This window comes from Anguilla rostrata, chromosome 17 (assembly GCF_018555375.3).
Source record: "Anguilla rostrata isolate EN2019 chromosome 17, ASM1855537v3, whole genome shotgun sequence".
NCBI lineage: Eukaryota > Metazoa > Chordata > Actinopteri > Anguilliformes > Anguillidae > Anguilla > Anguilla rostrata.
In genome coordinates, this window is record NC_057949.1 from 12,826,877 (window position 1) to 12,883,357 (window position 56,481).

Genomic DNA, 56,481 nt, shown 5'->3' on the forward strand with positions numbered 1-56,481 from the left:
ATCCAACACGCCATTCGTTTCATTGTGCTGATTTGGTTCAAGTCAATTTCAAGCCGTATGCAAATCTTTCTATGAGGTCTCCGTTGATTTCTTCTTTATATCGCTATTTATGAAAAATGAAAGGAAAAATTTTGTTAATGAGGTTACATTTTTGCTGTGGATCGGGGGCTCGTTTCACAATAGTGATTTGTGAGAAATTACTATATATTTTAAGTAGTTTATAAAAACTCATTTGGCCCATTGGCTATTTCCTGGAATATGTATACCGATTATTCTAACATCTGCATCCTGAAGTTGTATACTTATAAAAAAAAAGAAAAACCATTTACTCGTGGAACGTAAAAAAAAAACTTTAATGACATTTTCATATTGCAACGTAACTGTAATGTAATCTGACCACAAGCCACATTTTTCCAGCCCTCAGATATCACTTGAAACCTTGGCTCATGACACCCAAGACCGGCCCACGTAGAGCAGAATGCTGTGCACAAAAGCTAAAGCACGATACAAAACCAAAATGAGGCTGGAATTTTATCCATCAGCCGATTTACTGATTGCCTACATGAACGCGTTTGTGACAATTGTGTTTGTGGCTTGCAGCAACTTTCACTACATGAAAATGGTCCAAAAAGAACAGGAGAAGTCTATCCTATTTCACAGCTCTCATCTTGCACGTTGCAACTTTGTGAAAAGAGCCCCAGGATCAAAGACAATGTATCAATTAGCCTACCTCAAAACAATCTTTCTTCACTCTCCCAAGCCACAGGTGGTGCTGTATATGAGCATGCTTTGCAGATAGTTCTCAAATTGGACTTCGAATTGGAATTTGAGTGGGATTGAACAAACCAATTTAAAATAAAAAATAAAATAAAAAACTTAAGTAAATGCAAGGGCTACACTTTTTCTTCAAGTTTATTTTAGTGATGGCTGAACTCACTGACCTGTTTGAGTCTGTGAAATAATTCTTGCTTTTCATTGACAAGGACGAGTGTTGATCCAGCAAGAAAACTACTCCAAATACAATCCAGGGAACTAAATGTATGGACTAAAAGCTGCAATGCAAACTTGTGATTAGTATTGCTGACTTGTGCTTCAGAAATTCTTACTCAGAGTAACCTGCATAGCTCATATCTTCTCAATTGGGACAGCTGTGCATTTTCTACCCAATCAGGTTCAGAACTCTGATATATTGTAGGTGATAACGGTGAGTTGCAGGGAATAGAAAACTGCAGTATTCTGGTGACGATCAAGTTTTGCTGTATCTACTTAAGAGTTAAAAATGTAGTCATATTTCGTAATCTTTTCCCTGGAAAAATGTCTTATTGTTGTGGATGTGTAATGGTGTTAAGGTCTGCTGTGGGTTTTGAGCTATGGCCACACTACACAACAGAATGTATGATTAGCCTGTTGATTTATAGACCAATGATCCCCAGCTAAGGGAACTAATTGCTTTATTTCTTTTCAAGGGGTGATTACACATTTTGTAATACACATTTTGTTATGGCTGTTTGTGTGCTGTTTTGTCGCTGAACTCTGCTACATCAGATGAACTTCTTAAGAATACTGCTGCCGAATATGCCAAAGCCCCCACAAGATATGAGCTAACTTCGCTAAAGGAGGGAAGAACCAAACTGTGTCATGCTCTTGGAGTTGAAGTACCCTCGCTGTTCCCACAGTCAATATTTTGATTCCAAACTGATGAAGTTTATTTTCAGTGCAATGTCCTCATGAAACCCAAGTAATGGTCTACAAATGAAAGACATGAAGGCAGGAGAATCATTTCTCAATTATAATCATGATTCACCGCATTGCGATGACCTCAGCCCAGACAACTCAGCGAAAACAAGAGGAGCTGTGCTTTTTTTCAATCTAACACAAACTGTTTTTAACTTTCCCATCTTACATCAAATGGCTTCAAGATTTCTGCAGCTTTTGGGCACACTTCATATTATCATTGTTGCATTGCAAAAATGTCAGTTTCATATTCTCCACCATCGGATATGCATTTCTTAACATAAGCTCGTTGAGCTCAAATTCTGTCCTTAAATTAAATACAAAATGGTGACACAATTGTCCTGCCATTTCAAAACAGTCGTTGCTATTTATTTGACACCCATGTAAATGTATCAATTAAAAAAAATATATATATATGTATGATAATGTTTTTCTAAGAATTCAGATGATTGACTTTCTCAGTGCTCTTAGTCCTGAATTCAAAAATAATTATGTCCTTAAGTGTTAGATGAAGTCTAAAATAAGTGTTAGATGAAAGTTATATCTTTACCAATACCTTTATTGCAGATTCAACAGTAACTAAAATAAGCTATTTTGTTAAGAAAAAAGCCAGTTCAGGTGAACTCATTCAGTTCAGGTGTGAAGTCATGTAAGATCTTTTTGGGATGAAGTCTGCTGACGTAAGGGAAAGACTCATGGGCGGGGAGGGGGGCATTTTAAAGACCTGGCCCAAACCCCAAAGACATTTAATATCCAATAGAGTATATACTGTGTCCCTGGTTCATATGGGCACTTCTGCCCATTCACCAACCAGCAGCGCTGATCTAAAAGATTTTTGGAACTACCTCAACAATAGACTCATCCGATGAAAAACAGATTGCAAATCCAAGCGATAAAAAACACACAAAAGCTCTCTCTGTATTGTTGGCTGTCATATTTTAAGACAACAGCCCAGCCACTGTAAGCGGTGAAGAAAACCAGCTGTCAATCTTTGTCTGAAAGGTTTATTTGAAAGACTCTCTATGAAACACAACGTGGCAGCTGACTGATTCATTGATGCAGTTTATTGACACATCTGCCTTGCCTTTTCTAGAAAAAATAAACAGTGGATTAACTTTATTCAGTTGCCAGAGAGCAGATTTGCCCATGTTTGTTGCTCACAGGAGCTGACGTCAGTAATGAACAATGTGCACCGAAGACTGAATTTCTGAAATGTAATAAGGATAAAAAAGTATAAAAATGATAAAACGAGCTCATACGTAATGAAATTTATCATTGCTAAACACGTGACATATGTCCTGGCGGAGCATTTCTTCACGTTGTGACGTGCTGTGGGAATAAGGCCACTCCACCAGGTGGTGAGTGAAAAAGAAGTACAACAAAAGAACTGAATGAAAAGAGCCTTCTGCGTGCTGCTTATTCAGAGGGAAAGACGCAATACTCAGGCACAAATACTTCAGGATGATTAGAATAAAACCAAAATCAGCCAAGGTTGCTCCACAAGTAAAGACCAAGCCAAGGAACCAGCTAAGAATTTCAAGTTCTCCAGGCTTCGTCTATGTAACAGGTCAAACGAAAGCAACGAGCAACACTTGGGCTGACTGCAAATCAGTCCAAGGTGTGCCTGCCCGTTGGTGAGGCCAATGCTGTCCCGGGTCCGGAAGGTTCTTCCCAGCTTTGAAGGACAGCTGAAGATGGACCCAACCAAAGAGAAGACATATTTGACCCTTCTCCATCCGTCCTGTTGTAATTAATACATATCCTGAGACGTTAATAAAAAATATACAAAAATATATACACTGTTGCGCTCAGATCAGAAGTCTAATGATAAATCAGCCTCCTTTTATTTGCTGGCGTTAAGATATTATCAGATTGTGAGTTCAGCCAGGCTGGTAGTCATCTCCAGGAAGATAATGAATGACTTTAACCACTGTAAGCCGTTAAGAAAACCAGCCATGCCATTAATCTACATCTAATCCCCAAGTTCACGCCAGACTCGGTATAGTACGGCGCATTCCAAAGCTCCTCCATCTGTAGGATCCAGTCAGGCCGCGGCATCTAGCCGCCCCGGGGTAACCACGACAACAGACAGCTTCTCCACAGATCCATTTGCTCGCGGCCGACACTCCCTTCCGACACCGATTAATAATTCACTTGAGGAGTGAATGTCCTTTCATGTCCCGTAGACCAGTCACTACAATGTGCACAAGGCCGCCCTGTAATGCGATGTAATATGATGATCAGCTCCACACTAGTTTGAGGAGGTAGAGCTCTGAGAATAATTTCAGTTAAATTAAAACCGGATTATTACGGCCAAAGGGTTCATATGTCAGTAACTATGCTAATGATGTCATTAGAGATCATTATTCCACTTGATCTCTGGAGATAATACCCAGCAGGAGGAGGGGGGAGGGAGAGATGGATTTGGAGAGATGAGCAGCAAAAGGAGGTCATTTAATGCCCTTTGATATTCAACATTTTTTTCCATGATTTTCCAGTTAGCGCACACATTTCTCCCCTTGCGGCTTGCTGTCATTGCAGTTACCGGCCTGCCAGCCTTTTGAAATCGCCATGTCAGCATTTCGCAAGCTGACAGTTGAGGCAAGACAGCTGAGATGAGGATCAGCCATCAAGCTGAATCAATCCCTCCTTTAGGAAGTTAAAATATAAATAGGTACACTAAAATGTTTTTCCTCCAATTGGTCTTCAATTAATGCAGATAACAGTGGGAACTATGGACCCTAGACAACACAAATAACACATTGTAACTAATACCAAGGTGGCAGTTGCAGTTGAAAGACTACCGTACTTACATGAGGTAGTTCAGACAGCTTGACATTTGAGTTGCTAGAGTCAGTTTTGTTGCATAGCTGTATCATACAAAGGGGAGTCGCCCAATGGAAACTAAGGTTAGGCTAAATTAACCCTTTGCATTTCACTCGACACTTGATTCTTTGCTTGTGGGTCTGTCTTGTTTAAGGATAGTTCAATTGCCATATCTCTCAACATATGGCATTATCATTTATCATTTTTTTCTGGTTCCCGAAGGGAGGAAGGGATCTCAGGTAGGGCCTTGATGTTTACTGTTTATGTTTAGTTTGATGTATAGTTTTCAAGGACAGAGCCAAATTTGAAACCTGAAAGTTCTTAACTCTGAGAACTGACTTCTTGAACATTTGATGCCACAATGAATTAGATTGTCATTGTCATTGGATGTTTGAATATTAAATGCGCTAAGCTTCGGCAAATGAAAGCTTTGCTTGTATCTGCAGGCTCCTGAAAAATGTATTTCAAAAATGTTATGTAATCAACAAAAATAACTATAAACTGTGAGATAGAGGACCTGCATGCATAAAGACACAGTACTACTTTCAAGGACACGTCACAACATTGTACTTTCTTTCTTTGGACAAGGCACACTTCACACCCCCAATCCCCACCCCCACCCCCCTACAGGGCTTTCATATACAACATCTGTCCTGCAAAGCGATTTTACAACCCCTCCTTCTCACTGATGACACGGGGGGTGGGGTGAAGGCTGGCCCCTTTTCAATAGGTCCATCTATACACCTGCTGGGATGGTGGGATGGGGGGGAGGGGTGAAAGGGCACTGCATGAACATTGACCAATCACGGGGCTCCAAACTCTCCTTTGTCCTGCCACTCAAGTTGAGTTGACGCCCCTTCTTCTGTTCGGGCATCTTGCTGTCAAACGAAGACTGAAGGTCGCAGCATCCATCACAGAGTGCATTTGATATAAAGACGTGATTTAACTCTCACACTGAGACAGGGATTTATGCTGGTCATGTGACATGAGTAAGGGCAAGACAGAGAGAGAAATTCAGGGCTCGCTCAGAGTAAAAAGTGCTGAATGGCACAGATGTAACTGGATGAGTGCCCGTAGCCTGCATAATGGTGCTTTATGATTGCCGTGGATCAAAACACTGCAAAACGGCACATTCAAGATCCCTGCCCCAAGGGCGTGTCACTGGGGAGCTATGACTGCATCTGCTGGTCACATGATAGGTGTTTCGCCGCAAAAAAAAAAACATATGAGAAAGATTTTTCTAAATAATCCTCAAAGGGGGCTTTTAGTGCTTCAAAGTTTGAAGGATTGGTGCTTAAGATCCATTTTAAGATTAAATACTTACAGATTCATAGATTAAATACTTATAATTACAGTCGGTCATAGGTTTATATGGTATAGGTTAAGCATGACCAATTTGAGCTTGTTTCTGTGTAGACCTCCTTGTGCTGAAAAGATAATGTAAAAGTGGTTTCAATGTATTTTTAAAAATTAACTTGATCAGTCAGAGCCATTAAACATTGACGGTACACATCTTACGATGCATGCCATTCTTCTACTCATATATGAAACAAAAAAATGGAGTTACAATTTTATTTCAGTATTAAAATTTAAAAATAAATATTTCTGTGGTAATAGTTATATTTTCTATAACATATTACTATTACCATTTTGTTTCTTTCCCCCTCTCACTCTGATTTATATTTCTGCATGGTCACCCTACGTTAAAGACAGCTAGCACTCTGACATGCTGGAATGAAATTGCATCTGTGACGCGTGCACGTACGTAACGTACATCTGGAGGATAGCCACCTGTCATGTGCAGACATCTCAGCTCAACTCGTCTGAGCGTCCGGCACGTCTGGGCACTCAGAAGAAGGAAGGGCGGGACCTCTGCCGGCTGGGACGCCTGCTGTCCGACAACTTCCTGGAGGAATCGCTTAGAACCCTCGCCCATCTGGCGACGACATTCCCCCGTCCCGGGGCGGACAATGGAGCCATCTCCATGGCAGATGGCTAGCCTCAGACACGTCTGAAGCCATTTTGCCCCATTGTTTCGGTCTGTGGCAGATTCCTCTCCTGTCTGCTACAGAACAACATGCATGTTCACAGTCAGCAACAGTTCAATGTAACACATTGTAGGTGAGAATGACCCCAGTGGCTTTTTAAGCAAATATCATTGATGGTGTCATCCCATAGCAAATCTATCCATGCTAATAGTGTTTCCCGTATGTGTTAAGACAGATATTTCGAAATTTCAGTGCGTGATATTTCAGTGCATATGTTTTGTTATACATAATTGATTGGACTTTCTCTTGGCCTCCGACTGGCTTGAGTTTCCTTTCAATGTAAAGTGTTACTGTTACAAAAAATGCCTCCTATGTTGTTAAAGCAGAAGCAATTAGCAGTAATGTTTTAAACTAAAAATTCACTTGCTCAACACATATCGTACGTGTGGTTGTACAGAAGTAATGTGGCCCAAAACCATATTTGATAAAGCGTAATGCTAATGGAATGACTATCTCTTAACTGCAAATCCAATTATCTTAATTGAACATGAGCACTCCCTGGGGGACAACGGCCGATTCATTTCTCCATGATTAAACCCACTCAACCTCTGCTATCTAATTTGCCCAGTGTAGACATTTCATCTTATGAAAGGGTTCCCGCAAATTGGACGCTTTATAAACCAGATCAGATTTACCATGGCAGGGAGGGAAGACTGGTGATGCATCAAGAGGTCTTAAATGGGGAGGGAAAAAAAGAAGGATTTTACTTCATTTTGTCTGACCATTTTTTTCTCGTGGATGCCACAGGCAAAAGGAGGGAAAAAAAGGGACCAAATCCATGTTTTGACACTACAGTTATCTTTCAGTGTCTTGGTATGGGGGCTCCTCTTTCTTAAAGACCACAGGCAAAGGGTGCATTAAGCAAACATGCATAAGCCAAGCAGGGTAAGCCTCCTGTTATTATGCGCTGGGCCTGTGGGCATGTTTGTTCGAGGGGAAGAAGGGGAAAAGGCATTCCGACAAACACTCTTTGGGCATTAGCATAAAGCTGCTTCTCTCAGAGAAAGCAAATGGCCCCCGGAGCCCTTTTCCACAAGGCCGCACTTTTTTTTTTTCTTTTCCTTTTTTTTAGTTTAAAAAAAAATAAAAAACATATACGATGTATCTTTGTCTACGGCGGCCTCCTGGCAGGTCCCTACGTAGGCCGGCTTTTCTGCCGTTCTGAAAAGCCCTTTTGAGATCCCTGATAGATTACCCTCATTTCAATGAAAATGGTGACAGGCCGAAAAGAATAGCCAGTCACCGCACCACCTCCTCCTAAAGTCATCCATACCTCCCCCTCCGCGAGCCTCCTCTTAAACAACCTTGCGCGGCGGCTAATCGTTTCTGAATGGTACAAAAAGAGCCCGACTTAACATCCTTGCTTAAGGCACCCCCGCCACTGTTTGTCTCTGTAAAATAACTCAGTCCATTGTAAACAACTACAAAGAAAACATTTGCAGCTAAGCAACTGATTATCCAAACCTGTCCCCTGCCATAAACAACACGTGTTTTCCCTCCAAAAAAGAAAATGCATCAATGGGGGGAAAGAGTCGAACGAAACCAGTTTTTTGGAGAACACCGGTTTTTGCTTATTTTTTTTTACGCGGAGGACTGGCCAGAGGACAACTTGATTTGAGTAAATAAAGTAAAAGAAGAGTACGCTTGACATGCTGATGTTAAGTTTGTTTCACTTCGCTGACCACATAAATGGAAGGCATGAGGTAAGGCAAAAATGATCCAGGGCTCAAGTTCTTAGAAGTGCCAGGACCAATTACGGATGAGCTCTAAATCTCCTCCTAATGTTTCTGAAGTTGTTCAAAGCGGAGAACAACCAAGAAAAACAAAAAAGGATACAGAATAGGCTTAGAAATCAATGCGTGCTTGTCTGCAGACAATCGACAAAAAAAATAAATAAATAAATAAAATAAACCCAACAAAGGGGCTGCAGCTTAATGCGGTGCATGTGGTCTTAGGATTTCTTTCAGTTTTTACATGACATGCAGGGAGGGATGTTGTGACCATTCATTTTTTTCTCCCTTACCACAGAAAACTGTTTTTAGAAATGAGTTTAGTTCTAAGCATGTTTCTGGTTTGAAAGCAGACAGTTGTGTTGGAATACATTTTATGAATTACTGAAGGAATAGGTTGGATCACTGGTGCCACAAAAACTCATTATCTTAAAGATAATCAATGGATTATATAAATGCAACCTTATCAGAATTTTTATTCAATATTAATTGATGATCTACTATTGTCATCCATGTTCATGCGATGTTTACATATAATGGCAGTATATTTTCGATGAACATAGAAAACTGTAATATTATACGAGAAATCAGTACTAAAATCTCTTACCAATTTTTTGTTTAGTTTTCACTTTTTGACTTGCTAAAGGAAGTTGATTTTCTTTCACAATTTAAATTTACATACTTCTTATCCTCATTAGCAAATAAAAAGGATCTGAGTGGCACCAGCAGTCAGGTGAGTACCTGTAATGAGGGTGAGCCTGCTGCAGACCATCTGCACAACAAGAGATAGGATTAGCTTGCTGAGCTAACGACCAATGGTGCCCAGCTAAGGGAACTAATTATAGCCTCATTGCTTTACAAGAGGTGACAGTCTGCAGTGGATGTTCACATGCTAACCATTGTCTCTGAGCTGCACTACATATCTATCCAGCTATAAATACAAGGACACACTGTTCCTACAGCAGTGCTTTCAAATGTCATGACAGTAGATGGATTGCAAGAATGCCTGACCAAGCTTTTGAGGCACAGAGTGCTCACGTCACCGAATACACAGTGCTATTTGGAGAATAGTGGCTGCATAATGTAATCCTCATATATAATACAATAAGTCATCTTGCTTATGCAAGTATAAATGGCTTTAAACAGTTTGAGTATCACCAAAAGGCATTCTTCTCTCTTCAACAGAAATGTAAAGACAAATGTGAATCATGAAATGATCTTTACCACAAGTATGATTTCTCAAATATTGCCCAAATCATGTTCCAAGCTGCAGACAGTGAATATCAGAGATATGCTACATGTAAAATACCAGGTCATGGCTCCTTTAAATCAAATCAGTCAACCAGTCAATGTTATTCAGCACCATGTATAATTGTGTTTTAAAATCATGCTTAAGAGTGGATACTTTCAACTGTGAACAAATAAAATAAATACCAGAAAAATGCTTTTTATATCTTCTTTCATACACTTAAATAGTATGTGGTGAAACTCCAGATTAAGCTCTAGCCTGTATCTTCCTGAAGATAGCCAACCAAGTCCTCCATTGCCCTCAACTTTTGTGTTTGCATCCTCCGTACATATCGTGTGGAAAAGAAAACCAATTTGTGTTCAAAATTTGTTGATTTGTTACCGATGATTAAATGACCTTTGGGTTCAGATGGCACTTCTGTGCAGCGACAAAAAAAAAAAAAAAAACCGTCGGACAGCAGCCGCAACATAAACAGCCGGATTCGAACCCGGGAGAGTGGAGTTCAAAGGTTTGCAGGATGTTTACCCCAAAAACGGCAGATACTCAGCGTTCAGGTCGATAGCAGAGGAAGAAAACAAGGCACAAAGCTCTTTGTAATGATGGGTCCTCGCTAAAAATAAGCACCCCTCCCGGCACCGGGGAAGAAGCACTAGGTCAATCAGGATTTTTTCCTGTTTTTTTTTTTTTTCAGCTCTGAAGAGAAGCCTGGACAGGATGTCCATCACGCCCAGGTGTGACAGGGGAACTGTTTCTAATGCACGTACCACATGTTAAAGCCTTGCCTCTGCATTTAGGCATTGATGTCCTGCCTTCAACTTCAAAATTCTTTCTGACATAATTAGTTCTTGCATACCAGGAGATGCTTTGGTATCCTAGTTACAGTGTAACAGCAATATTCAAAGGCAAAGGCTGCAATTACTGTGCTCCATTAAGCTTATTTTATTGCATTGGCTGAATAAAAGAAGTAAGGGACTGCCTCCCATTCTGCAGTGATGTCAGGAGAAAGACGTTATCACAGACCAGCGAGCAGCAACAGTACAGACCTCACAACCGGACCACAAACGTGGTGTTCTTTCTGTCAGTTGCACAAGAAGATTATTTTGACAATTTCTTACTAACAGAACCAAGCTGAACTATTGTTGTTCCTTCAAAAGCTTCTCATCCCTTCCTAACTGCTTGACCAAAACCATAAGTAAATACAGGAACAACCATTCTAATTGAGTCACACAGAGTTAATGTTTCATTATTCATTTAGAAAATCTATAACACCTTGTATTTGTATCAGCATCCTTTCCAATAGAATCTCTGGAGAAAACCCTGCATCCCTGAGACTGAATAGTTTTTTTCCAAGTGGATTACCAATGAGTCTGTGACAGAATAAAGAAAAATTTAATTAGTAGTTTAAAAAAAAAAAAAATTATTATGAATATCCCTTTGCTTATTGCCATTTTCACTCCTTTTCCCCTGCACATCACTGTGCATAGACTAGCCTACAGACTTGTCAGGAAGTTGGTAGGTTTCTGTGGCAGGAGAGGGCTCTGCGGTCCGGTCTTTCTTCCTCAGAGAGCCGTTTCTAAATCAAAGCGGACAGATCCGACCCGCGACAATGGGCCGCATTGTTTCCCCGGTGAATGGCGAGCATGTGCCCCCATAATGCAGCGCTCCTGGCCGCCGAACCTCCAGCATTCAGGCCCTGATTAAGGAGCCGCGTTCAGCCACGGATGACTTCCTCCGAGGTGCTCGGGGGTTGTGGGAAAGGGGCGCCGAGCTCGCGTGGCCTCGTTTCCAACCCCCGCGCCAGCCAAGTGCGCCGCTGCCGAGGTTACGGAGTCCGTACCGCTGCCCACGGGGCCAATGGCATCTGCTGGAGCCCACCATGTGACAGCCTGGGCCAGGTCAAAAAAAAAAAAGGTGTGAATGACCTTTGGCCCTTTGCTCACTGTGTTTTTACCACACGGCAGTAACGTTGTGTCCTTCAGAGTGACAGTACATTAACAATAAGTGTTGTGTCTGTGATCACAGGTGGGATTTACTTTGTGAGAGCTGCAGGAGAATGAGAGCTGCATGGAATAAGAATGAGGAGTACACCATACCAGTGTACTATAAATAAGAAGTGGGCAAATAGGGCCGTATCAGTTTCTGGTTTTCATGCCGACTTCTGGTCTTAAATACTTAATTAGCCCTAATATTTACACCACCTGACATTAACTACATTTCTTGGTAAGCGCATGAAAGACATCCGAAAACTGCTCTTGCGTCCCGATATGAAACGCTTTACTGTGATGCACATCTACAGGTCGACCAGCTAACTGGATACAGCCAGTACGCTCATTTAGCCAGGGTAATTATTGGAAACAAGAGCCTGCATACACACCAGCCCTCCAGGACTGGAAACACCCAATCCTGCCATAAATCAATTCTGCCCAATCCTATTCCTGGAAATCTACCATGCCATAGGTTTTCATTTCATCCCTGATTTGGCACACCTGATTCTACTAATTAGAAGCTCACTGCGATCTCTGGCTGTCGAATGAGGTGTGCTTTGTTAGGATTGTAATGAAAACCTACAAGATGATAGATCTCCAGGAACAGGATTTGGCAGCCCTGCCATAAATGAATAGATTAACCCTCCAGTCATCTGTAAAGCAGATTTATTCTATTCCAGTGCGGTCTTACAAAGTCGGTATCTTGGCCCAATTATTTAAGCTTTTTTGCACCAATTGCAAATTTTTTCTGTATTCATTTCTGCATATAAAATGTCTTCGTCGGTTAATTCATTTGTTGGCTTTTGCATATTTGTAATTGCACAAATAAGATTCTTTTCATATGAAAATGTAGCTTGATTGAGCTGCTAGTTAAAGGGTCAAATTTGATTCATGTAAACAAGCAAATTCCCTGCAATTGGTATGAAAAGCTAATGTGAAAATCACTGAGATTTTCCAGTTCTCCAAAACACACTTGAAAGACTGTAGGTTGATTCCAATGACATTTAAAAAAAATCTTTCAACTTGTGTCTTGTAAATTGTCATTTAAATGAATGTGCACCAATTTGTAAAAACGTGTAAAATATGTGAATATATATTTTACCTTTTGCCCAAATACCTCATACTTTGTATAGGAACACCAAAAATGTATTTTTTATTTTTTGCAAAAAAAACATTCTTGAATGTAAAATTGACTTGAATAGTTTAATCTGTATGTGTGGATCAAGTAACATGTGTGCATGAGTTTGAGTTTCCTTTTAAATTTTTCCTGTTCGTGCACACCGATCCACACACAAATAGCTGGCTGGGGTGGTGCTCAACCAGGAATAAAAAAATAAATAAATAAAAAATAATAAAAAAACTTCTTGAAATCTGCATCTGCATACTCAACACCCTGTTCTTTATACTGAATCAAGAACCTGCGTGATGCTATCTCTATTGTGGATTTTGTTACTCAATCCAGTTCCCTACCTCAACCTGTTTGCAACAGAGACAAATATTGTAATTAATGTTTAAAAGCACAACCTTGTGTGGCCTGTTACTTCATGATCCGAGGCAGAGGTCACTAATCTTTGTCATCATGGTCACCGATGGGAATGAACTCTGAGACAAGTGAAAGCCAGCTAACAAACAGAGCACCTTGCCACTTCTCCTGTGTCTTACAAAGGTGGTCTAATCCCTCTTGTCTTTTTTTCCACGGCCACAGCTGCTGTGCACCAGGTGCTCATGTCAAACCAAAGATGATGGGAAATTAACCTGTCCTCTCTACGGATCCTTCTGTGGAAAATCAAGGCGTAAGTGTCCCACTGTTGCTCCGAGTGAAAGGGGGGGGGGGGGTTCAGCTCATTCAACCAAATGAATTCTCATTATACAAATGCAAATTGAAAATGATAGTTCTAATGCAATGCAGCAAAAACGAGCTGGAGTCTGAATTAAAATTAGGGTTGGAGAAATGGTAAACGATGGTCTTGAAGCAAGTTTAGGGTTATGTTCAGGAGTGAGGTAAAGGGTAACTAGGGTTAGTCCTAGATTTGGATGACCTAGGGTTATGGCCAAGGTGTGTGATCCATCTCACAGAATTATCCCCTTTCTTGTGAGTTCTTGTTCTTTTGACCAAATCCCATTGTTTTTTATTATTCAAAGTTGTTTCACAGAAGCAATTGTGGTAACCTTGGTATTTGTACTGGCTTTGATCCCAGGTTAATCCCAAGCAAAAGGAGCTCTCAAAAGCCATCTAATGAAACCAGACGTATTTGGATCATTGTCATATAGTGGTCATAGAAGTTGGGACTACCCAGTCCTGTTCCTGAAGATCTACCATTGTGTATGTTTTCATTCTAGCCCTAACAAAGCACACCTCATTCAACAACTAGAGACCTCAATGAACTGCCAATTTGTAGAATCAGGTGTGCCAAATTACATTACATTTATTTGGCAGACACTTATCCAAAGCGACGTAGAATAAGTGCATACCAAAGATCATTGGAACAACTACAAAACATTGAAATTCAGGTTGAAATGAAAACCTGCAGGACAGTACATCTCCAGGAACAGGATTGGGCTGACCTGATGCAAGAGGTTTATAGAAGGTTGCATCCTGATATTTCAGTTCACTGCAACTTTTTCTTGTAGTAATTTCAGATTGTGTGGAAGTTCTTATGAAATGGGTGAGTTTTCACCTAACTGAACATGCCAAGTGGGAAAATACTGCTCAATAGTACGTTCAACCATTGCCAAAAGGTGAATGGCTTGTGTTCATTTGATTTTGGCTACACCTTTATCCATTTTTATCATTCCAATACTTGTTTGTCCCATTTTCATAGGATTGTTCTTTCTGTGAACTCAAACATCTTTTTAAACCATATTAAACTTGCCATTCCACCTCAGATTAGAAGCCAATCTGAAAGACGGAAACTAAAAGGAGTAGTAAAGCCAGCTCTGGAAGAGGCCTACTTATCTAAAACCACTCTAACAGAGCTTCTCACCTTTTCCTACAAGGTAGACTTATTTCTAAGAACAGAATTTTAGAATAGCCCAATATAAAAGGACAGATCTAAAATGCAAAACGATAATGGATAGAGAATCAAAAGAAATAAAAGATAAGCAAAGTGCCATTTAAACACTTTGTGCTTGATAAGAAGAAAGGGGAGAAAAGACTGGTTGCAGTTTTGTAGGGATTCCAATTAGCCTTTAGCTCCACCCATTCCTTGTGCAGAATGTATAGGTAAGTTACACTCACTCTCTCATTGGTTAATTGAGAAAGAGTAACATGAGTATGTTGCTAGCTCCTCTGCCTATTCGCTGACTTCGACTTCAAGCAATTATCGCTTCCAATTTGACAAATAATTGTCATTAAGTATCCATTTAAAAATAATCTTATACAAAATCATTTTACTAAAAGAAGGATTAAAAAATCCTGGTGGCTTTGGCTGGGCTAGGCAAAAGTTATACATTTTTATAACAGAGGAATAATCATGGATCATGGGCTGCTCCTTCCTTTCTCAACACTTTTGGCAACTTTGTTCCTGAACTCTTCTAGCTTGTGTCTGTATGTTTTGTCATATTTATAATCTGGCCTTTTAGTTTATGTTGTTCCAAATTGTCCAACCAAATCTTTTTGAACAATTCCTTTTAAAACTTGGTACAAACCAAACTGCCAACTGAATCTAAATTCCAGCTTCTGGACTGATTCAGTTTTTTCCTAAATTTACCGAACTCCCTCCCCCTCGTGGTCCCTGTTGGTTCGTACACATCCCTGACTAGTTCACACCTCCCCCCTAAGCTCCTGTAGAGTAAGTTATTAGTAAGTTACTAATAACAACATAATGACAAGACATTTCACTAAATGAGTAAAATGTAAGCATCGGGCATACTTGCAATCACTACAAAAACAGAATTATCTTCATATTTGCACTGTAGACCTTGTACATACTATTTATCTTATTAAATCGATGATACAAAATCTTCTGTGTACTGACTGTGTTGGATCGCATGAGACCAGTCTTTCTTTTGTTTGTTCAAATTCGTTAATCCACTGAAAGTTTGAAAGGAACGACTCATATGACATGTTCTCAATGTACTGAAAAACGCAATTGGTATAAAAACCCGAAAAAAGTATAAAAGCTCGAAGATCTGACTTGAACGAGACGTACTGAATGTAGTGAAAGACGCCGTGGTACAAAAACTTGAAAACTCAAAAGGAGGGCCTACTGAAAGAGGAAGCACTCAGTGAATCATTCATCAATGTACAAATGTCTCCTGCAACACAAAAACAGCTGTTTCTGTAAAAATGATAAAACATATGTGCATGTAAGTACCATGAAATAAAAGCTGATTGTCCGTACTTTTGTATCATATTCATATTTTGATCTCAAGTCAAACAGCGTTAAAAGATAGGCTTGGTATTTTTGAACCCAGGCCCAGAATGATTATGAGTGGTAGAGACCAAAATTTTGCTGATCGCTTAAAAATTGAGTTAGATTTTTTTTTTTATTGCATCCTCAGACACAGCTCCCATAGGAATACGAGGACAACATCTGCAGCCTTCAAAAGCCAAAATAAATGTGTTTTTTGAAAATGGGAAGCTCACAGTATATTCATATGTGCCTGACCATGTTCTACTGAAAGAATGATCCGAAACAGAGCACTGTATCAAAAGTTATGAGCCTGGGAAGTTGCGTTATTCCGGGCTGTCATTCTGGCTACATCCATGCAGGACTTTGTGATGGTTACAGCTGGGATGTAGTGCTTGGTTTGAGGAAAAAAATAGTTTCAACTGAAATGTCAAACTGTGAGCTTCCCGTTTTTGAAAACTATGTTTACTGTGGCTTTTGAAGGCTGAAAACCCTAAAGTATCGTATAGGAGTTGTGTCTGAAGTTGCAATAAAAAAAATACTACTCACGATTAACCAAGATTATCCAAAGACAGGGACTGGGCTCAAAAAGAACGAACCTATCCTTTAAGTATATACAAAAATAACATTTCACACTTGGGGTTTTAGATGGATAAATCTAAAACCCCAAAGTAAAAAAATAATAATAATAATTGTGGGATCATGCCCTGAAACCTCCAATGGTTTGAGACTCATGACCTCGGTCATATCTGGGTTCTGGTTACAGCCCAGGGCATGGCCTGAGCGTGACGCTGCTTAATGGTGACATAAGTGTGTTCAGAGCAGAGGAGGCGGGGCCAGGGGACAGGAGACCTGTTAAATGGAGCAGAAGATTCCATCTGCTGGGCTATACTTCGGCTCTCCGGTCTAGGGGCTGGGGGTTGCCCCATCAGGCCCCTGCTGTCGAAGGCCCAGTTCTCAGACCAGGCCAACATCCTGGCTGAACAGGTGGCGGCCCCTGCGTCTGCTATGTCATCTGCTTGACCCCGCCTCCTTCAATCTTCCCACCCCACCCACCACCACACAGGTGGCACAGACCTCTCTAAAATGTACCGTTCAAATGTTCAGTGTGGACGTTTCTCTAATTAAACATGATAGCAGGAAACCTGGATGCTTTTGTATTTGACCCTGCAGTGAACAAAGCAATGCATTTTATCATGTATTATTAAGCTACAGCATGGAAGCAAATGGCACTCTCATGCAAGAATCAAATGCAAATCAAAGGTACTTAGTGCCCATCCTAGATTATACAAACAATCAAAAAGATTACTACACAATAAAAATCACATAGCCCCTTGAAGGAAAATTCTCAGGGCTTAATTGGAAATGCATGTAAATGCGGATCTTAATCACTGAGGTTAGCTTTGAGAAACAGATAATACACACTGTTTGAATTTCACAATAACCCACTCCCTGTTCCACTGAGATAAAATGTTTCTGAAACTGTCTGCCCACTTATGAATGGAAAATACTAAAATGTATTGTAAATATGTGGATAATACAATTTATTTCAATATTTTGCTTCTAGAAATCATTTTGTTCTGACCCCTTTTTTTTCTCACATCTACAACTAGTCAAAGCCCTAATGGTAATACATTGCATCACAAAATATTGGTTAAACTCTGTTCACAAAACATACAATGCAAGGCTTGATTTTAAATGTCAATAATTTGCAAAATTCCAGATTCCAAAAGAATATTTCTTCTTATTTGTTTTTATGGAAAAGGAGCAGAATAGTTAATTTCTCTTTTCTGCTCTTGATCCAGAAGTAAAATATAGTCATTTTACAAGCTTACTGTTGCAATCCTCAAAGACTGATTCAAAGCGAGAATGCAAAAACAAAGGAGGAAAAACACAATTAAATTGTATTTATTTTAATTAGTCCAAACCAATTTTGAAATGCTATGATGACAAAGCTGTTATTCAGAGGATTATTCCACAAGAACCGCAGAGTCTTATTACACACAGGAAATAATAAAATGTGTTTTTAATTAAATGTCAGTGAAAAGAACCACTAAAAACAAAATAAACATAATCTATAAATCAATATAAAAGAGTCAATGTAAAACTGCATAGATTATGCAATTATGCGCATGCACATGCACAGAGAGAGAGAGAGAGGAGAGAGAGAGAGAGAGAGAGAGAGAGAGAGAGAGAGAGAGAGAGAGAGAGAGAGAGAGAGAGAGAGAGAGAGAGAGAAAGAGAGAGAGAGAGAGAGAGAGAGAGAGAGAGAGAGCTTTGAAGCCAGGCTGACTCATCTCCACCGATACCAGAGCGTTAAACATATGTGAGAGATGAGGGACCTCCACACTGACTGCATTCCATCACTGTGTTCCATTCTGGGCAGATGCAAGAAGACCTGGAGGTCAGCCATCACCTCAAGTATTCATGTAGCTCATCTGTAATGCATTTACAGTTCTCCATGTTTTTACATTATCAATGTGCTGATGTTCCAGAATCGTTGTTCTGTTCTATGCATATGTGCGTGTGAATGAATATGTGTGCGTGTGTGTGCGTGTATGTCCGGTTAAATCAGACCTGTGACACGTGTTGTGCCATTTATAACATAAATTTTGAGACATTACTACTGCAAAATTTTCTGTGACCCCTGCCCCTTACAGACTTCCTTGTGGTCAGACTGGCAGTGGACATTGAAAACAATGGACCCCTCAGAAGGGATGGGTAAGGAAGGGGGGCTGGCTAATGGGGAGGGGGGGAGGGGGAATGGACAAAATAAATATGTATAATCAAGGACTGTCTGACCTTTAATCTGATTGCTCTAATGGGAGAAGCAAAGACCAGAACATGAACACCACTTTCCCTTTGTCAATTAACAAGGACCTTTTGTATCAAAATAAGACTACAGTGGATGCAATTATAATACACAAGGAGCTATACTCATAATAAACACTTTGTCTCTCCTTAAGTTTGTGCTTTAAAGGAGGGTTAGTTTTTATTGCTTTGTTACTCAGCATTGCTAAGTGGTTTTAGCTGTTGCCAAAATTGTAGCATTTATTTATTTATTTATTTATTCATTTATTTATTTATTCATTTATTTATTTATTCATTTATGTATTTATTCATTTATTTTATTTATTTATTTCAGAGAATAAAAATATATAATTAATAAACAAGCATACATGCTTGTTTATTCATAAGCATTCTTGTTTGTTTGTTTTATTTGCACACTCCGGCCCACACACACAGACACACCTAAACACGCCTGCATACACACACACACACACACACACACACACACTTATGAAGCCTCATTGCTTAATCAACAGGGACGAAGTTCCCTACAAATCTCTTACCAGGATGAATTCTCCTCAGATCCATTCCCCAACCTAAATGATGCTTAAATCCAATGGCCAAAATTTAAAATGAAAGCGTTCAGTGCAGTTCGGGCAGAACTCTGGCCTGAATGCAGATGAAGGCAAATTATTTTAACAGTCCCACTTAGGGATTCTCTGTTATTGCTCAAAATGAAAAATAATCTTGCGTATGACAGAAACAACTGATGCATAAATAATAATAATACGAATGATTGCAGTTTTGACCTTGATCTCTTTAAAAAAATGAGTCTTACTGCAGGTGGGGGAATAAGTGGGAGAAAGACTGTGTCTTTTGTTTGAGTTGAGTGCTGAGTTTGAGTCAGATGCAGTTCACTCAAATTCGGTCACTTTACACACTCATAAAGTGCTATTGTTTCCCCTCTGTATTATTTTCCAGGGGCTCTTTCAGCTCCTACAACATTGGAACACCGTTCTTAATTTGCCAAAGCCCCATCCAGCCTCGACTGTATAATACAGGGACCGCACTGTATCAGCTCCCACAGCCCCATTCAAACACTGGGATACACCACAATACTGGGGTAGCGCAGCATTAAATCCCAAATCCCCATTCAAACCCCATAATATCGGGACAGCGCTATATTAATTCTCAGAGCCCAGTCCAGCCCCTTTTTATATTGAAACTGCACTGTATTCATTCCCAGAGCTCAGTTAACCCTGTATAATATTGGAACTGCACAATATGGGGGACGGCCCTTTCCCTTGGGAGCTTTCCTGCTGCGAATTCCACACGAAGCCCAACGCGAGTGAGAAAATATAGATGACAAAACAAAAAGTCCGCTGCCCCCCTCCCCCACTCTCCCCACTCCCCAACACCCCAACACGCACTTAATTGGTATTGCCCCAGAAAAGGGCCTGTGTCCCCGTCCCTCGCCCTCCACGCAGGGCGGAGCGGTCCCGACAGAGCGCACGGAAGGTTCTAGCTCATTAAACGCTCCCGGGGAGACACAATGAGGAACGCGGTGGGAAGATGGTCCGGAGAGTGGAAGAAGTAGGCCGGGGGAGACGGGGACACGGGGACACAGGGACTGCCCGGTGCCCGGGTTGTGCAGATGCTACGAACGGCCGATGGGTACGGTCGCTGCCAAGAGGCTCTGCGTTCATTGTGAGGCTGAGAGGAAACGAGGGCTCTTCCGGACGGGGAAGCCGCAGTTATTTAATTCCCCTTTCGTTTTATTTTCTGAGGCCATTTTGACACCCTCGATGAGCTCCAGAGCTCGGTATGGATAGCGATTTGACTTGGTCAGACACGCATCAGTGTGTTCTTTTTTTCCCCTGAGTCTATCGATTTGTTGGGGCTCAGAACGGAGGACTCTGTAGTGCACTGTCGAGAGCAGTGGGTAGGAACACATATTTTTTTAAAGACGGTGAGAAAACAAAGCTATCAAAACCAAAAGTTCACTGCAACACCCACACAACCCCTCCCCCCCAACACATCATTAATTGCTACTGTCCAAAAAATAGTGGTTTTGCTTTCTCTCCTGGGTGTGTTTGACGTGGTGATAATTCGAGAAGTACAAGTGAGAACAGCAAAGTGTTTACAAAATGACTCATCGCTTACAAACGTTTCGCAAGTGTGTACTTCGAGTTTAACTTCTCTAAATCTTGAGATGCAACCCGTACACTCGAAACAGTGGCTTTCGCACCAACAGGAAGCTGGCGTGGTCTACATCATCAGTACGGTCACAGTAACTTCCTCTTTGTCGTGGTGAACGTCGTGCGCCAGGGCCACTCTGCAGCCTCCCCTCCCACGCGCCGTGCCCCCTCCGTCGAACCCTCAGACGCACTTCTGTTTTTCATCTTTTAATATCTGTTCATCATGGCGCTATCTGGAGGACGGGCCCCTCTTCATGGTTAAACTGTGGCGAGTCTGCATTCCTTCTCTGACCGCGTCTGTACCTTGCCACATGTGGCAACAATTTTGTCGATGTTGAGAGAGTACCGTCCAAGTATTGTCTCTATTGAACGTATTGTGCGGGATATGGAGACTCTTTGCATTGTATATCTCTGTAGAAATATAACATCGCCCTTCTGGGGTCCTCTGCCTTCCACATTGATTTCATGTTTTCTTTATGACATGCGTTCACAAAATGAAACAGTGCATGAGTAGTAATGTTGCATCAAAGCAGATGTTTTTCAGAGAGGCCTGTTGGCTTGTGATTGCAGATGAATAAAATGGGGAGTTTGATTGTATTGTATCAATAAGATGGGTATCTAACTAAATATTGGTGTATTTTAAACATAAAACCTGGTCATTTTATGACTTACAGTAGAACTTACTTGGTTCTTGGTACAACAGATTTCTTTAGTTGGATTTTCAAATAATCAGTGTAAAACACCCCCTCTCAATAAATAAATAATAAACCTCTTAATGATAAGTTTAGACATGTAGTGATTTTGAATGAAATGTTTAGTCTAACCACAGAGGCAAAGTAATTATCTTTAGTAATAGACACTGCAAGAGACTGCCTGGAGTTTATGGAAAATAAATGAGGCATTAACCCTAGTAGATGATGGTCAAATATGTCAGTTCAGAAAACAATTATGTTGCAACACACTGCAATGTGTTAAAGTGATTATCAGTATTCAACAACCCATTCATATTATGGATGTCCAATTGTTATCCTTTCCAACTATTTCACAACATCCATCTAAACCTATTCAAATGCAAAAACAAGAATGGCGAGAACTCTCGTTAACAAACACTAGCTTCCATCAGACACCTCCAGTCCCACAACAGGAGATTGGTTAACATTTATTCTGCCAGAGAGATCCTGGGGCTTTACTCAGTGGGTATTCTTGTGAAGGATTGCTGCCAATATTAGCTGATCTATTGCGTTCATATTTCCCTCCGCTTTTAAATACAGGCACCCGTATGTTTGTTATAAATCAAGTGGTTGGAAATGAAAGTGAATGCAAAGAAGCGCATTTCTGTGCACCGGCTAAGCAGTTTGGGTCAGACACTGGAGCTGACTCCCCTTAACGAGCATCTGACCTGTATAATCGGGGATAGCCTCGTCAGTGGGGTCGTCCCAGCGACGGAGGGAGAGACACCGACTTGGCAGGGGATGAAGCCGCTAAGGGGGGAAAAAAGTACATGAGCCATTCCTTTCTGGTGAGTAAACACACTTAACGCTTGTCATTCATATTTACTGTTTGGCGCTTGGATTCTGAACAATGCCCACTGCACACTCTTTCTTTCTCTCTTTCTCCCTCTCTCTCAGACTCTGGCTATTTGGAAAAGGGTAGAGCCAGTGATGTGAATGAGAGAGAGGCTGATGCTCGTGTGCCACAAGACTCAACCAGCGGTCATGTCTTCACAGAAGCTGGGCTACAGACACAAATTGACACGATACGCTGCATTAACAATGGTGCCACAGAACTGAGGCATTAAGGCCATTTTGAGTCTGAAGGAACCTCTTTAAAAATAAAAGGCAAACTCTTGGCAGCTTACCGATTCTTTCACAGACAACACTTCACCCATAAACTCCACCAAGTCAATGCCCTCAAATATCTTTATATGGTCAGGTTTTCTGATACTGTATATACTGTACTCCCTGCAAAACCATTGTAACATGAAATAAAATAAATAGCTATGTTACATTTTTCTTTTTTCTTTATGTTTTGATAGCTTACAGCAATGTTAATGTTATAGTTTTAGTACTGCATAACTTAATATTTGTTACAATTGTTTTATTTCAATGGAGTTGTCATTGACAGCCAGCAATACAAGCCTTTCGTTGCTTTCTCTGAATATAGCTCTCAACAGCGTTTTTGTATATCAATCCTTATGACATGTAATGTATATTTAAATTGTGAATTGATTTTACGATTTAAAGTGATAAAAGGTATTGATCATTATTATTATTGTTGTTGTAGTTGTTGCTGTTATTATGTTGTTCTATTTTTCATAAAAGTTTTCACACTTAATAATGTTGACGTTGCAATCATAAAGTAGGTTTTCCTTTCAACTTTGTGGGAGACACACTGTTGGACCACCTAGACTCGCATAGTCAAATGTCAAGCCTTTAAAGCATACTTGCTAGTCATGGGATGAATTCATATTAAAATATTGGGGGTGACATCTCCCCCCAAACCTATGCGTATGGTTGCAATCATCTTCATGTAAGATCAATTCCGTTGAATTTAAGATTTAATCTGAGCATACCAATGCTTTATAAATGAGGCCCCTGGGTATTCTGTGTGTATGAAGAGCCATTTTGGGGTGGTAAAAGGAAGGCATTTAACTGCAATGAAGACATTCACTCTGCTATAGAGATCCTGTTTACACGGCTTTCCATATATGGAGCTAAAGAACTAGCAACAGCGAATAGGCCTTGTTCCACATCACATATTATTAGTCATATTCTGGAAAGTACCAATGAAAAAGATTTCAGAAAGGCAAATGTCATTCTCTCTGTCTCAATAAAACTACATTCATTCAGATACTGCAGCTGTTACAAAAACGGCTCAAATTTGCGTATAACCTGAGCCAAGATGGCGTTCAGTTTTGAGCCAAAGTAATAAACCGTTAATCTGCGCTTAAATGGCGCGCTCCATGGAAGACGTGGTTTGGGGCACGAGCATGCTGGGCGGCGTGAGCTTAGAGCGCCGTCCCCGTGTCCCAGGAGCTGAGGCCTGTGTTTACTCTCCCAGCATGAGCAGGGCCCTCCCAATGGGACCACGGGTCATACAAGTGGGGACAGCTGGTGTGTGGTGGGGGGTGGGGGAGGAAGGGGGGACTCAATCACATTCCCAACCTGGATCGTGTGTCACTAACCTGGATCCAACACAATTTGACAGTGGGAGACAGTGATCTCCCCTTTACAGCACAGATAAACATGCCCTGCTGTATACTTAGAGTATACAGATGCCGTTCCTTGAAGGGGGAAACTAACAGACACCAGGGAAAAGTAGCATTTCCAACAACTGGGCCACGTTACAGCATAGTGTCAAGTGCGGTGCTCTCTCTCGCAGTTAGAAAAGAAAATTTCTTCAGGACGAGTCGAAGACAGGGGAAAAAATATATAATTCAACGACAACCGCAAGATAAACGCCCAATCAACAAGCAATAAGTCAAAAATAAGGGCCCTGAGCCAGAGGCCTTGGCAACGGCTAACAAAAAAATAAATTAATGTCTGCTTGTGTCTCCGTTAACTTTTTTTTGCCACATCAGCTGCTCTCCCCAAGTTCAGTGTTTAAAAATAGACCCGACAGATGAAGGCGGAAAGAAATCCATATTCTCTGACCACCGGTCCTCAAGGTGAGGTGACCTGGGAGAATTTGTTTACATGACGGAGGCTGGAGTTATGAATTCTGTGTTAAAATACCCATGGGTGGGGAAGGAGGGAGGGAGGGAGGGACAGGGAGGGGGAGGGAGGGAAGGAAGGGGTGAATTCTTTCATTTTCTGTTGTGGAAAACAGTGACCTTGTGCGGGGGATTTTGAAACAGTGAAGATTACCAGGGTCCGTGGCAGAGAAAGAGAGAGACAGAGTGTGAGAGAGTGCAGTGGTGAGAGCAAAATGGGAAGTGTGGAGTTAGACAGAGAGAGAGGGAGAGAGGGAGAGAGCAGGGGTGAGAAAGAATGAGAGCAAATATAGATGGAAAAGGAGAAGTAGAAAAAAATTGACAGTGAGAGATGAAAAAAGAATAGCAATAGAAAGACAAAAAATGAGTGAGGGGGAGAGAGTGACAGAAAGACCCAAAGGAGCACGCACACACACACACACACACACACACACACAGGCATGCTTGACTGTGGCTTAGGTCCTCCCGAGTTCATTGTGTCCTCCCTGTTGATTGGGAACATGTTTGGAAACAATAGCCCCGGCAAGCCCCAGGGCTGAAAAGTGACTCAGATTCTTTCCAGACCTTACCCAGAATCCCCTGGGATTCCATATTCGCATAAAGGCCTAAATAAACACACAGCACACGGCCCATTCAATAAAGGCCAGGCCACAATAGCTACTCAAGGAGAATTTCTTTGTAATCAACTGTGAAATCAGCTGTGCTTAAACTGCAGTTAATTTACTGCTACAGTAACAATATTATATCAGTACAATGCAGTAATCGTATTAAAGCAGTTTTGACCTTTAAAGTTTACAGCTGATGGAGCTTGTCGAGTTGGTTGGGGGCTCCAAGGCAATGCACCATTTCACAAAACAACAACGTTATTTCAAATACTTTAGCCACTGCTTACAGCACAAGCTCTGGAAAACAAAAGATTGGCAGTTGTTCTCTTTGAACTTGCGAAATGATAAAATTATGGAGTAAAAACAAGCAATATTCTAAAACTTATCAAGAAGTAACTGACCAGCGCATGAGATTAAAAGTATGTGTTTGTGCTAGTCTGGAGACATCATAACCAAATACAATTTCTGGAAAAAGTACCCACATATTCAAAAGCAGCAACTTTTAGTCAATGTTCTGGAGAAAAACGAAGCAAGAATATTAATAAGGAAAGGAAAATAAATGGAGTGGGTGAGAAATGCATTCGCCCAAAGCACGCGGAACTTTTCCATTCGCCCACAGAGTCTGATCTTCCAGTCCTGTAAACACAGTCTACTCTCTATTCCTTAGGGTAAAATTCACCCCATAAGAACACGAAGCAGTGCGAGACTTCTCTGACTGACAAATCCTACTGATGCATCTACAATAGGGCCTACAACCCTCATTCATGAAAGCCACCAGTTCTGCTGGTTTCTCTTTTCACCTTAAAATCTGCAGCCTACTCAGACATTCGGAAACAAGATAATTGCTATTAATCAATGGGTTTAATTTAGTGCTATGCGAACTGCTAATCGGCTGCCTCCATGGCTTTTCAAGCCCAGGGTTAAAACCCCCTGATCCCGGCTGGGTAGTTGCAATCTTCCGTCATTAAAAGCGTATCAGTTTTAAGCTGAGTTGCGGCGAGTCAAGGCTGCATCGCGTTACAATCCAAAGAGAAACTCGCCTAAACGAAAAACGAGCACGTTCTTTCCCGCCATCGCCAAACCCGCCGAGCCAATCGCGACACGTGGCCGAGCGGAATGGGAAAACCGGAAACCGACAGCGCTGGCTGTAGCATTTTGAACGCAGCGGCTCGTCCCGCGACTGCGCTAGCCTCAGAAGCGACGCGCTGCAGCGTCTCGGCTATCGCGCTCGGCGCGTTCGACCGCGGCTATAAATAACGGCCGTCTGATCGGGCCCGTCCGCCGGAGGCCCCCGCAGACACCGTCAGATCTGCGGAGACGCCGGCAGCGGGGGGGGTGGGGGGGGTGGGGGGCGGCGGGGCAAGCGGAGTCGGGTGTTGCTCTGTTTATTAGGGCGGTCCGGGGGAAATTCTTGTGGGGGGGAAGTGGTTTGCTCCCATTCAGAGGGATTTCGTTTCAGTGGAATCCAGCGGTTATCCTCACAGAGACAGGGGAATCAGAGGAGGGATTTAAAAGCGGGGTGTGGGTAGGGATTCCTCATCGTTTGTTTTTTTGGCTGTTGTCTCAGGGAAGAAGGAAGGAGTTGGGCATTGATCTGGTGCCCAAATTTCACCTTTAGCACATTTACACAACCGTCCTTATATGAGGGCCTGAAGCCCAGGCTTAGGTAAAATAATTATTTGAAACTCTAACATTAAGTCATTTTGGTTTGATTTATTTTTCTTTGATTTGTATCCCATTTAAAAAATATCAATTCATTACTAATGAAAACAACACATGGACCCGGGTCAAATACTTTATCTGAAACACATCAACACTTTAAACATCAATAAATATTCCTGCAAATCGTGGGTGTGTGTCGGGGTGGGGGTGGGGGGGGTGGGGGGGGTGGCAGGAGTGGAGTGGCCATTCTGACCAGACTCCCCTTTTCTGATTTTACTGCCCTATTTTTCATAGGCTGCTCTGAACTCTGAATCCTATCCCAGGTACCAGTGGATTTACTGCTAGTACAAATGAGAAAGTGATCATTCTCAAGACATTTGAATATGACAAATTTAAAAAAAAGACTTGTGAGTCTAATTCAAATTTTGGATGAACTTCCTTTCAGAGAAATACATCACTGCTTGAGTGTTTGTCCTACAAATTATCCTGTGTTTAACACACGTTTTAAAAACAAACTGCAGTAGGTCATTTTTGGCGATTTTGAACTAAATCCTGGCTGGCCTCTCTATCACCACTCACTATTTGTTGAACATTGTCTACATCTGGACAGCATCCAGGCTTTGGCCAATAGCAACATCTACAATCTTCAGAACAGCAGCTTGTTTGAAGAGGACACCATCTTTGCGCATCTGTTTGTTATGAGTGACTTGTTTATTAATATTCTTAGTAAAACATTTGCTGTCAGAGTAATATTTTATATGCTGTGTCCGTGTGTGTGTGCACGTGCATGTGCGGAAAATATCACATTCCTCGGGTGTGAGAAAATACGAGTGCGTTCCATTAGAGTCAGTAGTGTCTTCCATTCCCACGTTCACAGAAAGCCGTCTACCTGCTGCAGTAAGTTGCTAGTCAGCTAGCTTTGACTACGCTAGCTTGTGGTTTTATTCGCTGCTCGTGTGCACAACCCACAGGCCTTTCCTGAGGTTGTGTGCGCTATGTAGGGCTGGTGTGGCTGATGTGAAACACTTTAAAAACCTGTAGACCCCAGTATGGACAATCTTATTGTAATGGTAGATTTTGTCGAATGGCATGCTGAAAACTCTCAGGGATCTACAAAAGTAATTTCAGATTTACTGGGAATCTAAAGTGCATTTCATATATGTATGCAGGGCAACAGTCAGCGCAGCTGGACTGTTGCAGGGGATCTATGGTTTGGGGGCAGCGTAATGGTGATCTGTATGGTTTGAGCCTAGGGGTGTTCAGCGATGAGTTCAGTGATTGGAGGAGGACAGGGCGATGGTTGAAAATGGTTGGGGGATGGTTGAGGAATGGTTGGGGGATCGTGGTTGAGGAATGGTTGGGAGATGGTTGAGGAATAGTTGGGGGATGGTTGAGGAATAGTTGGGGGATGGTTGAGGAATGGTTGGGGGATGGTTGAGGAACGGTTGGGGGATGGTTGGGGAACAGCTGGGAGATGAGTGGGAGTGGGTGTGGCTGATCTCCCAGGCATCTCAGGGATAGTGGTGTGCCTGTCTGAGGGGAACTCCCCTACAGGCTCCCGGGGTCATGGGCCCTCCACCAGCAGGGCAGGAATTTCAATAACAAGGACTGCAGCCCTGGGATTAAGGGCTTTTGTCACTGATAGCAGTATGAGTTTCAGAACAATTTAACTAGGACACAAAAAAGCGTCCGCAGCAGAGCTCCTATGACAGCAGTCCAAACTGAACAACTGTGTGAAAGATCTCCCCTCGAGATACAGGAAAAAATATTATTAATATTTTGATTGCCTCGATTTTCCCCACACTGTGGATATCAATTAGCTTAGAATAGTACAGCTGTTTTGTCCGTAGAACTCTCTCCATACCCGAAGCGCAAGATACTGACGTTAAAAATGAAAGTGGGACCTGAAAGATTCGATTTTTCACTTAGTCGTTACCTGGAGACAAACCGTGCGTGAACTGTCAACATGTACACCTGCCATATTGTTTTCCCTTAGCACGGTCGCTGCTCCTGTCTGGCATCATCCCTACCACCTGCCCGATGCCGTTCGCTGTTGAAACTAAATCCCATATTGTATTTTTTTTACCCCCAGTAAAGTCTTTTCACCTGACTACAAAAAAGCTCTCCGTGCCATTTCCTTAAACGTAGTCTTACAATGACTGACTTGTTGTCTAATCAACAGGACATTTTGGAAAGTCTCAAGTCTCAAAGTTTTCCAGTATAAAACTCCAGATTTACTGCATCCTTGATTTGGCATCAAGGCAGGCCATGCATTCTGAAACTTGCACGCTTGGTAGCTGTGTACTTCTGAAAGGGACAAACACAGTTTAGCTGAAAAAAGTAATAATAAAGTCTCTTTTAATGGTCCGTTCAACAGATGTTTCTTTCCCCTATACTTTTAAATCCATAGATGATGAAACATATAAAAATTCAGTTCAACTGAAAGGGACAAACACAGTTTAGCTGAAAAAGAAATAATAATTAAAGTCCTTTTCAATGATGAATAGTATGGACAGTTCAAAAGATGTTTTCTTTCCCCTATACTTTTAAATCCATAAATGATGAAAAATAAAAATAAAAATCTGTTCAACTGACCAAACAAATCATATGTGGTTGAAGAGATTCCCTATAAACATTGTGGATACATGGTGGACACAATGATTCTCTGACAGGTATTAGGGACTTCATTGGACATCATTGTAAGAGCTCTGCTGGAAAAGTGCATTTGCATTTAATTCAGAATTTCGTGTTTTTATATTAGTATGGCAAATAATATCAGTCTTTATAAATATGAATAATTGCATTAGATTATCCTACCGATTCAGTTGCTGGTTCGCTAGCAACTGTGAAAGATTTATTATGTAGCCTATTCTTGCAAAGGAAAAATGCAACTCAGACCGGAATATTTACTCATTTTTCATTTCACTGTTGCACAGTTTTAGACTTTTTCACTGAATATAGAGTTAGCCTACCATAGGCTGGCTAGACTTCGACTTACAAAGAAAATGGTAAAACACCACTTGCGCCTCTCCGCTCCACGCGTGTGCGAATGTTTTCCTTTGCTAGTTTAGCCCTCCTTTTATGGGCGTATCTCAGAGCGAGACCACACCTGGTAATGTCAGCTACGCCGCGTCCTTTCAGTTTACAAAGCTTTCTCGCTCCACCCAGCTGGCGTGGCCTTTGTTCGGGCTAGTTTATAAAAGCTTTCATGCAGCATATTGTAAATGTTACATGGTGCTGTCACCGAACAGTCCATTACCGGGACAGGCAGTCACCACAGCTTCAAAGAAGAAAACCACTGTGAAATGACTGTTTAATAAACTCTATGCAATTCTGAATCCACTTCAACTAAAAATGTTGAAAAGCTGCGGGAGGAAATTGGTGATTTCGGTAGCAGGAGCTACCTTCACCTGCCTTGTGGTACTCTTGGTTGCAACCCAGCACCAAGTAATCCAGGTGGCTGAGGTACAGATTGAGAGCGATGTCGGGATGCGTTCGCTGCAGAGTCTGGATAGCACGGGGACAAATGCTGACGACCAGAGTTCGTCAGAGAGCCAGTCGCAGGACAATTCAAAGTCGACGAACAGGAAAGGATTCTCCGCTTATTTCTCAAAGTTAACTCGGGACAGGAGAGACTTAGAGAAACCCGCGTCGCAAGCCGGGTCTGCATCTGAGGCGCCCCCATCCGAGGACATTAACCCCAATGACATCTTCATCGCTGTTAAGACAACAAAGAAGTTCCACCAGTCCAGGCTGGACCTTCTTCTCGATACCTGGATCTCAAGAAACATGCAGCAGGTAAACGGAGGTGGATTTAGTGAATGAATGAGTGTCTATACATGTTCGCTTTCAGTTGTGATTTGTTATCTACGAGAGCCTATTTTGTTGGCAGGCTACGAGTGCCTATAACAGAAGTTTCGAGGCTACTTTTATGACCGTTATTTCTAAAGTTTAGATGTTAGACTACATCTTCAAAAGTTTCTACATGTTTTATATGTAAAGTATAGTTAAACCCATTGACTTGAAAAGTGGTCTACACGTTACAAACTGCTTTCTTTCATTCTTAACTCAACGAAAAAGTTAAGTAGAGGCATAGGAGATCTCGAACGTCTATTAATTAACGCTTCCTTAATGATTACTTCCTGATGTGTTTTAAGCCGCCCATGATCGTAACATGGTTGAAATGCAATTTTTAATAACACCGTGAGAGTCTTTACAATGGAAAGAATGCGTTTTCAAAACGTGCATTGTAAGAGTATTACTTCCCAGGGGTCTTTCTGTGATATCATCAGCTCTGGTTAAGAATTGCTGTGGTTTTATAATCATACGAAAACAACAATGTTGCCGTTTTTATAATATCACCTAACTTTGTCCCGAGAGACTGTGTAAAGAACGAATGTTAAAACAGAGAGGTAAGGGCTTCCTTGATGAGCAACACCATGGCATCACTTTGGCGGTAGCATGCTATACCTCAGAGAACTTCAAGGAAGCACGGTTACAGGCTACTGCATCTGTATTGCATAGGCTACAGTCTCTTTACCTGCAGTTATCTACAGGTGAGATACGTTATCTTTGTCCAGCCTGCTGTATGTAGGACAACATGACGCATATATGGTTTTTGTTAACGGGGATTACTGTGTTTAATACTTTTGTATTAGTACTTTTTAAGTTAAAAAAGAAAGAAATTAATAAAAAAATAAACATAGTAAAACTGAGAACAAGGATTCTATTATATTGGTCAGGAATTGAAATTAGGCTACAGCGTCATGTTTAGTCTAACACATAGCCTATTAGCCTTGGCTGGGGGTCTCGGTCTATCTCTTTTCGCCAATTCATGCAAATGGCCTATGCCAATCAGAAGCAGGATAGACGTGGGAATATTTAGCCGCCAGCATGTGTTTCAGCGCTCCAAGGGGACGCAATCGACGCATTGTGTCACTTTTGAGCCCATCTGCCGCGCTCATTCCCGCTCCCCGTTCCCAATTCCCACTTTCGTCTACCGCGAGTGACAACTCTTCAGGACCCGGGGGCGGGTCCATTCCCCCTCGTTGCCCTTCTCCCCGTTGTCCTTTTTGTTCGCGGCGGTCATGTGAATAGTTCAGTACCATGGACCTACAGCGGGGATGGCGGCTTCGTGCTTAACAAAGGTTCATTCTGTGGGTGGAAGAAAACCTTTCCCGGCCCCTCGTCTATGCTTCACCAGGGGGACCGGGGGACGTGGGAGCCGAAGATGTCGGGATCTCTGAGTAGAGGGGGTCGGCAGCATTGGGGTCAATCATGTTAATAATAATAAATTTAAAAAAAAACATAGCTTTTTAGAGGAACTGCACTTTCCAGGTGATAATAAGGTCTTGCAGATTGTGACTTCATCGCTGATTATCATCTATATGCAGTTGTTTCTTTTCCAGAATGCAGGTGTTGCACATATGTTAACATTAGCTACTGAAGTCTGGGGATCTGTGTCCTTCTTGGAACACTCCACCCCTAACATTATCAGAATACACAATGTGTAGTGTTTGAATATAGAAAGTAAACTTTGATAGTGGCACTCTGAGGTGGCATTACGCAAGCAAATGGTGCTTTTTTTACAGTGAAAATGAAGGTTGACAGTCTTTGCATTTACCGCACAATTTAACAAGATTTCCATGTCCCTTTTTACCAGTTATTTTTTTTTCACCTAAATGTTGAGAGAACATTCCTCAAAGGAAGCGGCACGCACCCGCTGATCAAACAACAGTAAAAAGACAATACACAGGCTTACATCCAAGTACCTCCAATTCATGAACTGTGCGCTAACACACGCCACCATGTCAAAGCCTATGTTGAGCTGGGTTTACGAAGTAGCAGTATAGGCGACACCACCATTGGATTTACGCACTGCAGAGGGTAAAATTACACGATAGCATGAAGAATTAAAGGCGGGGGGGGGTGTTAAAGGAGGTGGAGGTGGGGGGGGGGGGGTGTTTCCCAGGCAGCTGTTGGGGTTTAGCAGCGCGGAGAATCGCGGAAAAGAAACACGGGCCTAGAATACAAGTGGGAGTTCCACAGAGGCAGATGCCAGGTGGCCAGGAGCCGAAGAACAAAAGGCACAGAACGAACAGCATACGCGCCTTAGCGCTGTCAGTGTGCGCGGCCGGCGGCGCTAACGTTTGGACACCCTCGCCGGGCTATCCGCCGGTCCTTATCAGATACGGCGCCTTCAGCAAACTGAAGGCTCGACAAGCCTGGCTTGCCTCCCCGGTCACCCTCGCTATCAGTGTTTACCGTTAGCACGACGACCGCAGCTTTCGATGGGCTGTTTCATTGCGTCCTCTCGCCAAGAGTGGACCAACGGCAGGCGTTGTGCAAATATTGACACGGGGGCCCAGCGCTGCTTATCTTCGTTTTATCGCAACTGTCCGTGTGGCTGGTAGAGGGCCGGACTGTTGAGAATAACACAAAGGCTTCCAAAGGGGTTGGATTTGGTGTTGGATTCAGCTCTGTGATTTTATCTGAAGCGTAAGATTAACCAATGCAGGGACCCTTTGTGGGTGATTTCCCTGTGACCCGTGCTCTACACTTTATTTCCCCCCTCTCTGCCGTGTGCCATCTATCTGTTGACACGGAAACACGGAGGTTAGCGTGTGGTAGCCATTTTGGCGTCGACACAAGTGAGTCAGGTGCGTCTGGGAAGTGAGCCCGGCCCTTTTTCTGGAAGGGTGACTCTGCATTGGATCCTTCACTGAAAGACGAAACATTGATTTGAATCTGTTCTGAATCAGCTTGCTGATGAGAAAATGGACCGTCTAGGTACATGTTAGATACATTTCTCAGTGGGGACGACAGAACATCTCCTAGCTTGTAGTTTCACTGGAAATTTTGCGTAGGAACGTAAACCTGCCATTGTGTACATGCACCAAAACTGAATTTCCCTCATTACACGAGGAATGGCTGAATAAATCAGGCTATTGTGTCTGAGTGATACATTTAAATGCATCAGGCGAGCACATTAGCTCTCTGTGGATAACCAAGTACGGTCGCAATTCTGTGAAGCATTTATGGCGATAGAATGCATATGCCCACTGGATTTATTAGTAAAGACTGAGGATAATTGATAGTATCGTTTGTCCTATTGGGGTAGTATCCTGAGAAAAGTGTTTTCTTTCGCCTGTTATTGTAGTGAGAGGCTTGTTCTGTTCCCGCTTCCGAGCTTCCGCCGTTTCTTAGCATTTCCCCGCTGGAACAATGCAGCTTCCCCCACCGAGAGAGGATGGTGACAATGAGGCTACAGTGAGGGTACAGCGCTAACCCCCATGAGGGAGCGAATGACCATGCAGGCTCGCACACACTCACACACGCATACGTGCTCACACACACGCACACACGCACACACGCTCTCTCTCACACACACACACACACACACGCTCACACACACGCTCTCTACACACACACACACACACACACGCCTCTCACACACACACCCACACCACCACCGCACACGCTCTCTCTCTCACACACACACACACACACACACGCTCACACACACGCACACACACACGCTCTCTCACACACACACACACACACACACACACACGCTCTCTCACACACACACACCCTCACACACATCCTCACACACACACATTGCGGAGAGGGTAGAAAGAGAGAGAGCAAAATGTTCAGTGTAAAATCATCTTGTAACTTTAAGAGGGGACATGTGGTCTCTATTTAATGGCAAATATCTAACAAAAGTTGAAGCAAAACATAGACATATTGTAAGCAATGTAACTAAGCTAAACAGCTTTTACTTAATCTAGTAGCCTACTTAGACTTATAAACACACAGACTATGTATAAACATAAGCTATCTGCATCGCTTTGTGGTTTCCTTTCAATCACAGCACCCAATCCGTTGTTTACCATTTAAACCCTAGAGGGAACAGCGTTATTTCTGGCTAGACGCTGAACACAGAACATATGAATCGGCATTAGATCGCCTGACTGAGGAATCGTTACAAGCTGCACAGAATTAAGAGCAGGAATATGCGGCCCAGCCTCATCAGAATCAGCCAAGGACACCCATTAGTCTCTGTCTGCGGAATGTGCTGGAAAGAATGGGCTGCCATTGTGAGCAGCACCAGGCCTGCACGCACAGTGCAGACATCAGACCGTCCGGGACACTGGCCGTCTGTGCCTTAATCGAGTTCTCGGCCCGTCCGAGACCGTGCACGCCGCCCTTAATTAAGAGCTCGTTAATTATCGCTTCCAACAAGGAGCGACTGTGCGGCCGGCGGGTTAACCCAGCGGCCCGGAGTCGCGGACTGGCGGGAGGGAGGAGCCTGGAGAGCGGCGCGCAGCTGAGCGGAGGGCCGCGACGGAGCGAAACGCGAGACGGAACTGGCAGCGCTCGCAGAGGGCAGCCGAGCTGACAGACACACGCAGGCGCACGCACGCACACACGCACACGTGCGCATGCACACACTCACACGTGCACAATGCGCACACTCACAAGTACGCATTTACACAAGCGCGCACTCGAGATTTTCTTTACATGCAGCACTACCGTGTAAAATCCCATTGCCCTACATTTGACCTTATCACTCAGCGCCATAAAGTCCATGACTGTTCTGTTGATTAGGCTTGTGGAGGTGTGTGTGGGGGTGTGTGTGGGGGTGGGGGTGTGTGTGTGGGGGGGTGTTGCTGAAATAATGGAATGAATAACAAAAAAGAAAGGGCCGGACAGAATCAGGGCTTTTTTGTGGGTGGGGGGTGGTATGGTGTAATTGAATGTACTGGCCAGGACTCAGGAAACTGGGGGGTAGTTGGTTGCTGCTGGAGTGGGAGTGGGGGGGGGGGGGGTCGGCAGCGTGGCTATCTGCAGGCAGTGCCCTTCCTTCCCGGGGAGACGGAGGCAGCCAGTCAGGCTCCCCTCTAATGGAGGGCGGGGGTGAAGGTGTGGGGGGGGTTCAGGTGGGGGGGGCTCCCACGGCGACCGCGGGGATCAGCGGCGACACCCGACGCACTTTCTCCCCTCTCCAGAGGGAACGAGAGCCTCTTGAAAACCAGCGGGCGCCAACAGCGCTCCTCTCTGCGGCACAGAAAACACACTGACCCTTTCTTTTCAGGACCAGACAAGAAACCCCTGGGTTTCTATGGTATCGGAACATGAAAAGCAGCGCAGTTAACCTAAAGCTTATGCGCTGTCTGCGGGATTGAGTTAACGCGCAGACAGAGCACGCACTCGCAGACACACACACACACACACACACACACACACACACACAGTGTTTCCTGCTCGCTTTTAAAGGGCCGATTCAGTGCGGGGATATTTTCGGGAGCATTCACAGAGAACAAAGCACTCCCCCGAAAAAGCCCTCCCTTTAGTTAACCGCTGCAGCTGTATGCTAATGAGCACAAACATATTCAGAATTTACCCGGCGGACATTTTACCCAGCTTGAAAACACACCCCATTGTTCTGTAGGAGAGGGAGAGAGTTTGGGGAGGAGGGCCGGGGGGGGGGGGGGTGAGGGGGTTACCGCACACATAGTTCAGATTCAGTAATCAGCGGCGAGTTTTTCGCCGCCTGCACCCCTCTCCGGCAGCTGCCGGGCCGATTAGGCTTCCCTTTCAGCGGATCTGTGAGCAAACAGTGCCGTCTCGCGTTCCTTTGAGCGGAGAGAAGCCGCCGCCGTCCCCTTAAACCAACACGGGCCCTCCGGCCCCGTCCGCCCCACAGCGTCCGCCCCACAGCGTCCGCCCCACAGCGTCCGCCCCACAGCGTCCGCCCGCCGTTTGTTCTGCTGATCTGTCGGATGTGGGGTAGCGGCTGAAACAAATGGGTGTGGAAAGGTGTGTGCGTCTGCGGTGTGGAGTGTGGATTGTATGTGTGTGCGTGTGTGTGTGTGTGTGTGTGTGTGTGTATGTGTGAACTGTATGTGTGAGTGTGGATTTTATGTGTGTGTGCGATGCATTGATGAGGTATCTGTGGAGTGTGTTTGTGTGCATGCCTGTGTGTGTGTGACAGAGATCAACAAATTGCCTTGACACTTGAATGTGGATAGTTGTAGTTTTCATTAGTAGTTTTGTTGTGTAACAAAAGGTAATTGGTATATCAGCATGAGTACACACTCATACATGTTCTGCACTAAACGCACAAACACCCATACGCACACACATGCAGACACACACACACCCACCCACATGCGCACACACACACACACACACACGCACGCACAGACACACACACACTCACACACACACACACAGACGGCGTGCGTGCAGACAGACACACACACACACACACACACACACTCCCACACACACACACAGACGGCGTGCGTGCAGACAGACAGCAGCAGCCCGGGCGCTCACCTGGCGTGTGGCGACGCGTGGCTCAGATAAGGCCGCACGCGGGCAGGTGCCGTTCCGCTCCGGGGCGGAGCAGTAAAACCAGCGAGGGCACAATGGGAGACAGGGGCGCGGGGATAAGGCCTTTCAGCCAGCCCCCACACGGCGCCTCTCCCCCCCGCCAAACCGCCCGCCGACGCCCAGCGCCGCCCCGCACCTGCTCCGGCTTATCAACCGCTCTTCATCGCCAACCGCAGTCCCGAAGCGGTTCAGAAGAGCGTGTTCCTACACTTAGCCCCGGGGCTAGTCCTGTAGCGCAGGGGAGAGAGACGAATGAGTCGCGCTATTGTATGCTGAGCTGCGGCGTGACAAAAACACAAAAAGAAATAATGTGACCGCACGATTACTCATTTTTGGCGTTTCCTCTTGTCGGTTTGTATTGTGAATGAATGCTAGTCTACGGGCAAGGAAGGCTGGAACATTTTTTTTTGTGAACCTGAAAAGCGCGAGCGGCCCCCTGTCATTGCCGCAAAACAGCGTTCTAAAGGTTTCAGAGTTCAGGGGTGGAGGTTCGGGGTGCCAGGGGGCGGAACCCTGCTCCCCGCTTTCTCGAGCGGTTCCTGTGTTGCTGTGGGACACCAGCGCGGTTGCCATGGAGAGAGCGGAACATAGCACAAGGGGGCTTTTATTCTGGCGGGGGGGAGGAAGTGGCTTTACTGTCCGATTCACTTGTTTAATGTCAGGAAGTAAGAGCACGGCCCAATCAGAGACAAGGAAAGCTGCACTTCTTTACAAGGGGACAGGATCACATTTTCCAGGAGCTGAGCTCCATTGAGTTTTAAGGAGCCCGGGAATAATTCCCTGACATTTCCGACGCTGGCTCTAATGGGTCCCCCCCCCAGTTCTTTTCCCGCCAATTCCCTCCAGAAAATGTCAACTGTGAAGGAACTGATTGTACATGGCACCACGGCATTGTTCAAATGACTGCTCTGGAGAAAAAATGAAAATATCCATCCTAGTGGATAATAATTTACACAGTGTGATCATCTGCACAATAAGGTTGACACTGTTGCAGTAGAACTCATATTCATTTGAGAGGCTTCATTTTGAGGATAAACTAACCCGATCCTTCATTGTTTTTGCCTTCACAGACGTACGTCTTCACAGACGGGGATGACGAAGAGCTGAAGAAGAAACTTGGTGAGCCTTCCGTTACGCGACCACATTGCCACTGTTTAAACTGTGTGGTGATCAATCTCAGGAGATAAAGAGACTTGGGCCTAGATTCAAAGTGCACACATCCTGTAACTGTGGTTTTACCAGAAACGAAAAGCAAGTGTTTGGCTTCCTCGGAAAACAGTTTGCAGAGCTCAGCGATATTTAAAATTCACTCGCCAAATTATGCAAGGGCAAATGCCGATTGACTCCAAGCCCTGATTTATTTATTGGGGGAAACATACAAGTCCAAACTGGTAAACACAGGATACTTTCCAGTGCACGTTGCCCCTGGTTACATTGGACAGGAAGTAATAGTCACATGCTTAAAGGAAGCTCGTCCAGCTATTATTAGCGGGATGCGTTCAGTGCAGTGCTTTAAGAGGTCAGGAGGCAGGGACGCTCACACAGGCTCGTCCACTGATGCCCCGCCCAGCCTGACACTTATGGAGAAGGAAAACGGACTTCTGCCCTCAGAAGGGGGGTGGGGGGGTGAGCCTTTTTTCTATTCAGACCCCCGTCCCAGATTTGCAGACCTCTTACGCCCCCCAAGGCAGGGCCCTATAGTCCAGATGCAAATTCCCCCTTTAGGGTCCCGGGACAGACGCGTTGGGGGCGACAGCCTAACAGGTGGCAGATGGAGATAAGGTGGTGGGGGTGTAGGGGGGGTTTTCGACGGGGCGCTACGGGGCGCCTGCTCAGTGACGCTCTTCTCTTGTTTTTTTCGGGGCGCAGGGAGCCACGCCGTCAACACCAACTGCTCGGCCGCCCACAGCCGCCAGGCCCTGTCCTGCAAGATGGCGGTGGAGTACGACAAGTTCATCGAGTCGGGGAAAAAGTACGTACTGCGCCGCGCTGTGCGTACAGACAAAACCAATGGAAAACTGATGGCCAAGTGTGGTTCTCTTTGGTCTATTTGCTTTTAAAGACTAATATTTCAGTTGATATATTGCTTAGCCTTACTTTATGAACTGTCAATTTTGTCATTCTGGCATTGATTTATGCCTTCGTGGATTGAGCTTGGACTCAGAGCTTGTCTTTCAGAAGGCAGTCAGTTTTAATAATGTGAATTCCCCCTCCCTCGCCGCCCTCAGGTGGTTCTGCCACGTGGACGACGACAACTACGTGAACGTGCGGACCCTGGTGAAGCTGCTGTCCCGCTACCCGCACACTCAGGACGTGTACATCGGCAAGCCCAGCCTGGACCGGCCCATCGAGGCCACCGAGAGGCTCGGGGACAACAAAATGGTGTGTGGACCGAGGTCGCAGCTGCAGTAGCGTTCGCCAGCGGTGGACACTGATTTTAAGGCCCTCTGCAGAAAATAAGGATTGTGGCCCTCAATCCTGCTGTGCAGACTTAGCAGAAATATTTGCTAAATAGTTCCATGTTACAACGATACAAACTGTAAAGGCTTCACAATGGCAGGGCCCAATCATGTGCCAGGGAGGGCTGAGTTTATGCAGGTTTTCATTCCAACTGATCGCTACACCTGCAGATTTCCCTAATCAACACATTAATAGCTCTACAGCAAACAGAAATACAGCGATGACTAAAGTCAATATTTGTATACTCAAGCAATGCTCCTTCCACAGGAGGCCTCTTGCTATTGCTGTATTTTTCACAACCCCCTCAAGTCCCTCGCTGGTATTTACACTGTAACGGTTATGTGTATGTGAAGCATTGTGGAGAAAGCCAACAGCAGCCGTAAATGTTGACCGTGCTTGTTTTATATCATTTCAGAGGCCTGTGAATTTCTGGTTCGCCACCGGAGGGGCGGGGTTCTGCGTGAGCCGCGGCCTGGCTCTGAAGATGAGCCCCTGGGCCAGGTGAGTGAGCTCCGCCCACAGGACACTAACGACACGCCACTCAGACCGCTAGCTTTAGCCGCTCAGGCCGCTAGCTTTAGCCGCTCAGACCGCTAGCTTTAGCCGCTCAGGCCGCTAGCTTTAGCCGCTCAGACCGCTAGCTTTAGCAGCTCAGACTGCTAGCTTTAGCTGCTCAGACTGCTAGCTTTAGCTGCTCAGACCGCTAGCTTTAGCTGCTCAGACCGCTAGCTTTAGCTGCTCAGACCGCTAGCTTTAGCCACTCAGACTGCTAGCTTTAGTCGCGACGGACCCGCCGTTTAAGATCTCTCTGACCGGCCTCCCTCTGTCCCCCCCCCCCGCAGCGGCGGTCACTTCATGAACACGGCGGAGAAGATCCGGCTGCCGGACGACTGCACCGTCGGCTACATCATCGAGTCCGTCCTGGGGGTGCGCCTGACCCGCAGTGGCCTGTTCCACTCCCACCTGGAGAACCTGCAGCAGGTGTCCAAGTCTGAGCTGCACAAACAGGTGAGAACCTGCGCGGACACGCCGCATGAACACCGTCTGCTGCCCGCACTCAAAAGGCTTTATTACACAATAAGCCTCCAATTGTGTCTGTTTGGATATACCAGCAGCACAAAAGAAGCTTTTTAAGTCACCTGCTTTTCTGTCTGCTCCAATGACTTGCTCCCGTGTTCATCCGCAAATACTTTTTTCAACGGACAAATTGTCTTCAGTTTGGCTTCCACGTGTCAGGCACACATTTTACTGATAACTTTTAAGGCAGACTGCTAATACTTTTTTCAGTCGAGGGGGCTAAGTGCCAGAAACACCACGGATTGTGGTTTAAAGTCATAGCAGCTTAAAGTCGTAATGGGTGACGTCGTTCAGAAGATCAGCCGTCAGTCTGGGTGTCTGGTTGTTTCTCAGGTCACGCTGAGCTACGGAATGTTCGAGAACAAGAGGAACATCATCAACCTGAAGGGGGCTTTCTCAGTGGAAGAGGACCCATCCAGGTAAGGGAGCAGCACACAGACACGACTGCAGCCATCACTGCTGGGATACAGTGCCAATGAAATAAAGGTATATGTAGAATGTTCTATCTTCATTGTGAAGCTAATTTCCCGCTCCCCTCTGTCTCCAGGTTCAAGTCCGTGCACTGCTTGCTGTACCCGGACACCCCCTGGTGTCCCCTCCAGGTCAGCCCTTAGCGGCGACCCCCCCCCACCTCAGTGGAATCCTCGTCCCACGCTTTGCCTCGGTATCTGAAATGGCTCGTGGGACCATCGTGTCGTATTTGGGTCCGGGGAAGGGGCCCCCGCCGTGTTTTTGCCGCGGCGGTGCGCCCCCACCCCCCCCCGGCCCGGGTCGGTTTTTTGAAATGGGGCTGCTGTGCGGCCCCCCCCGTTTCGGTTTACAGACTTTGCCCTTTTCCCCTCCGCTGGAGCTCCCAGCCCCTCACTCCCCCCCCTCCCCCTCTGGTCCAGAGAGACGGGAGAGTGGGCGGAGAGTCCGGCAGAAGGGGGCGGGCTTTTAGCATCGCGCTGTACAGGCTTAATGTTGTAAATGTCGCTTGTGATGTGTTTCGCAATTCTCACAGAATGTGTATTCGTCTGTGCCTTTTTCTAGGCCTTCTTGCCAGCTTTGTCACGCTTTTTAAAAACCGTTTCATTTCGAGCGCTTGAGGAATTACCGTCCTCAACTTTTTGTAATTGATTTTTTTAAAGCCATGTAGGACCATGTTAAGGTTTAACTCACTCATTTAGTTTTATATTGTTTTATTTTAAACCGACATCACAATAGACTCCGGAAACAAATAAGCAATGTGAAGATACATTTGAATTCTTTTTATGGTTAAATTTCAGTTTTACAATGAATTTGATTTTAAGCTGGCAGTGGGTAGTTATAGATGTACACTTGGATGTTTTTGTATCTGAGGTACATCGTGTTAAGCACTTTTCGCTCTATATTTTTAGTTAGAAAATTCACAAGACTGAAGCCTTTTAGGCTTCAATTCTGAGCTAAAACTAAAAGAAGACTTTAGCCCAAAACTAAACAAAAAATTATTTAGAATTGATGATATTTAATTTCATTCCATTGCATTGAAACAATCATGTGGAAAATTTGTATATTATAAAACTGTATCTTATTCATCTTTTGTTTTTGTAAAATTTGAATTGAATAATTGCACAGCTTGCTTTTAATTTACTGTTGCTAACTCTTGTGAAGCTCTCTGACACATAGTGGAATATTGCTATTTTTCCAATATATATATAATCTCAAAAACAACCATTTTTACCTCTGAAATTATATTTCTATGGTCTATACCATAGAAAACATTCCCAAGTTTTGAGTGTGTAGCCCAAGTGCATCAGTTTAACTGGCAGCTAAAAAAAAGGTCTGTTTTTGCCTCACAAATCCTTTCATGTTCATCCACCATTTTCAGAGATTTCCATAAACTTTAACATAAATAATTGGTGGAGCAAAGACTCCCCTTTATTATTACCGAGGGTATTAGCCATTTTGGTTCTCTTTGTAAGCCTTCCTGTCGAACGTTTAGCCTTGAGAGCTTCACAAGAGCAGCACCAGTCTTCCCAATCAGAGGGTTTCTCTCTGTGAAGATGACCCACAGTGGGTGTGTTTGTACATCTTTATTTTGTTGCAGTACTTATTTTACTGTGTTGTTTATTCCCAATTACTGCCTCTGTGTAAATATGTGTAAATCTTATGCTTTTTTTCTTCTTCTGTGGATCAGAAATGCTTCTGACGGATTTACGACGACCGTTTACCGCTTGTAATTGCATTGACTTCTGTCATTTATACTCCAGTATCTGGATTGTGGAATTAAAATGTATGAATTAACCGGAATGCTTCTCGGGGGACTATGAAACCTGATGGTGTTACTGCAGAATCTGTGGTACCCGTCCTGTTGTTTGTTCTGTAAAGCAGTGTTCTGCTCCCACTGAGGCACTGTCTGATATTTCTCCATTTTACACTGTTGTATTTGCTTAGCAGATATTATTTTGTCCAGTTCCCTAGTAACCATTCCAACACCGTTAAGCAGATATCTCAAGTGTGAAATTCCTTCAATAGTTTTGAAAGTTCTGTCATACAGCTCACCAAAACAAGCCATAACATACTTAATGTGCCATAATCTACAGAACCCCTAATGCCATCGAGCAAAGTAAATTAATACACACAAGTATGTCAACGTCAACCGCCAAACAAACCATTTCCTGCATGAAACTCAAGTCCCACAGTAGCAACCACAGTAACTATGTTACCACAGTTCTAATTCACGAAAACTGAACCTTACACGTTAACTGAATTATAAAAAGGAAAAAAATAACTCTCTTGCTTTTTCTTTAACCACACAATACTACTTTACCTGACATAAAGTAATTTTGAGACACACCTTGGCAGCTGTTCTGTGTGCAAGTAAAAGTACTCAGTTGTACGTTGCCTAGGTAATTTCACTGTGACATAACTGAAACACATATTGATACTCACAGACACAGATGGACTCGGTGAGGTACACTTTGATTACAGGTCCCTATAGTGCAGGTCACATGACCTTTGCTGACAATGCTTCTTCCCCAGAACCCCCCAAGAGGAAAAGCTCTCACACCAGACACACAATTCAAAACAGGAAGCTGGGTAAAGACCCTGCAGAGGTTTAGACAGAGGAAAAGCCAGCAGGGCCTGTGCACCAAACACAAGCTTGCATCTTTAGTTCAGAACAATGGATGCTGATTTGTACCCATAAAAATGCTGATTTGTAAGTTTATCCTCAGACTGAAATGCTAAATTCACCTTTACCATTGTTCATGTCACCGGAATGGTTGCATGTTATTGAAAATGCTAATTTCAGGGTCAGAAGGACAGTAATTAAAGGCTTTATCTTCACTGGCTCCCCCATCTCAGTTCCTAATTGCTCAATTGAAGTTGTGTTCAGATATAATTTTTCAATGAAGACCTTATCACAAAAAATAAAACAGTCAAAAGCTAAAGATTCCAAGAAATAAAATGAGCATATAAAAAATGAACTAAAAATAATTAAAAAATAATAATAATAAATAAAAATCAAACTCAATTCACTCAGAATTCACTTCCTAATTTAAAAGTGACCAAAAACAAGTCTACCACCCCAATCAAAAAAATAAAATAAAAATCACACTAATTTGTGCTAGTGACTGCTAGCTACTCAGTCATTTTGTTTCCATAACTATATAGGTTTGTTTCCATTTCCATGTAGGTCATTCTATTGCTAGAATCTCCTATAGTTCATAAGACACACACACACACAAAAAAAAGACAGCCGTTTCAGGTTGTGATGACTTGAATGAGTCATTCATCTGGAGAATGGTGAATTTGCTTAGGCTGGGTTTTTTGAGAATTGCAACCACTGACAATATGCATTGAACAACAGTCAATTACATCCCATCTGGCAAAACTATTGATTCACTGAAAAGTCTCAGATTAGATTTGTATGCGCATAATTTACTTTTTCATTCATACATGAAAAATCGAAAGTGTATTCCCTACAGTTTTAATCATTACATATTCATACCTTTAGAATCGAATCAATGTAATCACTGCAAACTCATTTTCACCCACCAAGCAATAAACTTGGCCTTTTCACTACAATCCTCAGTATTAAATATTTCTGTAGTTATGAAGCTATGTTTGTGCAGCAGTGTCACAATAAATGAAGTGGACTGGTAATGCCTTAAAGACCACAACTTAAATAGAAAATCAAACTGAAATGGTACAGTCCGCAGGCTAATATCGACCACAAGACCAGTTGTTGCTTGTCAGGAAAAAGGTTTAAGAAAAATCAATACTTCATGCACCATATGACATTGGTAGCCTGCGGAATGAATATAGAACCTCACACAATTTCTCATTTTCCAATACAAGCAAGGGGGCCTGAACGTGGGAAAATAATGAGGCTACGGTTTTGGAAAAAGAAAAAAAAACGAAAGGAAAGACATTGAAATATTCATGAACGGCAGATTAGACGCCCGGTAATTAGAAATGTCATAAACCATGACGTTCAGTGCAGCTGCATACAAAATGGGATGCTGAATCTCTGTTACACCCCACTCCCCATCCCCTTCTCCCCTACTTCCATTCTCCCCTTAAGTCTGGTTAGAATTAATGAACTATTATGGAAATCTTTCAAAATAAATTGTGTTCAAAGCTCTGCTTTACCATATCGAGAAAAACCTTATCTAACATTGTATGAGGTTTTAGAGAGCAGTCAATCCCTGCAAGCATGCGACAAAGCTGGTAGTTGCTAAGCATGCTAATGCAACGCTTTATAAAATACCATTTAAGACAACTAAACTGCAACCACAGCCCTAATGTCTGGAACAAGGGGGCCTACACACACACCTGTATTTAATGGATTCCAATCAATGCCTGATTAGACAAAGGCAAAGGGTAATTCCATTCATGAAGCTTGCTAACAAGCCACACCTCACAGATTAGTAATGAACATCACCGCATAGGTGCCGTTGATAAGTAGCCTCAGTTACACAGAGAAAAGTTGTCAACTAGAATCCAGAGAAATGGGCCCAATCCCAAAGTATTTCACAAACATTTATATTCTAAGAATTATAACGTAACTCATCGGGTTCCTCATTTACTGAAATAAATGTACCAACCGTAGCTTGTCACTTGAGAAAATGAGACTGGGAACATTTTCACACAGAGCGTGAGCGGAGTGGTACTTCTCAGTGTCTTGCTGCTGGGTTTTTGGAGTTGGTGTCTCCATGGCGAAAATCCTATGCTTGATTCAGCAGCAGGTGAATATCATTGTTGAAGGTTTGAAGGACCTGGGCAAAGTGCCCCCTCCCCCCATTTCCTTTCATTAAAGGGTCTGTGTGAAACAGGAAGTGGGCCAGCAGTCTGTTTTTATTCACCCTGATAAAATGGGGTCATTTCATTTGTTACCATTCAGGAAATGTTAACAAATCACATTCTTCTTTTCGAGGACTCTTTCCTCTGATGGTTGTTTGTTGTTTGAAGGATGCTGGAGTTCTCATACATTAAAAGAAACCAGAACATAACGGTTGCATAAACATCCTATACTGTATCTTGTTGTAAATGTAGGACCATTGATTCATTGTGATGTCCAATTGAGAAGACTTATTTCCAGATTTGGACTTGGACTAAAAAATAAAATAAGATAAACTTAATCTGGAGGTTTTTAAAATGTCAGTACAAATATTCCACCTAACTTCCAAGCGTTGAATGTTTAAGGATTTATACTATGGTATAATATGGTATTGTGTGACGTGTGATGTTGAAAGTTTTAAACGACCGCAAGGTTATGGTGAAAAACAGCAGACAGCCAATCATTTATGGCTTACTCGTTTAATGTTATGTTTTTTTAATGATCCCCTTCTCCTGTTTCCAGTGGTGTGATGCCAGTGACACAATCAAACATTCCTGTGGTTTTCCAGCAAGTGAGGGGCACTAACCAAGATCATATAAAACATTACAAAATAAGACAAATGAGGGGATGTGGGCACATGGATCCCATCAGCATAGCCTGCCACAATTTTCATCACAGTTTTAGACCCTTTTTAATGGCCGAAGTTCGTCTGCGTTTGACGAGCTGTGGACGAGTAGAGCGGAAAAGCGAACATACACAGCGTCTGTTTCCAACAGGACTTCAGAGACAACCGGGCATATTTTCCTTTTCCCACCGTGAGCCAAAGCCTGCGATTATGGTCACTGGCCTGAAAGCCATTTCCACTTTGGTTTGAAAAGGAAGGTAACCATATGGAAGCCATTTTATGTCAGCTCCAAGTCTTTCAAGACACAGGCGAATCACTGGCTTCTATCAATACAGTCACAAGGAACTGTCATTAATATTCAGTAATAACATGGATTTAGGAGATTTATTTGTTTTATGACTAAAACTGCCTACATTTACATTTGCTACATTTTATTGCTCTGGACAAAATGGATTCCATCTAGATTGAAGAGATCTGTCACAGCATAAATGATCCGCTTCTAGTTTCTTACAATTTCTGTGACAGATTCAAACTGTATACAATTCTCATTCGTAATGGGGGGGTGACACCCTATAAGGATTTATGACCACTCTCTGCGGAGTGCATGCTTGACATATTTATGCGTGGCAGTCATTCATGTCTAAAGCCAAAAACATTGTTTATGACACCCTTTCAATACGAGAGGAAGTGCTGACACCTCCCTTGAGGGAAAATTAAAATGTCAGTCGTTTTTTTCCCCTTTCCTGCTCACAACCTTATGCACATGTATATGTGATCATGGTTCAATTGCATTTATTGCTCAATGGCTGTTTTATAGAAACCATGGAACAATAGTGCAACACTTCCAGTCAGCAGAGTGGAGGGTGGTTTGGTGTGTGGGGTAGGGGGGGGGGAGGTGCCATTGTCACACATTTCTGAGGAAACATACCAAGTTGCTAAATAAGTATAAATAAGTGTGAAAGATATGGCACAATGGCTTCAGTCTTGCAAATTAAATATATACATTAACTGAGAAGAGAACTGCCTTCTACAGTACATGCAACCTGAGACTGCTGGGACCTGCTGAGTTCAGGGAAGTACCAGCATAATGTAAAAACTATATACAAACAATAAATACTATGAAATAAATCTGTTCATCTATGCAGCCTCTGAAAGCCCAATGTCACTGCACGTCCTGCTATGGAGGGACTACAGAGACCACAAATCACCGAATGCCCCTGTACCAGCCATCGCAAAGCCTCCTGGTCCACAGAAACGTCCGTATCTAAAATATTCTGCAGCACACATACAGACTGCCTGGTCCAATCGGAAAGGCTTAATAAAATTGAAATAATATTCTGCATCTAATAATAATATTCTGAAGTTAACTGCATCTAAGATTCCCTTAAATGATTTCTGAGAAGGTCACTGCTTCTGTTTAGAGTTTTTTTTTTTTCGTTCTTGGGTCTGCGGAGCTTCCAAAACCCGCAGGTTCGTCTGCACAGCAGTCTGAGAAACGAAGCGCTTAATTGAGGCCAGCTTATCAGTTCGGAAGACCGTTAGACTCCAACGCGTTCAAAGCGCTTCCTTCTTGAATCTTAATTGCTACCTCCGACAGCAGCTAAATCGCATTTTCTGCATGGGCCTTTGTTTACACACGCACAGAAACGGCGAGCACCAGGGTGGGAACCGGCAGACAGTAAACGAGCCTCCCCGCGCTAATTATGCAGCCCGCCGCATTCCTGCTCCGCTCTGTCAGATTCTCTCTGCGATTACGATGTTTTGGGTGCGACAGTTCAGAGGAAATGCAGGTCTTCTCACCTCTGCCGGGGCTGTTTTGGTCACAACATTTTCTAGCTCGTCCGGGTTGTCGGTACATGGTTCGCAGAAAGGAGGAGAAAGCTTTCTCGAAGGAAAACTTCTAACCTCAAATAATTTTCCTTGAAGAATGTGTCTGCGCACGTTTCGTGTTTGTCTATGTATGCGTGCGCATACATTATACGTGTAATCAAATGTGTCACATGCAAGTGCCACTTCGATATATGTACAACTTATGCTGTGTTTGAAAACATTTTATATTCATGACAATTTCAGTGTTTATTGATTGTACATATTCATAAAATATATGTGCATATATCATAAAATGCATATTTATATTACAAAATGAATCCTGTGCATGCAAAATCAGACAACCAAGGAAAAACTATTGATCATACAGATAAATAAAGGTAGTGGCCTGCTGAAGTTCTCTCCAAGTTTTATATCAAAGGAACACACATTTTGGAGAGAAAAATCTTCAAATGCATGATGCTCATACTTGCCCAATGGCTATTTTCCCAATCACTTGAAGTCTGAACTGAATTCTCGATACACATCTCAGCTTTGCTTATTCCCTCCGTACAAAAACAGTCTCACCTTCAATGATGTTTGAAAGCTCAGAAGTATGGGCCTTCATTTTAGTGACTTCAATTTAGTGACTCAAAATACGAGTCCTGAGGACACAGTTTTCGTCGTATCTGTGAATTACTCACAGAGATAAGAACCTGTTGTCCCCGGGTGAGATTTCTTTCATTCAATTATCGGTAATCAGGATACGGTTTGTTATCTTCCCTCGATATCACTGTTCACACACACACACACACACACACACACACACACTTGACTTGGGGCTGTCTGAAGTGCTGTTAATCGTGTTTCTGTAGCGACAGGGTTTTTTCCCCTCTCAATCGGCATGGAAACTGGCAGCCGAAAGGTTATAAAGTGTGGCCGAGTTACACTTTGTCATTTCACAACGGCACAAAGCAAGTGAAACTAATAACCAGCGACCTGGAAAGTACCGTTGCTGCTTTTTTTTTTCAACCTTAATGAAGAACATTGTTGCCGTGTTGTCACCTGCTTATCCCAGTGTTTCGGTCTACAACTACAAAAATAACATTGTGCGAAGAGTTTCCTCTGATCATTTTCCCATGGGCAGAAATGGACCCGAGATTCAGATGAGTTCAATAGAAAAAGCCTCGGGGAGGGGAAACGGCACTCTGGCTCTCAAAAGATTATTGCCTGGTGACATCCTGGTTCCTGGTAAACACAAAGGCCAAGAACATGTCACTTAAAGTGCCATTTCCTTTAATGAACACTTCAGCAGCTGAATCATACCTGACCTTTAAAAAGTGATGTTATATATGTTACAGCGTGGGGGAGGGGGATGCAAACCGCTTGAACAAATGTAAAGCCAAATGTATTTCATTTTAAATCCACTTGTGGCAGATGAACAGATCAATGTGTAATGAGTTGTAGGTGTTAAACTCAAAGGGTTTCCAGAAAATAAGTGGAACACACTCATGGTCTTACTGACCTGTCCTGTCCTGATAATGAAAAAGTAAGAGATTTTCATCCCCTTCTCACCAGTGCTTTCTCAAGGTATACTACCCATAAATCCCTGCTTTACAACATGGCAAGCCATCTTTGCACATGCTCAGTGAGCATCAGAAGACTTCTAACCAACCAGCTGGCCAGGTCTTTGGCCTCTGCATTTTTCTCAATGCAAATATCACCGCCTGTTGCTTTGCGAATGGAAACTGGGCTAGACCCCTTATAAGCTGTATAACGGTTAAGGGGAGCAGCTTTATTTGACTTGCGGGTATCCAACATCCGAATGCTATCTCAATCAGCGCACTTTCCCTGTGAATGCCGTAGGGGATTCTGGGTTGTAGGCCAGCTCTTGAGTGGCTATCGCTCCTCAACATGGCTACAGGACAGGAAAACTGCGAGTGGAGCAGAGAAGAGGAGGACGAAGTACAAGTGATCTGCGCCCATTTGGAGTTCTTGCCTGTCTGTTATTCTATGCAAAACTTCAGGAACTGACTGACGCAAACGCGTAGTGCAACAAAGACAGATAGCCAGATGTCTTCCTCGCTCCCAAGTGTGATTATTTACAAAGAGCACTGGATTAATTATGCAAGAGAAATGAAGTGTGCCATATCTGCAGTCATGAATTATGAGGAAAGTTCATTATTCAAGCTGAGACAGTGAAAACAAGAGGAGTTCTGTCACAGCTGTGGCTGTACAATGATAACAAGGCCGTAAGTCCCAACTCAAACGGTTCCATATCGAGGAACAGATTGCTTTTCAATAATCCAAAGTTCGTCTTCATACATTCAACAATGCTATCCCTGATAGTTATTTTAGACTTGTTTGAGGACGAGGACTGAATATAATCTAGGTCAAAATCATCTTTCACACATCTGTGGTTCAGATCACTTGGTCTAATACAGTTTTACGGCACTCTTCGGGAAGCAGAACACACTCCGGAAGATTTTCGGTCCCCCTCTTCTTCCTAGTGTTTAAATTTGCATTCAACTGAAGAGCTGCTTACAGGTATTGTATTTGCATAGGGGTAAAAAAAGTAGGATTAAAATAGAAAACAGAGCCTTATGTCCCTCTCAGGCGAGCAAGCGAAGCCCGCAAATGCATAACCTCTGAAACTATGTAAATGACCACTGCAGCCAGTCGTGCCCTGAGAGAACTATAAACACCACCAGCAACCGTCTCTAGGTTCCCGTCCTACTGCCGGATTTTAGAGCTTCTGTTGGTTTCTTGTCAATCTGACAGATCTTCGGTTGAGTTAGGTGGCAGGGTTGCTCAACAGTATGCAAATTCTGACGCTGGTAATTGCTCTCATCGCCCTGGAGAGACCTCATGCAGTTCACTTGTCTATTCTGTGAGCGGCATTTGCATTGAAAGGACAAAGTGGAAATAATTGAAACTTTTCTCCTAAAGTTCCCTTCAGGCCTTTAAGATCACCCCCCCCCCCCCCCCCAACTTCACAACATGTGGGAGTAAAGTACTTCTCAACGTACTTTTTTCTGACTACATTACAATAAAACTGAAACGAAAAAAAGCAGTTTCAGTTGAAGCAGCAATTTCAGTTGAAGAAAAACCATCCACTTCCGTGATGGTTGCTAACACATTCTGTCTGCCTTTGCAGCCGCTGAAGTCTGACATTTGTTCACGGAATAACCGCTTGGTTTTGCTGCGGTCACAATACTCACCACTGAGGTTTCCTCTTCTCAGCCTGTGTTCAGCATACTGGACCCGCCATATTGCTCTCAGATAACTATCTGAAACGCTTCATCACCTTACAGACAAGTAAAATTCCAAAGGTTACTATCGATTTTAACTGAAAAATGTACTTTCACTTGATATTTAGAATGAATGTTCTTTCATTTAAGCATATTTTTTTGATTAGTAACATCTTCAGGAATCTGCAGCAGTGGTTTCAGAAGTCACTGGTATCCAAAGAGTATTTAAAGTAATTATTTGACCCATGTCTGATTGCTTGTGTGTCGACCTTTGAGCTCATCAAGAGAGATGTTCTGTTTGTAAATTCTCTACCTTGCACTTTATGATTAAAGTGCACAATTACTGTACCAACAATGGTGCAACACTATATATTTAGTTAGCACATTGCACACAATTTCTTCCATGTATTGCATTTTATATATTTTACCTTTTTATGTTTCTGTATGAAATTTATTTACATTTGAGATTAAGGTGTATGAGGGACCAAAAACAAACTAGTTTTTTTGAAGTGTGATAGCCCTGTGGGCCCATCCGTGTATTTACCAACAGCACCTTAGCAGGGACCACCCAGCACCCCCTTTCATGTTTCTAAATGCGCTTCCTAAATCTCATAGGTGGAGTTCCGCACAAGATGATCTATTACAGTAAATAAGAATTTTCACTAAATGTATAGCACGTTTAAAATGATATTCCCACTGTTGTCATTGACCAAATTTACATCATTGCGATCTTATTCACGAAACTAAAATATTCCAGTTACGATAACACCTTATTCCGATAAAAAGCCCGGTAAAGCTGTTATTCCGAATATGCAAAGTCTGAATAAGATATGTTGCATATGCCTCTAATAATCCACAAACGAAAAGAATGTAAACACCATACTCTACTAACGACTCTTAAAAATGGCGGCCCGCTGACACCGTAACTCTTAACTTCTAAATTCAGCTGAAAACCAGCAGACACCGTGGCCCTCCAGGATCAGAGTTTCAGATCCATGCTTTACAGTAAATGCACTTCCCCTAGTTTAATGGCTTTTGCCTGCTCGATGGTTTTACAGTTAAAACAAAAACCAGCAGACCCTGCGGCTCTCCAAGTCCAGGGTTGCAGACTCCTGGTATAAGCAAGCCTCTATAGCCCAAGCCTGCCAGACTCACTGAAAAGCAGTCCTCTCTGTTAATGGATCCCCTTGCATACACACAGATAAAGCGGTGGCCCTTTCGTCTGTCTGGAGACACACAATTTCAGCCCCGCCCCCCCAGGGGGGATTATGGGATGACCTCCCCACGCTTGGCCGTAGCTGGCGTCTCGGCCGAAACGGGTCGCGGCTCGGCACCCCGCCGACAGAGCAGAAGGTGTCGGGACGCGGTCGGGATGACCGCGGTCAACGCCCTCGCGCTCGAAGCCTTTCGGAAGCTCGCTGTTTTTAAAAAAAAAAACTTGGGAAAGACACACAAAAGCTATCCGAACGCCCGTGAAACGAGCGAGCGCCCTCTTGTCGCTCAGCCAACGCGCCGTGGCGGTTAGGCGCGGGCTGTTTTCGGCTCTCCTGCGAACACATTTTTACAGTTGTCGCTCCTTTGGCACGAGGAACGTAAAAAAAAAAAAAAATCATGACCAATCTGGCAAACGAATGCACTGCTATGCCTCATAAAATTCCTGCTTGGGGGTAGAAACTGAAAAACAGCAGACCGCTATTCAAATTCCGATGACCTGCAAGGGCCTTCGTATTTTCCTAATTTCGCAACGGCAGAGACAAAAGGGGGTTTCCGAGAGGTTAGCCAAGTTGAAAGGGGGCTCGGTCAACTGAACTGACTTGGATAACCGAATTCACTGTTTGGCTCTGTAAAAAAGGACTGGTTTTCTTTACAGCTGTGGAATAAAAGGTTGGGGGGGTTTGGGTTGGGGTTGGGGGGTGGGGGGGGGGTGGGGGCGCTTGGTTAACAGGAGCTGAGCAAAAACAGAACCGAGCCAGCCGGTCCTATGAGCTCCCTAACTTAGTGCCTGCTTGTTCATATTCATTAAGGCAGTGAATGTTAAAAAGGTCAACGGGGTATGAATGATAGGAACATGGACACAGAGAAAATGGCACCCCTCCCCCACCCTTTTGAGAACACAACAACAACAAACTCCGTTTCCCAGACTCCCGATCCATACGGACCCTCCAGTGCAATCTGTCTGACAGCTGTCGCCTTCAGCGCCGGGGAAGGGAAGATAAGGGGACCCGTCAGTCAATCGCACGCCCTCGCCCCCTCCCCGGAGAGGCCGAGCCGGAGAGCTGGCGGATGAACATCTGCTCGGGCCGCGGATATCGGACACATCGTTCTCCGGCCTCAGAAATGCGCGGAACCTGTTGCATTAAATGCGTAAAAATGTAAAGTCCTCACACGAAACGGCAAACTGTTGCGGTAAGCCGTATAAAATAATGTGTCGGATTGCTGCCAACTGTGGCTCTGATTGTGCAAAAGTGTGCAAGAAGAATCTGATAACCTAAAAAAAGCTTGTACATGAATTATTGAATGCATTGTGCTTTTTGTGTTCAATAAAGCTCCTTTTAAAAAAAGCACAGTCGACTGTGACATATCATTTGTTAGCATCCGGTTGCTTGTGACACCTTCGCGGATCCCAGAACTCCACAGAAAGACCACGTGCCGCCCTCAACGTCAGGATCAAAAAGAGCGAGTTCAGCGATTCACATCTTGCGCACATTTAACTTTTAAATGCGGATTCCCTCTTGCCTTCTTCTTTCTGTACGCTTGCACGCAAAGCCGCCCCAGATGGGAGCGCGGCCCCAGACTGAACGCGGTACGGCGTGTCACGCAACGTCTGCTTCCTGTGCGGCGGGGAGAAACTCGACCAATCACCCGTCACCTATGGCAGACTGGGGCTTAGAAATATACGATACTAAATGGAGAAAACAGGTTTTGTATATCAAGCCTTAACGTTTTCAAATCCTATACCATCACATTGTGGTGTACCCTTGACGTGTATATGTTCCAGCGTCTTTAAGAAATTTCAGATGTTTGAAACCATTCAACAGTAAAAGTGCACTACATAGAACATTCGTATATAAATACATTTCTTTTTTGTTTAAATACAGTGCTGTAATTAAACTTAGGCTCTTGAGAAATGGGAGAGCAATTTTCTTAATGGAACAAATATTTATGTGCAAAAATTTGGAAAATGCGAGTAAAATGCTATGCTGATAGCCAATGAGATTTTTAAAAAAATAAACAGTGAGCAGTCTTGTGAGATTTATTCAAACCGGGTTGTCAATTTCGCAAGGACAGACATGCTGGACAGCACTTGTAAAGTACTGGAAAGTACTGACCTTTTTTTCAGAGAACATCCTTCGGGGCCCTTTAAGAAATGGATGAATTGGAATGACAAGCACAATCATGGATTTCCTCAGCCTGGCAAACTGAGGCGAACTTTGACCTCTGAGGACCAGGCCAGCAGCACTGACACAACAGGGGATACAAACTTAAGGAAACTACAGTCGACGGTTCCGGTACCAGTCCTGGGCATGGTGCCCAGTGCAATTCAGGAAACTTCTTTTACTTATTTCTTTAAGTCAGGGGAGGGGGGGAGATGTAGCGGGTGTCCGGAATTGCCCCGAGTGTGATTCTGACCTGCCCTTAGAGCGATGCAATTCAGTGCTTCCGTGATGAATTCCTACGCTCCGACAATTGGGACTAATTCAATTTCCTGAAAAGTGAAGCGGTGTGAAATTTTATTAGCACCCCCTATTCTGGGAACACGCAGCCACAACCCAGCGGCTTCTCCTCAAGGAAAGCAAAACGAGCGCCTCTGCAAACAAACTGCTCTCTGTCCTTCTATTTCGCAGCCAAACTGTTGTTCTGATAATATCCGTAATACCTTGTCTTTCTCCCACTGCTGCTCCAAACACTATGGCAAACTCTCTTTGAGATCAGAGCAAATACATTTACAAGCTTTCCTAAGGGATTCATAATTCATAATACATTAATATATTAAGTGGTAACATGACCACATTAACTTTTATATATATATATATATGTGTGTGTTATCAGAGCACTGGATGAAAAGTTAATTGTAAGCAGAAGCATCATTTCTTCATTTATTTACATAAAATGGCCTCATGTAAAGTGAGGAAATAATAAAATAAAATTATTACAGTCAATAAATTAAACATTGTGTGGGCACTTTCAGTAAAAGTAACCAACCGTTTTTTAAATGCTTAGTCCAGATCAAGGTCTCGGTGGCAACAAGGCAAGCAGACCAGCCCAGACGTCCCCCTCCCCAGCGACTTCCCCAACTCATCCCTGAGGATCCCAAGGCAATCCCAGGCCAGCAGGTAGTTATAATCTCTTTAACGTGTCCTGGGACTGCATCTGGGTCTTCAAAGGGAGGCGCCCAGGAGGCATCCTTATAAGATGCCTGGACCACCTCAACTGATTCCTCTCAATTCGAAGGAGCAGCGGCTCTAATTTGAGGTCCTCCCGGACAGCTGAGCTCCTCATCCTATCTAGGAGAGTAAGCCCTTTTACCCTACGGAGAAACCCCATTTTGGCTGCTTAGATTCGTGATTGTGCTCTTTTGGTCACTGCCTATAACTTGTAACGATAGGTGAGGGTAGGGACGAAGATCGACTGGTAAATCGAGTGCTTCACCTTTTGGCTCAT

The 56,481-nt window shown here is 43.4% G+C and overlaps 1 protein-coding gene across 1 annotated transcript; it reads left to right on the top strand.

Annotated features, from left to right (window-relative positions):
- Positions 1 to 30,102: 30,102 nt before the first annotated feature.
- lfng (LFNG O-fucosylpeptide 3-beta-N-acetylglucosaminyltransferase) lies at positions 30,103 to 41,976 on the top strand. Its single transcript, XM_064315091.1, has 8 exons — positions 30,103 to 30,689; positions 38,366 to 38,414; positions 39,165 to 39,267; positions 39,524 to 39,677; positions 40,171 to 40,256; positions 40,598 to 40,763; positions 41,166 to 41,251; positions 41,380 to 41,976. Exons 1-8 carry the CDS (start codon positions 30,246 to 30,248, stop codon positions 41,444 to 41,446), a joined length of 1,155 nt encoding a protein of 384 aa, XP_064171161.1. The 5' UTR covers positions 30,103 to 30,245; the 3' UTR covers positions 41,447 to 41,976.
- Positions 41,977 to 56,481: the final 14,505 nt, after the last annotated feature.

Bases quoted from the DNA above. Each gene is read 5' to 3' on its own strand.
- lfng (XM_064315091.1), top strand. From the start codon at position 30,246: ATGTTGAAAAGCTGCGGGAGGAAATTGGTGATTTCGGTAGCAGGAGCT. The intron at 30,690-38,365 runs GTAAACGGAGGT...TTGCCTTCACAG, and splicing joins TCTCAAGAAACATGCAGCAG to ACGTACGTCTTCACAGACGG. The intron at 39,268-39,523 runs GTACGTACTGCG...CGCCGCCCTCAG, and splicing joins TTCATCGAGTCGGGGAAAAA to GTGGTTCTGCCACGTGGACG.